The following is a 60,083-nucleotide window of genomic DNA, read 5'->3' as shown; positions in this document are numbered from 1 at the left end:
TGGCTCTGTATTTGTTTTATAGAGTGTTATGTGCTGATTTATTATTGAATAGGTTGTCAGTGGTTGCTAGGATTTGCAGTGGAAGGAGAGGCTGCAGGAGTGCTCATTCTGTCATGTTGCTTCAGAAGTTTTGGAATTTATTTTTTGGAATTTATTGAGACTTCCTCATGGCCTAATAATTTATTGATTTTTAAAAATATTATATAAGAAGAAAGTGATACTTATTGTCTGTTTTTACTGAGAGTTAATTCATTTAGTACCCGTTCAAGCCCACCTTTCCATGGTTTTCCTCTGTCAGAGGCTAGGAAGCTAATATACCAAAACTTTGACTTTTCCTTGCAAGTATAAGAACATCAGACTCATTTCTGATTATAGATGTGAGTAAACATTTGCATAATGTTTACTCACATCTATAATACTTCCTTTTTGTTTGTAATATGGAATTAAACATGGAAGTGGAAATAGCTTAGGATAACAACAGAGAGACAGAACCTAGTTCCCAGTTGCTCAATAGAAGTGACTTAACAACTCTAATCTGCCTGATCCAGTCTCTGTTTCTACCTCTCTCTCTTTGGGTATGAGATATATAAACTAATTTGATTATACTTCTATATTCTAGTTTCTCTTACATACAATTAAACAAAAACCCTAATCAATAATTTGTTTATAATATTAGTGAGACACACTTTCTTCCCCACCACCTCCAGGTACAGGTTATTCCATTATCAAAATACTTCATTATCAAAATGTATCAAAATACATTCTCCAGAATGGAAGGAGTGTCTTGATTTAATTGGTGAATGTAAGTGGGGGAAAAAAGGGCAGGTAGAACTTAGTTTCTTTTCTCTTCTTTCTGGCTCTTAGCTATGTAGCAACTTGTTGTAGAAGTTTTATGTCTGGGGGAGTGCACAGCTCAGTTGTGCCAAGGCAGAGGGGTATGTAGGTTTTAGAGAGACTAAATAAAATGCCCAGAAACAGTATCAGAGATATATGGTTTATTGAAGGGAAAGCTACAGGAGATCAGTGACTTCTCCAAGAAGAGTTTTGGGGTGATAGGCTGACAGTACCTCTGCCCTCACAGTGCTTTTTGCCAAGCAGAGTTGCCATCCCTCATAGGTCTTTGTCCAATGGTGGCCAGCTGGATAAGTGACATGTATCCTTTCTACAATGCCCTCAGTTCTGAACAAGTCCCCCTGCAGAGAGAGGCTTTATATGTTAGGCTGCAGAAGCAGTGACATCATCAGCTTTAGTTTGCTTAGTTTGTTTTATGATCAGCATTCCAAGGAGCAACTGTCCTGGTGTACTCTAACTTGTTCTAGTTCTTAGTGTTCATAAGAGGAAGCTTGCTCTCATTGTTTCCCCAATGTGGCTAGATTTTTAGGAAAAGAAAGGGGGCAGGGAAATGGTATTTTACTGTTCCCCTTTTCTTTAAAGATGATATAGGAGTTTGTAGTTTTGGAGGGTCAATTTGTTCAAGAAATCATTAACTTTTTATTCATTGTTAAAAGTTCATTGAGAAAGAGGATAAAACACCCTCATAATTGGGTACTCAAAAATACTTATTTTGACTTTTTTTTCTCCTATTTATGGCCAAGGCAAGCTTTTGGCCTTGATGATGTTATAGTTAAGCGACTGCGTCCAATCTGACCTTTCTCCAGAAGAGTTGACTCACCAGAACTGGGGCCGGCAGGAGGCTTTTCAGAGCATCCTAGGATGGATTGGAGTCACCCTTGGAATGAGGCTGAGGAACGTCTCTCAGGAGCTCCCCTCTACTCAGGGGTCAAGGTCCAAAGGCCCATCTTTGAAGGCAAATTTGGCATGAGGAAAGAGAAGAAATGGATCCCGGATGAGCCCCCAGATGTTATAGTTAAAGCTTCATCCTGGGGTTTCATAAACTGACTTTCAGACCACTCATGTATAATCAAATCAAGCCTTTATTGAAGCACACTGGTGGTGACTGACCAGAACATAAAGCTGTTCCCCTGATCAGCCGCGAACAATTGCAAGGGCACTCCTTATAAGCCTGAAAACCGCAAAAGGGATGTTTGGGGGTCTAGCCAATGCAAGCAAACCAGGTTACAGAAGCGGGAGAGTGCAGTCAAGGGGCGAGAAGCCTAACCAATCACAGCTCAGTCACCCCAGTTACAGAAACAGAGCCCCATTACCCTAGTTACAGAAACAATGCCCCATTAGGTAGTTCCGTGTTCTTAAAGGTTTCTATAGCAAAAGGAAGAGAACATTTTGCCCCAGTCATGACCCTTCTACTTGTCATGGTTGTTTTACAGGATGAAGTCATAAAACAAAATGAAGTCACATTTGCTTCTACTATCACATTCCCCACTGGTTTTAGTAGGTTTGATGTCAATCTTGCACATCATTAGGCCTCAGTTTCTTTTTCATCCTTCTGTGTCTAGGGACCACACTAGGCTCACAAGACCATAAGTCTTACCTCACCTACATTCTTGTGTATATGGTTTAGGAGGGTTTTTAAGAGGCAGGGTCCTACAGTAATCCCAATCAGGAGAAGTACTAGGGGCCCAACTGCAGCTGAAATGATGGTAGTCAACCAAGGGGACCATGAGAATAAGTTTTGGGACCAATTGCCTGAAGTTTAAATTTATATCCATTTGACGGCTGAGGGACTTAAAATTTTTAGAGCCTGTGATAAGAGTAGTAGTTCCCAAAGCAGTAGATCCAGCTATTCCCAAGCCAGCCAGGAGGGAAACTAAAATGGGGGCAGTCAGTCTGTTGATAAATCAATGGGCCCTGGCCTTGTAATAAGTCCAAGTGTTCTTTTCCTTTTACTCCATCAAAATAATAGTGGGTTACATAGTTCAAAGTTATTGACAGTTTGGAGATTTAGGCAAGGAGTTCGAAGTGGGACCCGGGAAGCACAATTTTTGGCAAACAGGGAGTTGTTCCACTTATAAGTTGGGTTGTAGAAGCAAGTATCTCTTTCTGGGAGATCACCCAGGGTGATCTTGGGAGTAGTTTCTCAGGTACATCTTCCTGAGCTAGACATATTGGCAAACATCTATATTGACCGTAATTTTTTTCTTTAATGTTAGGAACCTCCTACTGATGTAAGGGTAAAGGGCAATGACTGTTCTTGCTACTTTGAGCTGAAAGGGGGCGATGTGCAGTGGGCAAGCAGTTTGGAGTCCCTTTTTAGAAACTGAGAGGGTCAAGGAGTCCATGTAAAACATCTGATTCAGGAAGTACAGGTTGTAAATTTACTTGGGGGTGGGCACTTCTATGAGAGAAACAAACAAAAAAAAACCACATGAGAATTGAAAGAAGATTAATACAAAATAGCAGTTGAAGCATCTGAAAACCTGTCCATGAATATCATGAAAATGACAGAAATTAATAATTGTTTACCAGGAGGTGGAATAACTGAGAAATTGTCCCCATAACAAGGCCTAACAAAGCCTAATAAGGCCCTTTTTAGGGAACATAAATCTTTAACATTGTCAGAATTATCAGGAATGTAGATACAACATTTAGTTAAGTTAGGTAATGTCATCTGATTTTTGTAAAATATCTTTATTGGCATGACCTCTATGTTTAGTAGAGATCCCTTTATCTTTTTTTTACAACTAGGGCTAGATAATTATACTATCAAACATTAAGTCTACCTGTGTAGGAAGTTAGGAAAATCTGTAGGCCTTACTGACTAAAAACTTCTGGCAATGTTTATTGGTATTTATCAGGCATTTTTGCCTAAGAATCTCTCTTCTGTTGTCTCCAGTCTTACTTATTTTGAGGGGTGTTAACACAAGTGTGCATTTTAAGTTACATTAAAATAACTGTTGTTTCTTTTTAAATGCCTAGGAATGGCTGTGCTTTGGTTTTTAACTGGTTTTGCTAGGTGTTTAAGACCAAACTGGTCAAACTGACCTTGTTTCTATCTATTGGTAAGAGTCAGCTGAGTTTCCTTGGAGGGCATTCTTGGGGAACTTGTGAGCAGCATTTTAGTGCTCTGTTAGTGTCATCTGCATTAGGATGGGTCAAGGTCTTGCTGACCATATGGTTTCCCTTGGAAGCATCTGGCATGTCTCCCTTTTTCAATGAGCCTCCTCTTTTGCAGCATGTACACTCATTGGCTTTCTGTTCTCCAGGGGTCTCCTATCTCCCTTATTGGGAGGTTATGTGGCCCGGAGTTGCAAAGCTTTTCCCCCTGTCCTGGGTTCAGGCTGACTCAGAGATCAAGAGCCAAATATTGGTTTCTTTGACACCTTAATATTTAAGTTTAACTTTAAACATCCAGCAAGTCAGTTTTACCAGTTTTAAAGTAAGAATGCTGGACTTTAATGTTTATAACTTTACAATTAATTTTTACAAAACACAATATCCTTATTTATTAATTTATGTAATGCTGAAGATCTGCCTGAAGGCAGAAGATGACAACTTAGCATCTACTGTATGATCCAATCACTGCATGCCAACAAGGCAGCTTGCAGACCCAGAGACCCCATTAGATTTTGGCTATAAAAGCTCTCTCTTACCAGGTCCTCCTCTCTTGCTCTCCCTTTTTTCTCTCACTTTTGTTCTCTTTCATTCTCCCTCTTACTCTTCTCTCTTTCCCTCTCTCTCTCTCTCTCTCTCTCTCTCTCTCTCTTGCATTTTCCTTTCTCTGTCTTTTGCACTTTCCTTTCTCTCTCTTTTTTTGTGTGTTAATCAGACACTGCCACAATAAAGGTCTCACTTTTTTTTTTAGTTATAATGAAAATACAAAGTGAAATTAACAATAGTAAAAACATATTTAGCTTATATATAATTTTGAACGTTGACTGAATTATACATTATATTTTCTATTTGAGATCACAATAATCTTTCCAATAAAATTAATCTTTGAATATAACTTTAAATCAATTGGAATCTGGCCTACTATGACTTGCTGTAAGGTGGGAGGCAGAGCTTTATCTCAGGTAAGGCAGGGCACTTTACAAATCTTAGGTAAAGTGTTTCAGTTCTAAAGCAGATCTTTGTCTCTCTTTTTAGATATTATTTTATAAAGTTTACATATATTGTTTTCTGACTCTGTATGAATGTTAGTAGCACAATATGACATACATCTGAAACATTAATTAAGGAAAGGCTGAGAGCTGTTAACATTTTTTTTCCATGTGGAAAAGTGGCAAAATGTTTTATAATATTAATCTTTAAATAGATTAGGCTTTCATTACTTTTAAAAATATCTTTAAATTTTTATATTTTAGTATAAAAGGAAACATAAGATTTGGTTTCAAAACATCAAATAATATAAATAAATCCCCAATAAAATCTATTATCTTTATAAGTTTAAATTACCATTACAGACAATTTTAATTTGGAGAATACCAGCTTGATAAAATGTTCCTTTAAACCTTTTACCTTAAAGACTTGTATACTTGAAAGATATGAACACATTTAATCTGTAAAGAAGAGTAATGTACCACACTTTTATTGATGTTTTATATTAACCAAGGTTAGGTTTTAAAGGAAAATCTAGACTCTGTAATGTAGGACAATACTTTAAAATAACAGTTGTTGTTTAGCTACGAATGTACAAACCTTAATTTTTCCAAGATTATTTGTTTTAGGGGATAAAATTTAATAGATACAATGTAATTAATATTTTTAGAAGTTTTGTCATTTTAACATATAAATATATCAGTACATTATTATTTGTTCTTAGAGAACAACCTTGAATAGTTTTAACTATTTGTGTTACATATATAACCAATTTAGTTACATATAAACCTTTTAATATTTGTCTTTTATTTATAGACCTTTATATTACTTAATTAGACCCTTTTGTTTACTTAGTTGTATTATAATTATACTTTACCACATAAAGACTTTTTTTCTGGAAACGTTTTTTATTAAATATATTTTTATATTTAGAACTTTTTAATAAATTTTAATCCATTGATCCCTTTTTTCTGTTTGTACCTTGAAATAACCCTTATAAATTTTGAATTTAGATGAATTAATCCATTTAATAAGAAGAAATATTTGTTATTTACAGTACTTTAATTGAAATACAGTTGAAACCTCTTGACTCCTTGTATGTAGAATTATACCTGTTGGGACTTTGTAATTTATAGTAACCTTGTTTTTATAATAACACAAAATAATTTTATCCTTTTTAGTTTACCAGTTTATGAAAACACCAACATTGTTTTAACTCCTTAAATTCCATAAAGTAAAATATTTAAAATATAATATCAAATACTCTTAACTCCTTAAATTCCATAAGGTAAAATATTTAGAGTATTTGATATTATATTTAACAGTCAGCATTTTAACTTTGTACCAATTAGATGTCTCTAACAAACACATCCATGATTAATTTTATATAGGTTTAGATAATTTACGTATCTTTTTTTTAAAAAACAAGGTATGACAAGTGCATTGAATAGTATTAGTAACCTTTTTTTCCTGTTGAAGAAAAATCCTAGAGACAATGGATGTCAGACACTTTATAGACATTAACATTTTAACAGCTGTTTATCTAGAAACAAAACTGTACATTATAACTTTAAAGACATTTGTACTTTTATCTATTTTCCCAATTTGAATTGAACGTTTTAAATCATATTAACCAAAAGTATTTGGATCCATTTTTTTAAAAATTATAATTTATGAGCTCATAGTTAATCTTCTATTTGTACTAAATATATGTAGACATGGCAATATGTGTAGACAGATAGTACACCGGTGCACCCACACAAAGGAAATGGACAACAAAAGCCTTGTAGCTTATTTGTTAAAAACCTATTAGATAGTTAGCCTTTGTAAATTGGCCTTAGAATAAAGCAGGTGTAATCAGAAAAACATATTAACCTAAGCATATTGGATCGAAATTATAAATTTAACAAATATAGAATTTTAAAAGTTTTCTAACCTTTTTTTCTGAGGTGGTCCTGTTCATGAAAGCTGAAAAGAGTGAGGGAACATAGACAAACAAAGGGGGCTTATTTCTCACTGGAGGAACTTCCCAAAGACGCAGCTTTATTGGTCTCCTTGGGAGAATCCCCTAGGTTGGGGTCCCAAATTTTAAACTGTTTTTTCTGGTTTCTTGGATAGCAGCCACCAACTTTTAGCCTGACATTGAAAAATCTTTAGACAATTTTTTAATAATTGGGAGTCATTCATGCATGCAAATACTGAGAGACAAAAGCCAAATTTTCTAGACAAAAATTATGTTTTTTGTTATACAATTTAGGAATAATAACTTTATAAAACACTTTAGTTTTAATCTGTTCTCTAAAGGAACTGACATGATTTATCCAGTTGGCCTCTTGGCCCAGTTCCTAAATGAAGGCAATCTAAATGAATGCCTTTTTCTTTTTACCTTTAGCTTTTACTTTTGACAATTCTTTTAGTCCTTTTGGCAGCACTTTACATTTTAATGCAAGCTGTAGTGAGCACAGTTAAAACTGTTTTAATCATCTTTTTTTCCCATTAGAAACAAACAGGTAGAATTAACACAGAACACAAAGGGAACAAACAAAAACTAACCAACAGATAAAGTCCTGAAAATTGTTAAGAAAACAAGTTAAAGGGGTACAGGTAGAGATCTCTGTAGTGCTTCCTTGTCCCATATGTCGGTGGAGCGAAGGAGTCCTAATGAAAGCAGAGTGGTTATGAAAACAAGAAAAGGGCCCACGCACAACACACGGACAGATAAACACAAAAGTGGCCTGCAAACAGACACTGGACAAATTACAAACAGCAAGAAGACGCTGGAGAAACAACAAACAGCAGAACAGACACAGGACAAGCAACAGTTGCTGAGGTCACACAGGGAGACCTCTAATGGGGCAGAGACCACATCTCGTCCTGCCCCCAGACAGATGAGGCCTCAAAGGGAGGCCTCCAGTGGGCCCCAGATACAGACAGATGAGGTCACACAAGGAGACCTCCAGGGAGACAGTGACAATGTCTCCTCCTGTCCCCGGAAAGATGTAAGCGACTGCGTCCAATCTTAACTTTCTCCAGAAGAGTTGACTCACCAGAACTGGGGCCAGCAGGAGGCTTTTCAGAGCATCCTAGGATGGATTGGAGTCACCCTCGGAGTGAGGCTGAGGAACGTCTCTCAGGAGCTCCCCTCTACTCAGGGGTCGAGGTCCAAAGGCCCATCTTTGAAGGCAAATTTGGCATGAGGAAAGAGAAGAAATGGATCCCGGATGAGCCCCCAGATGTTATAGTTAAAGCTTCATCCTGGGGTTTCATAAACTGACTTTCAGACCACTCATGTATAATCAAATCAAGCCTTTATTGAAGCACACTGGTGGTGACTGACCAGAACATAAAGCTGTTCCCCTGATCAGCCGCGAACAATTGCAAGGGCACTCCTTATAAGCCTGAAAACCGCAAAAGGGATGTTTGGGGGTCTAGCCAATGCAAGCAAACCAGGTTACAGAAGCGGGAGAGTGCAGTCAAGGGGCGAGAAGCCTAACCAATCACAGCTCAGTCACCCCAGTTACAGAAACAGAGCCCCATTACCCTAGTTACAGAAACAATGCCCCATTAGGTAGTTCCGTGTTCTTAAAGGTTTCTATAGCAAAAGGAAGAGAACATTTTGCCCCAGTCATGACCCTTCTACTTGTCATGGTTGTTTTACAGGATGAAGTCATAAAACAAAATGAAGTCACATTTGCTTCTATTATCACAATGGTTTTCAGAGCCTTATTTGGGACCTTGAGGCTATATTTATAGTTGTATAGTTGGCTTTTTATTGGCTAAATGAGTGGCTTGAGGCCTTAGGGAATCACAGGGTTTGGACCTTGATGAGTCACTACAGAAAATACATAGCTGTTATTTTAGAGACAACATTGATTTTAGTAATTTGTGGGCAGGCCAAAGCCAAGTCAAGGCCTTTCATCCAAGCTTTATCAGATTTTAGCAAAGTTTAGGTCATTCATATCTCAGAAAATATCTTGATTGAGAACTTTAATAAGAGAATGGGCCTTATTAAAGAATTAGGGATCCATAGTTTCAGAGAAAATGTGGAGAGTACAGCTCAATAGTCCCACAAATTCATGGGGCCAATAATTTCAGCATAGCAAATGACTTTCAGAAGACTTGAGCCACATTATTATAGAAATGCAAACAAACTTGAATTATAGTGTGTAGCTTTGCCTAGGCAATCATAGGGATTGCGGAGATTACACTTAGGGAAAAATTTTTTTCAAGCTTAAGCCTCTTACACTTTAAGATTAGAATGATATTTTGTTTTAAAGCAAGGCAACTGAGTAGAGCACTTGCAAATATTTAGCTTTAAGTTAGTACTAAGAGGTACAATGAATTGCTCCAAATCCAGCTGAGGATTTCAGTATTACTTTAGCATAGAGAATAATAGGAGAATTTTTCTCAACTGTGACAATGAGTGAAGGTTAATAATCTACAAAATCAGAATCATATTAAAACTGCAAGAGATTAGATGTTACCTGATGAAGTAAAATTCAAAATTCAGCCCAACTTTCCTGAAAGGAGTAAAAAAATTATAAAGGAATCTAAACAGTATAAATGTATTTGATCACTTTAAGAACAGATGCAGAAAACAATAACATTGTCTTCAACAACTGGAACATTCAAAAGTCAAGGAAAACATTTTAAAAATGCATTTTAATTAACTCAGTAATTATACATATTCATGAGGTAAAGCATGACATTGCAATACATATATATCGTGTGTAATGATCAGATCAGGGTAGTTGAAATTTGTATCATTTCAGACATATATCATTTGTGTTGGGGAAATTTAAAATAATTTCTACTAGCTAGTTTAAAATAGTCAATTAATTGTGGTTAACCATAGTTATCCTACTGTGGTATATGACTCAAGTTATTTCTTATATCTAGCTGTACCCTTATACCCATCAACTATTCTTTATTCACCCCTTCTTACTCCCCATGCCCTTTCCAAGTTCTGGTAACTGCTATTTTCTTCTCTAATTCTTTGAGATTGACTTTTTAGTTTCTACAAGTGAATGAGAACGTGTGATATTTGTCTGACTTATTTTGTTTAACATAATGCTCTCTAGTTCCATCAATGTTGCTGCAAATGACAGAATTTTATTCTTTTGAATGCCCAAATAATATTTAATTTTGTTTCTATTCCACATTTGGAGGGCACTGAAGATTGAATGTAGAGGTACTTTATTTACTATTGAACTATATCCCCAGTTCTTTTTACAAAACCTGTATTTTCAGACAGGTTGTTGCTAAATTGCTGAGGGTCCTGCTAGATTGCTGAGGCTGGCCTTGAACTTGTGATCCTCCTGTCAGTCTCCCAGTCCCTGGTATTACAGGTGTGCATAACTGCACCTGGATTATGTACAACATGTTCTATATGTACTCATTCACTGATAGACACCTGGGTTGATTCCATACTTAGTTATCATGGATAGTACTGCAATAAACACGCCAATGCAGATGTCTCTTTAGCTTACTGATGTATTTCCTTTGTATATATTTCCACTAGTGGGACTGCTGGATCATATGGTAATTATCTTGATTGTATCTATAAGGATGTTTCTGGATTAGTGTAACATTTGAATCTATAGACTGACTGAAGCAGTTTTTCTCCCACCTAATTATTTGAAGGCTTCAATAAAACAAAAAGACCAATTATTATTGAGAGTCAGAGGTAAGTTTTCCAGTTTGACTTCCTTGAGCTGGGGCATTGGTTTTCTCCTCCAATTAGACTGTAACTTTCACCATAACTCTCCTGGTTCTCAGCCCTCCAGAATTTGTATGGAACTTACAACATAGGCTGTTTTGGTTCTCAGGCCTCTGTTTCTTTCAATGGTAGAATACATATTGGCTCTTCTGGGTTTTCACTTTGCCACCCAGTAATCTCAGGGACTTCTAAGCCTCCATAAGAGGGCGAGTCAATTTATTACACTAAATCTCATTTTTTTCCCTCTCTCTTTATTGTTTGTTTCTCTGGTGAAGCCTAATAAGTATAAGTGCTATAAACTAATCAGACCTAGCAGACATCTATAGAGCAGTCCATCTAATAGCAACAGAATCTTCTCAAGGCCACATGGAAAATTCTTCATGGTAGACCATATCCAGGCCATAAAATAAACTCAATGAATTTGAAAGAATCAATCATAAAGTATGGTGTCTGAACACTGTCTTGAGAGGTAAGTTACTTTATTGACATAAGACCTTTCTTTTTTAATATACGTATTTGTAGCAATAAACTTTCCTAAATCACTGCTTTAGCTACATCCCATAATTTTAGTATAACATACCTTGATTTTCATTCATTTCAAAATATTTTCTAATTTTTCCATGATGCTTTTTTGACTCATTGGTTATTCAAGGGTGTATTGCTTAATTTTTACATATTTGTTAAGTTTCCAAATGAAAGAAAATATCAAAAGATCTATAATAAGTAAAAAATTGTATTAATAATAATTTTTGAAACAACCCACAAAGAAGAGTCCAGGATAAGATAACTTCTCTGGGTAATTTTACCAAACATTTAAATAATAATTGATTCTAATTCTTTTCAAATTTATCCCAAAACTAGAAGATAGGTATTGTTTTATAAATAATTTTATGAGGTCAGCATTATCCTCATACTAAAACCAGACAAAGGTATCACAAGAAAACTATAGATCAAAAAATATCTCTCATGAATTTATGTACAAAATTCTTTTTTTAATTTATTTTTTAGTTGTAATTGAACACAATATCTCTTTTTTATTTATTTATGTGGTGCTGAGGATCGAACCCAGGGCCTCTCGTGTGCAAGGCGAGTGCTCTACCGCTAAGCCACAATCCCAGCCCCAGGTACAAAATTCTTAATATAAAAATAACACAGAACTCAGAATATATAAAATGAAGTATATACCATGATTCAGTGTGATTTACATCAAAAATGAAATTCAGGTTTACATCTGAAAATAAATTCATGTAATACAAAATGCCAATACAATAAGAAATAAAAACCACATGATCATTTTAAGATGTAGAAAAGCATTTGAAAATTCCAATACCTTTCATAACAAAAACAAATAAAATATAAGGTAACTTTCTCAATTTGATAGACATGTTTCCCAAGTTTTTAATTCAATGAAATTGATATGGTGCATTAAAATAGATTGGAAATAACAGAGTTTATATATACTTTAATAACTAATATTATTATATTATAAATGTTATAATGTAGTCATATTTATATTACATACCATATTGAAGTTGTTATATGTGTTCCACTTCTGGGATAATGGAACAAAAAGGGTAAATGGTGAAAGACTGAAGGATTTTCCTCTACGATCAGGAAAAAGGCAAGGATGACTGCTTTCATCACTTCTGTTTAGGATAAAGACCAAAAACCTGGAATAAAAGGCATTCGGATTGGAAAGGAAAGAGTAAAACTATTTATCCGTATTTGTTGATGATATGATCTTTATATATAAAATTCTAAGGAATCTACTAAAAAGCTATTGTAACTATGTTTTTAAAAAACTCAGCAAGTTTTTAGAATATAAGATCAGTATATAAGCTAGCAATAGACTATCTGTTTTAGCTTTTTTATTGCTGTAACCAAAAGACCTGATATGAACAATTTTAGAGGAGGAAAATTTATTTGATGCTCATGGTTTCAGAGGTCTCTGCCCATAAATGGCCAACTCCATTGCTCTGTACTCAAGGTGAGGCAGAACATCATGGCAGAAGAGTATAGAGGAGGAAAGCAGCTCAGGGCATGGCAATCAGGAAGCAGAAAGAGGGAGTTCCACTCACCAGTGACAAAATATAAACCCCAAGGGCACATCCCCAGTGACTACTCCCTTTAGCCACACCCTACCTGTCTAGAGTTACTGTCCAGTAAATCTCTATAGTGTATAAATGCACTGATAAGATTAAGGCTTTCATAACCCAATCATTTCACCTCTGAACTTTCCTGCATTGTCTCACACATGCAATTTTGGGGGACACCTCATATTTAAACTGTAACATTATCCAAAAGTGAAATTAAAAGGGCAGTTACATTTACAATGGCAAAAAAATGAAAAAATATTTTTACACAAATTTAATAAAGTACAAAACTTATACTATGAAAACAACAAAAAATTTACTAAAAAAATTACAAAAGATAACCTAAGTAAAGGGAAAGATATCTATGTTCATGTATTGGAAGACTTAATATTGTTAATATAATATTAATATTGTTAATTAATTCTCAATATTGTTAATATTGTTAACTCCCTAACTTGATTTGTAGATACAATGCAATCTCTACTAAAATCCAACTGACATTTTGGAATAAGTCAACAAACTTATCTTAAAACTCATGGTACCTAGAATGGGCAAAACAATTTTTTAAAAAGGAAAAAAAAATGAAGTACTCATATTTCTTTATTTTAAAACTGAACCGCACAGCTACAGAAATCAAAACTTCATGTCACTGATATAATGATATATATGTAGATCAATGAAATAGAGTTGAGAGCACAGGAATAAATTCTCACATTTAAGATTAATTGGTTTTCAATAAGGGAACCAAATTCATTATGTGGGGCAAAGAATAGTCTTTTCAAAAATGACATTGGGATAATTAGATATCCACATAAAAATAAAGAAGTTGGACTTCTTCCTCACAATATACACAAAATTTACTCAAAATAGATCATAGAACTAAATCTAAGAACTGAAATTACATGTAGAAGAAAAACGAATAAATCTTTTTCATATCTGGGTCAGGCAAAGTCTTCTTAAATATTGCCCTGAAATCACATGCAATGAAAGAAAAAAATAGATAAACTGAACTTCATCAATGTTTAAAACCTTCACATTTTAAAAAATACCATCAATAGAATAAAAAGATAACCATGAAATGGGATAAAATACAAATCATAAAGAATTTGTATTTAGAATATTCAAAAATTTTTTGCAACTCTATAATAAAAAGACAAATGATCCAACTGAAATTCTATTTAAAAATGAGCAAAGAATCTGGATGGACATTTCTCCAAAAAAGATACAAATGGTCAATAAGCACATGAAAAAATGCTCACCATCACTAAGTCATCAGGGAAATGAAAATCAAAACCACAATGAAATACCATTTGACACTCTTTAGGATGGCTATCATAAACAGACAGATAGTTATAGAAAATAGCAAGTGAAAAAGTGAACTTTTTATTTTAGAATAATTTTAGATTTATAGAAAAAATATGAAAAGAGTACACAGAGTTTCCATATATCTCACTCCCAGTTCCCCTTATTATTTAAAAATTTTGGGGGTGTACTAGGAATTGAACTCAGGGGCACTCAACCACTGAACCATATACCCAGCCCTATTTTAGAGACAGTCTCTCACTGAGTTGCTTAGCGCCTCGCCATTGCTAAGGCTGTCTTTGAACTTGTGATCCTCCTGCCTCAGCCTCCTGAGCCACAGGGATTATAGATGTGCACCACCATGTCCTAGTTATTTTAAAATTTTTATTAGAGCATTATAATTATACATAATGGTGGGATTCATTGTGTTATACTTGTGCATGAACATAACACAATTTGGTAAATTTTATTCTCTGGTACCTCCCCTTTCACTACTTCTTTTCTCTCTATCATCCCCTTCTTCTGCCCTATTGGTTTATTTTTATGAGATTGCACCATTGAATTTCCCTTTTTTTTCTCTCCAGCTTCCACATAGGAGAGAAAACATAATGCTTGATTCTCCGAGACTGGCTTATTTTGCTTAACATCATGTTCTCTAGTACAATTTTTTTCTCTAGTACCATCATTGTGAATTATACAATTTCATTCTTCTTTATGATTCACTAAAACCATATTGTGTATATATGCCACAATTTCTTTATTCATCTGTTGATAGACAGTTAGATTGGTTGCCTAACTTGGCTATTGTGAATTGCACAATAAACATGGGTATACATTGTATCATATCACTATAGTATGCTGACTTTAATTCTTTTGGATAAATACTGAGAAGTTGTATAGCTAGGTCGTAAGTTGTTTCTATTCCTAGTCTTTTGAGAAGCCTGGAATGCACTAAAAGACTTCCCCTCCCCCCATTATTAACACTAACTTTAGTAGGGTATATTTTTCACTTGTAATAATCAAGGTTGACACATTATTACCAAGGTCCATGTTTTTTTTTCAGATTTTCTCAATTTTTACCTAGTGTCCTTTATTTTTGTTTCAGGATCTCATTTGGTTATCTCATTGGATTTAGATGCTGTGTCTCCATAACCTCCTTTAGGTCATGACAGTTTTTCAGATTCTTATTTTTTATCACTGTGACAGCTTTGAGAATTAATTGGTGGACATTTTGGGGGCTGCTTTTCAGTGAAATTTGTCTGATGATGTTCTCATAATTGGATTGGGTTGTATGTCTTGGAGGAAGATCACATAGGTAAAGTGCTATTCTCATATATTATAATATGTCATATCATATCATATCATTTGTCATTCCATGGATTTGTATTATGAGCATGACATTACTCTTAAGTAACCTTGATAATTTGATGAAGTGTAGTGTTTGTCAGTTTTTTTTTCATTTGTAAAAATTACTCTTTTTCTCCTTTACGTACTCTAAAGAAGTTACCATGTTTTTTAGAGGATTTGAGCTCCACTTACTCTAGGGTGGCCTGTATGTACATACATCATTTGGAATTCTTCTGCCTGGGAAATTTAGACAAATTCTCACTTATTTATTTATTAAATAATTTGTATCAGTATGGACTCATGGATATTCATTTTTTATTTCAAATTCCTGACTTACATTTATATAATTAAAAAGGTGCCCTATAGTGACTATTTCTAGAAGATTTAAAATCTATTTTCTATCCTTAAGCAGGAAAATTGCTACCAAATTTTAAATGGAATTTATTAAAAAGGAATTGATATATAATTTCCTCTTATTTTATCATCTTTATTTTCATTTTTAAAAATCAGTAGTGAAGTTGAATAGAGAAGAAGGGTTAAGAGCAGGGACTCTGGAGCTTAACTGTTGGATTCAAATCTCACTCCGCAACTGCCTTGTTTGATCTTAGGCTAGTTTTCCCAACTCAGCTTCCACATCTTCAAAATGAATAAAAAATAACTATACTTTATTCATAGATTTATTACATGGATTGAGTTAATATTTGTGAAATGCTTAGAGCAGTGCCGTGAACATACTACATGCTATATGAATAAATTAATTCATTTGAATTGATGATCCTAACAATTGGGGGAGTTGAAGTTTTATCAAAGGAATCTTGGGCTTCAAAGCTTTTTCTTTTTCTGCAATACTGCATGTAATATTCTGTCATATAAAGTTGGCTTATTTCCTAGACACATACTCACTCAAGCCAAGCACCCTCTGGAAGCTCTCTCGTAGCTCTTGAGTCCTAAGGGCATATACCATGGGGTTAAGGGATGGAGGGATGACAATATGAAGCACATTGAGAAGAACAGGGATTAGGGGAACCATTCTTTCTGCTAGGTGGGTGACAGATACTAAAATAATAGCTGTATAGAAAAAGATAATTAGAATGAGGTGGGAACTACAGGTACTCAGGGCTTTAGATGTTGCTTCAGCTGAGTTCAGCTTCAGTACTGAGTGAACAATCAAAGCATAGGAAGCAAAGACCAGAATCATGTCACTCCCAACAACAAGCCAGGCCAAGGCCAACTGGTAAAACCTGTTAATGGTGATATCATCACAGGCCAGACTAGTGACCCCCAAGTTAGAACACATGCAGTGATCAATTTCATTCTTGGAGTAGTAGTGTCTATGGGCAGCCAGTACAGGTACTGGGATGGTCAATAGGCCATTCCTAAGCACCATGAACAGTATGGCTTTGATAACAAAAGCTTCAGTAATTATGGAGGGGTATTGAAGGGGGTAACAAATGGCTATATATCTATCCAGTGCCATGCAGAGGAAGATGCCTGACTCCATGCACATAAAAGAATGGATGGCATATATCTGAACAAAACATTCAGGAAGGCTGATGGCCTTGGAATCAAACCATAGGATGGCCAGGATCTTGGGCATGCTGGTGGTAGCCAGGCCAATGTCTACCACAGCCAGGATACCTAGGAATTGATACATGGGCTGGTGCAGGGTAGGCTCATGGTGGATGGTGATTAAGACAAAAAGATTAGCAACAAGAGCTAGGAGGTAAAGCAGAGCCATGGGCAAGGACAGCTGGTGCTGCCACTCATGAATGCCTGGAAGTCCCATCAGGATGAATTCAGATACTTGAAACCTTGAGCTATTGGCTGTACACAGGGCAATATCCATATCATGAAATGTCTCGTTTGCAGCATCTGCCTGTGGATTCAGGAGAAAATAAATAAGGCTATCATTAGGTATGCTGAGAGTAGAGGAATAAAGCTCACCTACAATATCATGGTCCCTTATAATGTAATGCATTCTCAACCCTCTTGAGAGACTTGGAAAATGTTCAGACAAGGCAGAAAGACCAAAATAGATTCTAAAATACTTTAGTGCAATAAATGTGAATATCTACAAACTTTTCCTCCAGAAATCCTGGGGTGGATTTTTAATATGACAAACATGGACTCAAAGTGACAGAGATGTACATTAGATAAAGGGAAGCAGCAGTGTTTCAATTTGGGGGATCTTATGTCAGAAATTATGTAGTCATAATATAAACCCTTACTGTGCTTTTCTTTTAGACAGTGTCTTGTGGTTGGCAAATGGTGTATAATATTGATCATCTCATTGCATCTTTACCATTCAGTTATTTACATATGAAGAAACTGAGATTGAATGAGTTGGATACATTGAAAACACTAATAAGTGGCTAAACTATAGCAAAAATATTAAATGCATGTTTTAATATCAACACATCAGTATCTGTTAGGATACATCCTTATTTCCCCCTCTAATTATGAAAGTAATATTAAATGGACCTGGAGGATATTATGTTAAGTGAAATAAGCCAGACACAGAAAGACAAATACTGCATGATCTCACTCATTTATGGAGTCTAAAAAGGGAAAAAAGAGGAATTAGGTCAACACTTAGGTTGACCAAATTACACTGTATGCACATGTGAATGTAGCACTGTAAATACCACCTTAATGTACACTTATAAAGAACCAATTTATAAAAACAATGAATGGATGGGGGAAGGCCAATGAAGTAGAGGAGATGGAATGTGGTGGAAAGAGAAGAGGAAGAGAGAGGAGGTACTAGGAACTGAAATGGAACAAATTATATTCTGTGCATGTGTGATTATGTCAAAATGAACCCCAATATTAAATATAGCTAAAATGCACTAAGAAAACGCAAAAGTTGTTCTCATAGAATTAGAGAGTTAAAATAGTGATTACCAGAGGCTAGGGAAGGGAGAAGGTGTGGTGGTTGGATGGGCAGAAATTGATCCAATGGGTGCAGTTAGATAGAAGAATTAAATTCTATTGCCAGTAGGGGTGTTGATAACAGTTAACAAAAAATATACTATATATTTCAAAATAGCTAGGAATGTGGGTTTTGAATGTTCTCATTATAAAGAAATGAGAAATATTTGAGTTCATAGATATGCTGACTACCCTGGTTTGATGATTACATAATGTATACATGTATTGAAACATCATACTGTACCCCATGTGTAAAATTATTATGTTTCAAGTAAAAATAAAATAAAAGTTAAAGTTATTGGTACAACCCAGGTCGTGGGTGGGAGTATGTACTTAAAATTCTTTGTAATTTACTGTATACATATAAAATTTTTCACAATAAAGTATCGAAAAAAATGACAAAAGCTTGTTTTTTACCTATTTATTTATTTATTTATTTATACTAGGGGTTGAATCTGGGCATGTTTTACAACACTGAGCTACATCCCTGGTCCTTTATATTTTTTATTTCAAGATAGGGTCTCACTAAGTTTCTTAGGCCCTCGTTAAATTGCTGAGGCTAGCCTCATAGATGTGTACCACCATGCCCAGAAAAAAACCAGCATATTTAAAGATGTATTTAAAAATAAATATATTAGTAATGGATGTAAGAGGAACATTACCAACAAACTTTCACTCACATCCAGAGTTTTGCATGGAACACTTTGGAAATATAGCAGGCATTTATTACATTTAGGCTTCTTTTGTTTAAGTAATTTCATGGCTCATTCTTGACCCTTTAACACTTGATTCTCTTTATTTTATTTTTTAATTACATGACAGCGGAATGCATCACAATTCTTATTACACATATAGAACAATTTTCATCCCTCTGTTTGTATATAAAATATGTTTGCATCAATTCGGGTCTTTATACATGTAAATTGGATAATGCTGTCTATCCCATTTCACCATCCTTGCAATCCCCTGGCCCCTCCCTTTCCCTACCACCCCTCTACCCTATCTAGAATTCATCTATTCCTCTCATGCTGTCCCTCCCTACCCCACTATGAGGTCACTTTACTTTTGATTGTGCTAATTCTTGAACCATTGGAGAATATTTTTAAGTAATTGTAACAGAAAGTGAACTTGGGCATTATACTTGGGTAATACTTTAATATCTGAGAGTTCGTACTTTTATCTATGAATATCATTTTTCCTTGTCAGATGTTTAGGTATCAATATCACCTCTTCCAAATCTCTGCCTTTGCTTCATTTCATGGCATTACTATAAATTCAAGGTTCTATCTCTTACCATCTCTGACTATTTGAAAAATAAAAATAAGACAATAACACTTTTAGAAAATAGAAATGAAGAAAAATATACATCAAAATTCTAGCAACCACAGTCAATATGTTTAACATTTAAAAATATTTATTTTTCAGCATTTTACACAGTTGACATTTCATACACATAGGGGTTTTCATTCTGTGCTTTTCCCTATTCATTAAGTAACTCTTTATAAACATTTTGATTCTTTATAAATATATTTCCACTGACAACTAAATGTTATCAAATGGTTTAGTAACATCTTCCTCAGTTTTGTTTGGTTGATTGTGCATGCTACAAATTTTCTATATGTTTGGATCCATGTATATTTTATCTTTAAAAAACTTGATAATTTTTCAAGGCAGAACAAAAAGTTGCTTGCAAATAATATTTCCTCTATAAATATTTGTATCTCTTAATCTTTTTTCATGTCTCAATAGTTTTTGTTTCATGATTAATGTAAAATAATTATGATGGATTATGTTGACTTTTTTGGTTGACTTCAATGGGAATTTGGCTAGAGTTTACATCCATTTAATGTGTATTGTTTTTTAAGTTGCATGTCTTTTATTAGATATAATTGAATAGTCTTGTTTGGAGTTAACTTTCTTCTGGGACACTGGGGTATAGAATTTATTCCTCTAGATCCCTTGGTTTATCACTTATTCACTAACCATGTTAGAGCTTAGCCTAATTTCTCTCCTTTTTCCTGGTTACAGATCTTGGTTCCACAAAAATAAAGAGCTAAGAAAAGCTGGGTGCAGTGGTGCATGCCTGTAATCCCAGCTATTTGGGAAACCGAGGCAGGAGGATCCCAAGTTCAAAGCCAGCCTCAGCAATTTAGCAAGGCCCTAAGCAACTCAGTGAGAACTGTCTCAAAATAAAATATAAAAAAGGGCTGGAGATGTGGCTCAGTGCTTAAGTACCTCTGGGTTCAATCCAGAAGAAGAAGGAAGAAAAAAAAACAAAAGAATAGAAAAGTGAAACTTGTAAGCCAAAGATAAAATTATGTAATCAAATTGAGAGATCAGGACAGAATTATAGGATGTGGACTCTATGCCCTCACCTCTCAACACACAAACCATTAATTGGTTTACTTACTGCTTAAGGAGGGGCTATGAAGAGGCTCTCAGCCTGCCAATGACTTCTGTAACTGCTTTTACTTTCCTGAGCTGCAGTTACTTATGTTTAACCTGTTGTCCAGAACAGACCCTTGTTCTTGCTTCTTGCCCCTGGAGTTTGGGGTTTTAATATAAATTGTGCCCTTGAGATATTTGGTCCTGGTTTGCTGCTTTCTGGGCCCTCCTCTTATTCCATGTATCCTCAAGGGCCTAATGCTTTTAACATAATGGGAACAAAGTGCTCTTTGGGGTTAACCAGGTACCTGCTGGGAATATACCCATTCAGTCCTGGTCCCAGAGGCAGAATAGCAGATAGACAGCTTTTCAATTCAGGTTCCTCAGGTGTTAATTCAGCCCTGCCTTTTGAATCATGGTCCTCATTATAGAAGGTTCTGAAGTCTTCCCATATCAAAATATCTTCAGGGCTGGGGCTGTAGCTCAGTGGTAGAGCCTGCCTTTCATGTGTGAGTCATGGGTTCAATTCTCAGCACCACATAAAAATAAATAAATAAATAAATTGTGTCCATCTTCCTTTTGGAAGCTCTTTATAGTCTCTTGTTGGGTAAGTTTCCAAGCCTAACTCTGAGGATGACCTGTCTTACAACATGGATTTATTTTCTGCAGTTCTGCCATGCTACCCAGCATTCACTACCCTGCAAGAATGGGCTTATGATTTCCTGTATTGCTTTACTCCTAATGCTTCTAATAAGTTGTTTTCTAGCATGGATTCATACACAAATTTCTTAAAGTCATTATATAAACCATATTTAAAATATATATATATATATTTTATAATATATAGCATATTTTTTATATACATAGGATTCAGCAGACCATGTTATGACGTCTGACCGACTTTATTATGAATAAAACAGTTACTAAGCATCTACTATATGGAGAGCTCTCCGTTAGGCTCAGAGAAGGTACAAAATATGTCAGAGTTCTTGTGCTCAAGAAGTGCATTTGTGTTAGGTGAGCAAACAGGAAAAGTTCATTTAGATTTAATTAATTGGCTAATTGGTTATTTGTAACTATTTTTTAGGGCACTTTCTAAGATTCATTTTCTTTCTTTCTTAGCAAGATAGTTTGCCACATAGATCAGTTTTTCCATGGGCATATGAAATTTCAAAACATGCTTCATTTTGATTGACCCAGCATGTTTGTAACTTAGTTCAAACATGTACTAAGTTAAAACATGTAAAACTGTATTATTGTTACTACCTAAAGAATTGTAACACAGGGAGGTTTCAGAAGTTGTTTAAATTCTCATAGAATTTCTGGAATAGAGGTAGACTAAGAGGGAGAAGAATACAATGGTTATACATTTAGATTTCCAAGTTCTCAAATCCTAGCTTTTCCACTTACTTAAAAAACTATGTATATGGGAGTAAGTTCTATAATTACCAGTGCCTTGTTCCCTTATGTATACATTGGGAATGATATTGTACCTGTTTCATAGGGTTATTGTGAGGAATAAGTTAGAATACCTACTCCATAATTATCATCATCATCAAAGTTATTTCTGGCCTATAAGAAGTTCTTAGCAATTATTAAACATCAATTTATTAATGTGATTGGGGATTTCTGGTACAAAGTGAATTTTTTCTGTTTCTTTAATAAACATATTGTTTTTTGAATTATGAAAATTATATGAAAAACATAAATATGTAAGATGAAGTAAATTCTCTTAAAGTAATAAACATTTTTATTTAAAGTAATAAACATCTGCTGCTTTCTTTTCCAAATTATGTGGAAAGCACATAAATATGTAAGAGAAAGTAAATTTGTATAAAAGTTATTTTTAAAGGCTTCATATTCTAATGTTAGAATAAACTTTTTAATGAATAATTTTTGGCTTGCTTTAAATTATTTCTTTTGGATATATTTGTAAAAATAGAATGGGTGAGAAAATTTGAACATTTGTGAACAATTTTGATAAATTTTGTCAAGTTGATTTTGGTATTTTGGTATGTTGGTGGCAATTTACAAAGCACCAGCTGTGTATATTAAAGACTGTCAATCTTAGGGTGATATCAAAAGTCAGGAACATTTTATTTTTCTGTTCTCACTTGTTTTCTAGGCGATAGGAAATTTCATTGTAATTTTAACATGTATATTTTGAGGCTGACAATTTTCTTTATTTTATTGGAAACTTTTTTCCCCTAGTGAGTGGTGAATGCAGATTACAACCAGGTCTATTGAGAGCCAAAACTCCTTTTATCTTGCCTTTGTCTTTTATCAATATGTTCTTAGGCATAATATAAGTACTCATTTAAAAATGCAAGATGAACAAATGAACCATAAAGACTTTCTAATATCATTAAAATGTGTAATATTAATTTTATGACTATATTATATTTCTGTATTTTTATATTTCCATCATTTGCTAAATAGTGTTTGCTTTTAAGATTATTTCCTTTGAGTAGAATTTCAAAAGTAATACAAAGGACACAATTATCTTAAAATTTTATTTTAATAGTAGCTTATTTTAATCTTTAAGTTTTAACTTAAGATATAATAAATGCACATGATTAAAAATTCAAATAAAATGAAAAACATAAACAATGAAAAATAATACTCCTGTACTTGTGTACTTGGATTTTCCAAGTTCCTTCCCTTCCCACCAGAGGCAGATAGTAATACCTACCAGTTTCTTGGAAATACTGGCTGATAATGTTTTTCTGATAATTGGGCTTTTCAATTTAGCTGATGTGGTACTTATTTCTAGTAATTTCTATTACTTAAAAAATTCAGCGTTGATGAAATCAATAGCTATGTCTCTTTAAAGAAGTCTTGGATTTATAATTTAAACTGAAGGACTTCCTGCTGTCACACAGCTTGAGTATTTATAGACAGCCTACTCCAGGTCAGATTCCCTGAGGAATCTCAACTTTTCTCAAATTGTTCTCCAGATTTCCGGCCTTTGTTCCTGTACAAGTAAGGATTTTGAAGGAAGAGGACCAGAGTTGAAAGGAACAAAATAAGGAAGCAAACATAAAGCTGCTGAAGGAGGAGAAAGAGGGGAAGGAGCAATGGGGCAACCAGGACAGAGACCTAGGAAAACAGAAAGAAAAGTGCTTTCTTCTCACCACCTCTGGCTGCTGGGTTAATGTTAGCTAAGAGGTCCGGAGAGATCCTCTCTGAATGGAATTGCGCCTGTAGCCACTTCTATTTTCGTGACAACACTTCTGTTCTATGGCTTTGTTGCTGAACATATATCTATAGTCTCACCTCTGGGGCTTCCTCTGATGTCCAGATTGGAGATCCAAGATGGAACATTTTCTATTGCTCTCTAGGTCATTGAAGAGCCTTTCCCTAGTTCTTTTCCTGTGTGCTCCAAGAATTTCATGTTTTTTTTTTCTTCTTTTTTTAACCCCCATCTCAAATGGCTTTCAATGATCTGAAGGGGAATTGAACTCAACCTGTGGAACAAAAATACTCAGTCCCGTTTTAAAATTTATTTTTAATTGGCAAGCAATAATTGTGTACATTTATGAAGTGCAATATGATGTTTTGATTTCTGTATACAATATAAAAAAAATTCAGTTAACATGTCCATTACTTCACTAATTTATCGTTTTTTTGTGTGTGTGTGTGTGTGGTGAGAACACTAAACATCTATTTTAATAATTTTGAAATATACAAATGTTATTGTTAATTGTGGTAACCGTGTAGGGCAATAAATCACTGAAACATATTTCTCCAGTCTGAGATGCCGAATCTTTGATCAACTTCTTCCCTTTCTCCATCTCTCCTTCTTCCTCCCCATCTCAGGTAACACCTTTCTACTGTTTCGATGATATTGATTTCTTTAGATCATACAGTATTTGTTTTTCTATGCCTAACATACTTTACTTGGAATGATGTCACCTGTTCCATCCATTGTATCTCAAATGACAGAACTTCCTTCATTTTTAAGGTTATATAGTATTGCTTTGTGAATATAGACCACCCTTTCTTTCTCCATTAATCTCTTTGATAGACACTTAGGTTGCTTCCATATCTTGGCTATTGTGAATGATGTGAAATGAACATAGTAGTGCAGATGCCTCTTTGACATTCCAATTTCATTTGTATATATTTGACATTTTGACAATTTGACATTTAAATTTCCTTTGTATATATTTCCAGAAGTAGGATTGCTGGGTCATGTGGCAATTCTATTTTTAGTTGTTTGAGGAACCTCCATATTATTTTCCAAAATGGCTGTGCTAATTTGCATCCCTACCAATGATGTGCGAGAGTCCCCTTTTATCCACATCCTCTCTCAAACTTTTCTAATTCAAGTTTATGATGATAGCCATTTTAACATATGAGAGGTGTCTTATTGTAGTTTTAATTCACATTTCCCTGATAATTAGAGATGCTGAGCAATTTTTCATATATCTATTGTCCAGTCATATCTTTTTTTTTTCAGTAATGTCTGTTTAGATCGTTTACTCACTTTAAAATTGTGTGGCTTTTTAAACTATCAAATTGTTTGGATTTCTTAAACATTTTGAGTATTAACATTATCAGATGCATGGTTTGCAAATATCTTTTACCAATTGGTATGTCATTTCTTCACTTTATTGATTCCTTTGTTGTGCAGAACTTAAGTTTATGTAAACCTGTTCATCCATTTTTGCTTTTGGTACCTGTGCTTTTAAAGACTTAACCAATAAATCCTTGTCTGAATCAATGTCATGGAGCTTTCCCTTATTTTTTCTCTAGTAGCTTTATTTTTAGGTCTTAAGTTTAAGATTTTTATTCATTTTAAATTGATTTTTATATATGGTGTAAGATAAAGACTCCAATTTCATTCTTCTGCAATGTGGGCACCCAGTTTTCTCAGCACCATTTATAGAAGATCTGTCCTTTCCCCATTTGTGTGCTGGCATTGTTCTAAACTCACTATCATGTTCCATTGGCCAGTGTGTCTGTTTTTATGCCAGTACTTTGCAGTTTTGTTGAAGGTTTAGAAACAGGTTTCTCTCATTCTATGTGAATCCCTGAGTGCCTGCTCCTCTCCTTCAACACCTTTTCAGCCTCTTCAGGGACCACATTCAAGTATATGTATCCTCTGTGCTTTATATTGCACTGCTTTTTTATAAGATCTCTTTTCCATATATAAACATATATAATTACTTTTTAAAGTCTCTACTGTTGGATACCTCCTACTGTCCCTCCAGATCTGTTTTCCAACTTGATCTGTACCTGAAGTACTCCTGCATGAATAATATGGGAACAGAAAATTAATACACATTTTTTTGAAAATTAGATAAAGGTTTTATTTTTGAAAGTGATTAGAGTCCTATGTTCAAAAATTACTTATGATTTATTGCTTGATCAAAATTAAAATGTATAACAATTTATAACTCAAACTGACAAACTGCTTTCTTAAGAACTCTCACCTTTATGTTATAATTTTTCCTGTGGAGTGTTGGCAAAGAATGTAAAGTTGTATTGAGACAATTATATTTTTAAAGGAAGTTTCTATGTCTTGCTTAATGATATTGTATTAACTGAGTGGCAGGGCTCACTCCTACAGATCAGATTATAAAGAAAGTCTCTAAAGCCCTACAGATTAAAGGATGCCTATCTCTCCATATCACTTAGATACAGGAGGGCACAATGAAAATTTGAAAATAAATAGGCTGAGATTTATGTGGCCAGTTTCCTGATATAAGCCCTCATGAGCACTAAAACTATATAGTTGGTAGAAATTGGGGACCACAGTAATTGGAAAATACTCTCACAGCAGCTGGTTTTTTCATTGCTCCTTTTGGATCCTCTGAAGTGGACTGTTGTGGAAAGACTTGCCATTACATATTAAATGAAGTTGATTCCTCATGGGAGTCACTATTAATGTACTTTTGTTTACTGGAATCCATGAATCTAAGAGTAATTTTCCAAATGACATAAAAATGAGAGGGATGATGCTAGTGGATTGATATTTATGACATTGACAGTCAGGGATAAAAATTTCCCTGGATATTCTGATACAGTGCTTGCTCTAATCTTTAAAATTGTTGCTTCCTCGCCCATTTTTTTTTTGAGAAAAACACTAAAAGAAGAACAAGATTAGATAGCTTACACAATGCAGGCAAGATCTATCATAAAATTACAATAATTAATGTGATGTGGCCTTGGCATAAGACTAAATGAAGAGATCAATGAAAAAGAACAGACTGTCAAAAGGTAAACCTCATCTGTAAGGACATTTGATTTATGGCCAAGAGAGGCAGTGTGGGTGAAAGGTAGTCTTTCTAGTAAGAGGTTTGGGTAGTTTAGTAAGTCAGTGGAGAAAAATGAATCTTGATCCCTTTCTTATATACAAAGTCATTTCAAGACTAAATATGAATGAAGGGAAGGGAGGGGGAATGGGAATAGGAAAGACAGTAGAATGAATTGAACATTTCTAATCTATGTGCATATATTAATATATAACCAATATAATTCTAATCATGTACAACCAGAAGAATGAGAAGTTCTACTCCATGTATGTATAATATGTCAAAATACATTCTACCATTCTACTATCAGGCATAACTAATAAGAACAAATAAAAAAGTATTAAAAAAGACTAAATGTGAAAGCTAAAAATTATAAACTTCTGGATGACAGCATAGAAGAATATATTCATGATCTTTGGGTAGACAAAAATTTTATAAAAAACTAAAACTTAAGAAACTAAACATAAAGGAAAAGATCAACAAGCAAGAGTATTTTTCAGCTTAAACCTTTTTTCCCCCTCATGAAGTTGTTGGGTTATAGAGTAAGTGTATGCTTACTTTTATTAAAACAAATCCACCCGTTGCTTTCATAAATGGTTGCACATTTTCTGTCCTCCCAGCAGTGTATGAGAATTCAGGGCTTCTGCATTCTCATCAGCACTTGGTATTGTCAGTGTTATTAATTTAACCATTCTGATTTGTCTGTCATTGCAAGTTCTTGTGATTTTAATTTGCATTTATGTGATAACTAATGCTATTGAACATCTTTTCACATGCATTTTGGGTTTGCAGGTCACTCATATACCTTTCTTTAAGAAGTGTTTGTTCAAATACTTTTACTGTTTTTATTTGGGTTGTTTATCATATAATCACTTTCAAAAAGTTCTTCATATATCCTGGATTCAAGTCTTTTCTTGAACATATGTAGAGCAAATGTTTCCACCCAGTCCATAGCTTGCCTTTTCATCTTCTTAATGGTATCTTTGGAAGAATAGAATTAAAATAATGTAATGAACTTATATTTATATTTTATCCTTTTTGTTTTCTGTTAGAGAAAGCTTTGCCAAATATAAGGTTGCAAAGATTTTTGTACCGTTCTTTTTCCTAGAAACTTTATAGTTTAACTTTCATATTATGCCTAAGAGTGATTTCAAATTCATTTTTCTGTGATATAAAGTAAGAACTGCAGTTTAGCTATTTCCATACTCTTTATTGATGAATTTATTCTTTATTAATTTACTCTCTGAATTATTTTTAATAAAAAATTAATTGACTACATATTTTTGTATATATTTTTGATATCTATTCTGTTTATTGGTGTTTATATCTATGCTAATATTATACTGTCTTAATTTTGTTGATTTATAATAAATCTAAAATATAAGTCTTCCAACCTTGATCATTTGTGAGTTGTTTCTAAAATTGTTTTAGCTGTTCTAGGGTCTTTGCATTACATACAAATTTTGGAATTAGCTTTGCAATAATTTTCTTTCCCTTCCTTCCTTCCTTTACTTTCTTTTCTGGAAGTACAAGGGATTGAACCCAGGGATGCTCTATTACTGAACTACAGCCTCAGCCCTTTTTGTTTTGAGATAGTCTTGCTAATTTGCCAAGGTTGGCATTGAATTTGCCATCTTCCTGCCTCAGCTTCCTGAATTGTTGGGATTACAGGTATGGGCCACTGGACCCAGCTTTAACATTGCAAATTTCCATAAACAAAATATCCTGTTTCAGTATTGATTTGGATCATATCCACTATATAGACCACCTGGGAAAACCTAACATTTTAGTAATATTAAGTTTTCTAAGACAGAAGTATAGCTTCTCTCCACAATCTTCTCTCTTTATATCTTCTGTAATTTCTCTGAGCAATGTTTTCTAATATTCAAGAAGGGATGCATATATTTTTATTAAATTTATCCCTGAGTATTTCATATATGTGTGCCCTTTTAAGTAATATGTTTATAAATTGAATTTTTCAGTTTTTCATGGATATCACATGAAATCCAGTTAATTTTGCATTAATTCTATATCTTATTCACTAAATTCACTTATTAGTGCATTACTTTAGTATTTTGCATATACAATTGTGTTGCCTGCAAAGGATAACTATTTTACTTTTTTCTTTCTAATCTGTGTGATTTTTTTCCTCGTCTTTTTTCTCTAATTATAGCCTCCTGTATAATGTTGAATGGGAGTGGTGAGAATGAGTATCTTTGCTTTAATTTTGATTTTAGGTGAAAAGGCCTTGGTTTTTTTTTACCATGTGTATAGTGTCAACTGTATGCTTTATATAGATGCTCTTTATCATCTTGGGAAGCTCTCTATTATTTCCAGTACACTGAGAGTTATTTTTTTAAAATCTTGAATGTTAGCAAAATTTTAAATGTTGATTTTTGTTTTATGTTTGTTTGCCTCTGTTGAGTGAGATATATGGTTTTTCTCATTTTTTTGTTAATATGCTGAATTATATTGACTCATTTTTGCAAGATAAAATATGCTAGATATGCTGAATTATTGCCAGGTAAACTATGTTGCATTCTTGAGATAAGCCCCACTTACTCCCAATCCATTACTCTTTAATATATTACTGAATTTGATTTTCTAATAATTTGTTAAGGATTTTTATATATCTGTTCATGAAAGTTATTGGTCTGGGTTTTCCTATCTTATAATGTCTTTATAAGGTAGTTTGGGATGTGTTTTTTTTTTTTTTTTAATTTCCATTTCCTAAAAGTTTGTAAAGAATTGTTATTTCTTTCCTAAAGGTTGGATAGAATCTACCAGTAAAGCCTTGATCCAATTTCATTTTTCACCGCATTGTCACTGTTGTGTTCCAGGATTTTATCAACTTTTCTCTTAGCTAATATCACTTCCTTCTTCTTCTGCTAGAATATTATGAAGCCAGGTTCGATGGTGTACACCTATAATTCCAGCCACTGAGGAGGCTGAGGCAGGAGGACTGTGAGTTCAAATCCAGCCTCAGCAAAAGCAAGATGCGGAAGCAACTCAGTGAGATCCTGCCTCTAAATAAAATACAAAATAGGACTGGGCTTGTCTTCAGCAGTTGAGTGCCCCTGAGTTCAATCCCCAGTACCCTCCTGCAAAAAAAAGAGAATATTATGAAAGAAATCTATGAAAGCATTGACATGCAGATGACTGCCCTACTTAGAACAATGTCCTTGTTTGTTGGGTGTCGCCTTCACCTCTTATTTAACTCCTGCTGCTCTCAGAAGAGCACTCACGCTTCCTCTGTGTCCAGCTTTTCTCTAAACTGCCCTCCTCTCCACTGCTTCCTCCACATTGCCCTCTTAGATGTTCGTCGAGAATTCTGTGCTCTATAAATTTGGTGTTCTTTTTAATACCAGTGAGTATTCTGGAGCATTCTATTTCAGCGGCTCAACTTTTCTCTCAAATGGTGCCTCATTTTCGAAGGCTTCTCTGATCCCTACAGGCATAATTATGTAAAAATCCAGTTAATTTTGTATTGACTTTGTATCTTATTACTCTGCTTAATTTTCCACAAGGTGTTTCTCCAAGGCGAGGCCATAGATCCTTTCATGTATTTCTGCTTTGCTGATGGTGGTGCTTTGTCCTAGTTTAATGTATATCTTCTTCATGACCCAGTTAAATCTCTATATTTCTTTCTATGACCTTAAAAGGAACTCAGAAAAAAATTTTTGACGTCTATTATTGATGCAAGTCAAGGGCTCTTGACTGTTATTTGGATTAGCCTTATTGCAATCTCTTTATGTTTTATACAATTTCTGACTTTAGAGGAAGGTGTTAAGAATTTTAGTCATGTGGTTCACATGACTGGTCCACATTTAGTATCTCTGTTCTAGACCTTTCTTTATTTTTCTGAGCCTTAAGTCCCGTTACAGTTACCTGTCCATGTTAGTCCTCTTTGTATTGCTTTTGTTGCTGTCCTGCCTGTTCCTTCCTTCTCCACAGGGTTTCTGGACTGGTGTTTTGCTACATCATTATACCTCTCTTTCTCTAAGAGTTGTAATAGCATCATCTGTCAAAAAATTCACTATTACCAAGCATAACTTCTTGATCAGCAAACTGAGCATTTCATATTAATGTTTGTTATCTTGCCTTTACCTGAAATGACACCTGCTATATCTTCTCATTTTCTTTGGAACTAATCATTACCTTAAAACACAGCTCTACTAAGTGGATGACCAGATTCTGGATACTACCATTCCCAGTAAACTGTGTTCTATTCTCTTCTGATATAACCTGTGGTTACCTCTGTAATTGAGAAATGATTGTCATTCTGAAGGCGAGAAGTCTGTTTCAGTTCTGAAGTATAAATTTCTATAAATTTGCTCTTATTTTTCCTTTAGCTTCATAGAACAAATTATTTTTTTGCCAGTACCAGAAATTTCTTTATGGATTTTAAGAACCTGTGAAAAATCATGCATTCTTCCATGTCTTCTCCTATGTAAACTGAAAGAAATCAGCCCTCTATTTCCTCTTTTCCTAATGCACTGTAATATTCTTAGATAGCCCCCTGTAGGTTAATCTGACACTTTTATCAGAAGTGATTTTTGTGACTGAGAGAAAGTGAAAAGTAGGGAGACCAATTAAAAAGGGTCAGAGTTGTCAAATAACATATGGATAGCAAAATCTACAGGATTGGGCTAGCCTCACTCCTACCATTTCAAGGCTAGGCACAGGAAACATTTTCCATTTTCTATAGCCTTACTGTTTTTGTACGGAGTCTCTGTTTTCATAAAGGCTCTCACATATTAATCTCCTCTTCCTTTCATGGTCTCCTGTCTCACTGGAAGTCCTCTAGGCAATATTCTATGCTGGTCCTAGGGGTGCCCCTTTACATTTTTCTGTGTTTTTCTCTACCTTCCCTAGTTCAGATCTTTCTGGACCATCATCAGGTTGGGTGGTTCCATTCCCCATGGCAGGAAGCCTCTTCTTGCTCTTGGCTGCAGGGCCTTTGCTCCCTCTTGGCAAGTTACTCTGGAGTATGCTGTTCAAAATATTCCCTCCTAGGGTTGTTCCCTGGGGTCTCAATAAAAGGAATAGAACTAGTTAGAAATTTGTTTGAAGAGGAGGCAGAAGTACTAATTGGTTTCTAGGTGGTAGAAACTTCACCTTTGATCCCTACAGACAGTGCTTGAAAAAGTATCCATTAAATACCCTGTTCTTGGAACTTGCCTGGTACCTTAAACTCTCACCTCTCTTGTAGGTCACCTCTCTTGTAGGACAGTCATTACAGCTCTTTGGTAAGTAATGGCTAAGGATAGGATCAGGAAAGAGAGATCCATACTGGCTACATCTATCTATTAACTTTCCCCTAACTTTTCCAAATCTGAACAATCAGCCTTCCTGGGGTAGAATTGTGCGCTGTCCATTTTAGTAGGAAAAATAAAAAAACACAGGCAATATTCTACCTTGTCAGAAACTGATCTAGACCTTGGTGGAACAAAGATGGAAAAGGAAGAAAGACCTTTTATGGAACAGGGCGGGGGAGGGATTAAGGATGTGAGAATTCCTCACTCCATCACAGGCAAACATTCATCTAGTCCTAGGTTAGAAATAGGTTCTTTGGAAGAGTGTTCCTCTGTGAAACCTGCAGTGTTTATGAATCCACCCTAATTACAAGTCCCTGACTTCTCTGGTTCCTAGACCCACTGCCTCTCTTTACCTGCATCCTTGATAGCGGTAGAAGATCTGAGTTTACTAGGTCAGATTTTTTTCGTAAGGCATCAGGACATAATAAGGAACAATTTCTGAGTCCCAAGAGGATAATTGAGACATCGACAATATTCTGGGGATAAAAGTTTAAGAAAGGGCAGTTTTGAAGATAATTTGAAGCAGATATTCTGGTGATCAGAGCCACATCTCTTGACACTCTTATACTCTGGGGTGGCTGAGGGAAGCAACATGCTATTGGGAAGAAAGGAGGGAGCATTTTCTGGGAGGATATGGTGCTTTTAACTGGGTAGCTCCTGTTTGCTACACAGCATCCACCCATGGAGGTATCTGGTTTGTCTCTCAGTTTTGAAAGTTTTTGTTATTCTTAAGCAGACTCCTCCCAAAGTAGTGTCTATTATAGTTCAGTGAAAACAATAATATTAAAAATCAAACTATTTTCAGTATTTTTGACAATGAATTTTTACATATTACCTCTCATTCAATTCCCTCCATGCCTTTTTGAGATAGATTCTAGAATAATCATTTTGCATGTGAGGAAAATTGAAGTGTCCTAATGCTCTTTTAAGGTCACACAGCTGACATTTGACAGAAAAGGTGCCCTGAACCAGTATGTTGATTTCTTCTCAATAGTCTATTGCATGACACTAAAACTCTAGGTCCACTCATACTTTCCTGGCCCACACACCTTCTGCCATCATTGCCTGGTCTCTTCGGCAGCTTTCATTGAAGGCATGGGGAATAATTATATGTGGTTTCTCTTGGAGATAAAAAAGGAAACTTTCTTGGCCATTTTAAAGCTGTGCCATTTCTTTCTTGGACTTTGTTCCAGGCTGAGTTCTTTCCTTTATGCTTAGAGACCTCTTTTGCTGTCATTGAGGCTATAAAAATCAATCTGGCTGTACCTTTTTTATGCTTAGAATGTGAATTGGTGAAATCATTTATCTTACATTCCAAAGACTTCTCAGACCTGAGAACCAGGTATCTGTGTGTCCTTGTGTCTGTTTCTCACATGTGAGGATTGTGGTACTTGAGGTATTGAGATGTCAGAAAGACATAATCCCTAAGTCCTCCCTATCAGCCCTGTTATTTAATCCCTTTGTACTACCCTCTATGGCTGAGGGGCTTGGAGGCATACAGGAGCCCTTGATTACACCCTGACAGGGTGCTGTCGTCTAGGTTGGAGGCCAGTAGATGTGAGCAGTGGTCTGGTTCACTCACACAAAGCCATGATGCTGGGCAATTTACTTCTTTCCAGATCTCAGTTTTCTAACCCATAAAATGATGTATTGAACGTGGCATATCCTGGGGATATGAATAATGTAAACTCTTAGTGTGAAAACCTGAAGAGAAGAGCAGGAAGGCACATCTGCCAGTTTTCTTTCCTGTTCTCATGAAGGTGACTGTGATCCAGAATTCTTTGGCCGTCGTGGTGCTGTTGTTACCAAGAGCCTCTGTTTCCTGCAGTTCACCACAATGATAAACTTTGTGTAACTCCAGTACAATATCACCTCGAAGGAGAGGAAAACATGGGAGGTTGTAGAGTCAGACAGACATGGTAATATTGGAAAGAGAAGCAAGGAAGAGCCGATCAATGTTGGAGTCATCAGGGAGCATGTTATTCGTTAGTCTTGGCATTTGAGTGAAGTTTGGAGGAGTAGGATGTCTCTAAACTAAGGGATGTTTCTAATGTCAGATTTTTGGTGGTTTCAGATGAAATTTAGTAGAAGAAGGCCAGAGGATCAGCTGAGGTCGGTGCTGATTAAATCAAACACAAGCATGCAGAATTTGGGAATATGAATTTCATGGGAATGATTTTTATTCAACAATTCCTGGGCATCGCCTTAAAGTATATGGATTGTCCTGCATCCCACATGTTGTGGGATATGTAACCTGGAACCTGGTTTCTGAACTTCCTGTTCAATGTATCGCCTACCAACTTGCCTCTTCTGTGTTTGAAGATTTTGCAGAAATATTGACTGAACTGAAAATTATTATTTACTTTTCCCCTGATAATTATTGGGGAAATTGATGTGGTGGTGGTTGGTGGTGCAATGAGACCATGTATCTCGAGTTCCCAATTTCCCCATTATTGTGTCTCATCTGCCTGCTTTTCTTTGCAGAGGCCCTTTGTTCTTCCATGTGGGATGATGGCCGTGGTTCTTTCCAACAACTCTCATCTCTTTCCACATACCTTTTTCTTGGTTGGCATCCCAGGACTGACTGCTGCCCACATTTGGATCTCACTTCCTTTCTGTTTCATGTTTTTCTTGGCACTGCCTGGGAATGGCATCCTGCTTTTTCTCATCTGGACAGAGCACAGTCTTCACCAGCCCATGTTTTTGTTTCTGGCCATGCTGTCTTTTGTGGACCTGGTCCTCTCCCTTTCCACTCTGCCCAAGATGCTGGCTATTTTTTGGTTTGATGCTACAGCCATCAGCTCCTACTCTTGCCTTTCCCAGATGTTTGTCATCCATGCATTCTCTGCCATGGAGTCAGGGGTGCTCGTGGCCATGGCTTTCGACCGCTTTGTGGCTATCTGTAATCCACTGCATTACGCAACCATCCTGACCCCAGTTGTTGTCACCAAGATTGGGGGCCTGGTGGGGCTTCGAGGTGTGGGGTTGACCATCTTCTTTCCAAGCTTGGCTCGTCGACTGCCCTACTGTGGCTCGCACACGATTGCCTATACCTACTGTGAACATATGGCAGTGGTAAAGCTGGCCTGTGGGGCCACCACTGTGGACAACCTCTATGCTTTTACTGTGGCAGTCTTTCTTGGTGTCGGGGATGTGGCCTTTATTGCCTACTCCTATGGGCAGATTGTGAAGACTGTGATGCGTATTCCTTCACCTGAGGCACGTGCAAAAGCAGGCAGCACGTGCACAGCTCACGTCTGTGTCATCTTCTTCTTTTATGGACCAGGCTTTCTTTCTGTGGTCATGCAGCGCTTTGGGCCACCCACAGCCTCTGCTGCCAAGGTCATCCTTGCTAATCTTTACTTGCTCTTTCCTCCTGCATTGGATCCCATTGTCTATGGGGTTAAAACCAAGCAGATCCGGGAGCGGCTGTTCACAATTCTAGGCTCCAAACAGATTGATCCCACTTGAGTATAATTTTCATCAGCTAAACATCAGGGCCAGAGTGGCCCTCTCCCATGGGGCAGAAGCCTCACAGCTCAGGTATACTTGTCTGTTGGGGACAGTGAAGAAAAAGGAAATAAAGTTATCTTTAGAAGCTGTAAATTGCAAAATAACTTCTGGATTCTGTGATGTTCAGCTATTAGGGAAAAAGACTAAGAAGGGCTGTTATATCTCAACTAATTATTAAGCAAGTAATTTTCTGATACCATTTTTATCCAAAAGCTTATAGTTTATTTGTGCTGATAATACAAATACATCAAGTAACTAAGAAACAGGACTTTGATGGATCGAGATTCAAGTGGCTGAGGGGTTCAGGGAGAGAGGAACTGGATACCTATTTTGGGCATTGAAACAAACAGGGCACCTCTGTCACACGGCACTCACACAGCCTGTGCATGGGAGTGGATAGGTCCTTGTTACCAGAGAAACTTTGGCGTTAGAGAAAGAGAAATGCCAATTTATGGATATTTTAGAGTTCAAGTTTATGAGAAAAAATACTTTAAAATACTCATATATTATCTAACTCCAGAATTACAGATAAAGCTTGGTTTCTTTATTCTATATACTTTCTCAGTCTATGGATGGATGACCTCAATGACTCCTAAAATATTATATACTTTTACTTCTTGGAAGAAATGGTAATTATTATTTTATTTCTTCAATTTTAGTCTCAAGAGCAGAGACTTGAGTTAAGCATGCTCTAAGTTTATTGCACACAATAATAATTTTTAAAATTCTTGTTCTGTTTCTTATTTTTTGTTTTCATTTCTAATCTTCTCATTTTCTTCCCAGTCCCTACCATTGGCACCCACTTTACTGTGTTTTCATGCGTTCTTAAAATTGTACATATCTGTGAAATTTATAGTGTTGTCTGAGTGTTATACCTTCCTAATTACACAAGTGCCCTTCTTCAGGTTCCTCAAATGTGTATGTTCCCTCTAGTGAGGGTTATCCCAGCTCCTCCTCATGGAAATACAACTCCTTGTTCTATCATCTTCACTTCTACTCATCTTGGACTTCAGTTCCAGCCTCAACTCCTTGGAGGAAATTTTTCTAACTACATCAAGTCACTCATTTTCTCACCTCAGAGTACAGTGTATGTATTTTTCAATTTATAATTATATATAAATATATAATGATATATAATACATTAAGTAATCTATACTATATATATCATTATAATGTTATGCTATATATGTAATTCACATACTTATATGTCATTATATATACATATAAATGTGTATGTATATATAATGTATAAAGGTGTGTATATGTGTAAATATAATGATCTCTGTCCTGCATCCCCAGTAGAACATGATTTCTATTGTATTCTTGCATGTGATATGCTCTTAATAAATGTTTGATTAATAAAAAGATCTTATCTAGGCCCTAGTGTATTTCTTCATTAGTCACATTAACATTATGTGCGTTTTTGAATAAATGAATACACAAGTTTCCATATTAATAGGCATTCAGTATATTTTTTTTGAAGAAATGGAATGAACCATTGTCATCACAATCACATCACAAATACTACTTTCTTCACTATCATCATCAAGACTGACATCTCCTTAACTTAGCCTTGTCAATGGTTGTAATTTCAAATGGTGGTATTTTGTACACTGTGCAGAGGCACTGAAGGACATGAATACTGTTTTAAGACAGAGTCATTGTTGTGCACGAGCATAGGACAAACAGAAAATAAAAATGGCATTTGTCTTCCTTCTTTTTTTTCTTTTGCTCCCCTTTCTTCTTTTCTTATTTATGACCTTTCACATCTTGAGTATTTACCATGCTTTCAGCGTGATGGTGAGATGAAATTGAAAATGCAGAAAGTATGCTAAAATGTGGTATTGCTCTGAGAGAGACTGGTTCCAAGTCATATTGGTTCTAAATCATAGAGAACAGTCCTTCGAGGGTGAGTGGCAGGAGTGGGGTATGGACTGGGTTGGGTTAAACGGATGCTATGTATGACCAAAGTTTAGAAGAGCAGGGGCTTGCATTGATAGATGGGTAGTCAGAGGTTAGGGATAAACTTCCTGTTCCAGGAAGCAGAGGTTTGCCTCAAATATTTCTCTTAAGTAGTTTCTGCTTTATGCCATATACTACGACCTTATTTTCTTCTTTAAATATTAGTCTTTGGGGCTGGGGATGTGGCTCAAGCAGTAGCACGCTCGCCTGGCATGCGTGTGGCCCAGGTTCGATCCTCAGCACCACATACAAACGAAGATGTTGTGTCTGCCAATAACTAAAAAAATAAATATTAAAAAAATTATCTCTCTCTCCCTCTTCCTCTCTCTCTCACTCTCTCTTTAATAAATAAATAAATAAATAAATAAATAAATAAATAAATAAATAAATATTAGTCTTTGAGATTATTAGTAAGAAGATGGCTCTTAAAGGCAAAAAGTATAGACCCAGTTTGTCCTTGTAGCTGTTCCAAGGGACAGAGTGGAACAAAGATCTGCAGGAGAGGTGGACCAGCCACAGGATTGCAGAGAAGCTTTCTTTAGATGGGTGGAGGATTGAGTGATGGCTACCACCAAGGGGCTTAGAGGTCTTCAAGTGCTTTGAGAAAAATAATTTTGAACAATTCTACTTTGAATATGTTGTATTAGTGAAAAATCTTGTTCATAAGGGTTACTCTTGAGTTTCAGCTCTTACTCCATGGTACCTTGAGTCCTTGAGATAAAAACTTTGCACACATACTCTCTGATGTTCACAAAATGCAGAGCTGGTGTCATGATTATTCCTATTTTATGTCTAATGAAATATCATATTTCCTATTCAGCAGGAACCACTTTGTTTTCTCATATTTCTTTTCTATCTCTGTTTGGTGGAAGTGTTTAGTGTGCTTGTTTCCAAATACAATTTTTAGTTCTTTCCCATAAAACAGACAAGCAAACAAATAAGCATAGACGGAGTACTTCTTCGATATTCATGTCATTTATGCATATTATCTTCTACCACTCCCAGTTAATTTTTATCTCTCATCATTACTCTTCTTCCTTAAATGATGACATGGTCAAAATCTGTGTTTTGATCCCTGTGGGAGACATCAATATTCATGTGGATGACCCATTGACTGCTCTGGCTTTTTATGTCCCTGATTTCTTTATCCCCAAAGTTCCCTAATTCATCTTCCTATTCCCATGATATGTCCTTAAATGTTTCTAGAGAATTTTGTGTTTGCTTCCCAACAGATTTACAAGTTTGTTTAACTCCTTCCTACCCATTCTCTTAGGATGATGTTTTGTTAATGAGAGTCTGTTCATGTCTCAGTCATTTGCTTAAAATCCATCATGACTTTCCATAGCTCTTTAACATGGCCTAAAAGACCCTGCATGCACAGGTTCCAGCTTATACTCTAGTCTAAGTTCCTGAATACTATAATCCTGAATTTAAAAAAATTATTTCAAGTCTTTGAAAATATCAAATTCTCTCTCTTCTTGCCATATGGATTTTGTACCCTCAACCTACTCCACACCCTCTTTCACTTTAGTCAGTACTTCTGGTTGCTGACTTGAATTAGGGAGGTCTTTTCTGAGCTCTGCAGACTGGAAAAGTCTACCTAATATATGCTTTTAACACTCAGTAGATTTAATTTCTAATACTTATAACTGCTATTAATTATTTATGTGATCATGTACTTAATATATATCATCTAGTAACACCTTTTTATCATTTTATTACTGTTTTATCATATTGTTTACTTTTTCTAACATCTAGTAGAGTACCTGGAGTTGGTAGATATTTATTACAGATGATCTTTGATTTACAATGGGATCATATCACAAGTTGAAAACATTAAGTCAAGGATTTTTTTTCCAGTAATTGAGATTGAACCCAGGGGCACTCTATCACTGAACTGTACATCCTCACCCCTTTTTATTTTTTATTTTGAGGCAGGGTCTCAACAAGTTGTTGAACTTGCGATTCTCTTGCCTCAGTCTCATAAATCACTAGGATTATAGACATGCACCACCATGCCAAGCCAAAGACATTTAATAAACCAAACCTTTTGAAAATCCAAGCCTAGAAACACAGTACACTGTAAAATAAAAGCTTTTTTTCCTTCTGTAATTGTGTGGCTGACTGGGAACTTCAGTAAGTTCCCAGTTGTTGTTACCAACATCATTAGAGAGTATTCTATCATGTATTGCCACTTGGTGAAGATCAAAATTTAAAAAAATCATATGGTTTCTACTGAATTCTTAGCATTTTTGTACCATTGTAATATTGAAAAATTTTAATTCATAGAAAATCTGTATTTATTGAATGAATGAATGAATGAGGCTTTCTATCAGCTGTGAATTAAATACTTGTTGACTGAATGAATGAAAGGAGAGGGTAGCCACTCTTCTTGAAGTGAAGGCTGATGTGGTAGCTACTTCAGTGGTGGGACCAAGAGAAGTTCTTGGTGATGGGGAAATATGGTAGAGGAGGATTCAGCACATTTTGTTGGGAATTTCCTGGGTTGGACTGTTTGAGAAGCCCTATTTATCCCACTCTTGCTATGGCAAGGAGGTTGATGTCTGTGAGTGTGTCACAATCCTGCAAAGAAACAGCAAAGTACTTCTGAGGCAGGGAGCATATTTCTTAGATTTGATTCCCAAGAAACAGACCCTGAAACTTATTTTTATACAAAGGAAGTTCATTGTGAAGTATATATATATATTGGAATGACACCTGTCAAAGATTGAGAGAAGCAGGACTACAGAGAAAAAAGCTGAACTGTGATCTCATTCTCCCAGATGCCTCAGCTAACCCAGTGGGACCTCTTGAGCTGGGATGACCCTTCAGTGTTGTTTAAGATTGAATAAAGTGAGTTAGGTCTTTGTATTATTCGTGTGTTTGTATTTGTGTGTGTGTGCATTAATTACGGAACTCAAGGGTGCTTTACCACTGAGCAACATCCCCAATCCGTTTTATTTATTTTATTTTACTTTTTTTTTGGATGCTCTCAGAGTTTATTTAGAAGTTTGAAAATTAAAATGTGGGCATTTTTCCCTACAACAAACCATGCCCTGACACTCCCAAACACACAGATGCTACTGCTACTCTGCTACTTCTCCTACCCTGCTTCCCACACACTCTTGCAAAACACACTCATGTATTAACCAACTATTTGGTAATACAAAGGAACTACAGAGTTGCACAAAATAATCTCATTTACTTCCTGTCACAGGCTATGAATGAAAAATTAAGGGATAAACACACTACTTTCATCCAGATTAAAACTTCCCTAGCATTCTTTTTTTCTTCATCTAAGATGTTAAAATCCAAGAAGTTTCACTGGGAAGTACTTCCCTTTTGAAGCTGACCTTTGCAACCTTGAGACTGAAGAAACCAGTCTCCCCGCTGGAGCTTGGCCATGATGCTCTACATCAGGCAAAGTTATCATCCAGGTGCAAATGAGGCTTTAATAGTTATCAAAACTTAAAACCAAAAATGAGTAATGCATTAAAGTGGAACCTCCATATTTTTCTGATGCAGCAAAAATCATCTGAAGGTGGCAGAACTGCCACAGAGAAGGCACCTTGTGCTAAAAGTCTAAAGAAGCAAGACAACTGTTTATGGCCAATGTAGTAGAATTGGCTGTCATTGTTATTTCAGATTTCAGATGTATTGTGGAAGAAAATCCACTTACTATCACATTTCAGGAAACTTTACTAATGACATATTGATGGGTTCCATAAACTTCTTGGAAAAGTGTAAGAGGGAAACTCTGATGTTATACAAAGAATTCTGCTCTTCTCAGGATTCCGTGTCAAGGGTCCTATTTTGCTGCTTTCATGTAGGAAGGTATCTCCCCATCCCCTACCTCCCCCCACTTTTTAATCAGGCCCTCTAATCACTTGTATATGTAATTGATGAAGATCCAGTCTTTGTCTTGTCATCAGTCTCAGGATGATTACTTGCAGCCACTGTTGGCTTAAGAATATCAGATTCTAGAAATTGATCAAAGTTTGAGACATCATCAATGCTTTTAATTTCAATAGATATTGCAGCATCTCCTTGATATGTTCCCAGTCAACACCTTCAAAAAAAGAATAACTTTTTATTTCCTCAACTCCAGAGGCTACAATTCTATGTTCCCATTCATAGCAGAATCTCAAAATTGGATCCTTGGCTTTCTCAGAGATGGGAACTTATGGAGGAAAAAATCAAAATTTCTTTCCAGTTCATGACCTTCTTACATGTCTTTTAAGGGGTCTCAGAAAGGTGGGTAGCTGATAAGCGTCTCATACATGATCACTTCAAGTGGCCACCAACCACAGAGTTTGTTGTACCTGGTCTGCATGAATACCTCTGGAGCAATGTGGTCAGGAGTGTCTACTGTGGAGAAGGCTAGTTGACATCTGTTTCTTTCCCAGGTTTCTGCATTCCTTTTGGAGTTCAGATTCTGGAAAGTGAGACCACTCAGGGGGACTATGGTTCAGATTCCTATAAAATTCTGTCCAATGTGCTTTTTTCAGTCCTGTGCAAAGGCAGAAAGTTTCACATGGCCCTTACTGTCCAAGAGAAGGTTGTCTGGTTTGATGTCTCTGTGGATGAATCCAAGTTGGTGAATAGAGTCTATGGCTAGTTTCTGCTATATAAAACTTAGTTTTCTCTTTGGTCAGAGTGGCTTATTTTTCTTCACCCAGTATTCATGTACTTTATTTCTTTAAAAAATTTTTTTCCATAGGTTTGTTGAGGTAAAATTGAAATACAATAAAATGCAAATATATGAAGTATGCAATTTGGTCAGTTTCAACATGTATGTAACCAATACAATCAATATTAAAAGTATTTCTATTACTTTTAAAAAATTTTTGAAATCATGCAGAATCTATTTCCTGCATGATTTATTACATTAGAATTCAATAATTTTAAGATATATAGAACCCCATCCCCACATGTCAACTATTTCAAAATTAAATGGCACACTTATAAATATCTCAGAGGTCAAGGAAGAAAATAAAAGAAAAATAAATAAAAAGTACTTTAAACTAAGTGATAATAAAAGCTTAAAATATCATGATCTCTGGGATGAAACAGTACTTAGATTAATATTTATAACTTATAGTAATAACAAATGATTTTCAAATTATGTAGCAGGAAGAAAAAATAAGAGTAGGAGCAGAAATATATAAAATAGAGAAGAAATAATACAGCTAAAATTTGATAAAAATCAAACAATTCTAATCAAGAAAAAAACTTAGCACCCCCAAACCAAATAACCTAAACAATAAGTAGGCTAAGGGGCTGAACAGACACTTTACAGAAGAAGAAATATAATCAGTCAACAAATATATGAAAAAATGTTCAGCAACTCTAGTAATTAGAGAAATGCAAATCAGAACTACACTGAGATTTCATCTTACTACAGTCAGACTAGCAATTAGCAAGAATACAAGCAACAGTAAAGTAAATGTTGGTGAGGATGTGTGGGAAAAGGTACATCATAACATTGCTGGTGGAACTGTAAATTGGTGCAACCACTATGGAAAATGGATTGGAGATTCTTCAGAAAACTTGGAATGGAACCACCATTTGACCCAGTTATCCACTCCTCAGTTTATACCCAAAGGACTTAAAAACAGCATATCACAGTGACATAGCCACATCAATGTTTATAGCAGCCCAATTCACAATAGCTACACTATGGAACTAACCTAGGTGTCATTCAACAGATGAATGGATAAAGAAACTGTGGTGGGGTTGTGGCTCATCAGTAGAGTGCTTGCCTCGCATCTAGGAGACCCTGGGTTCGATCCTCAGCACCACATAAAAATAAATAAGTGCAACAAGGTATTGTGTCCAACTACAATAAAAAATAAATATTAAAAAAGAAACTGATATATATATATATATAATATATTACTCAGCCTTAAAGAAGAATTAAATTATGGCATTTGCAGGTAAATGGATAGAACTGGAGAATGTCATGTTAAGCAAAATAAAACAATCCCAAAGAAGCAAAGGACGAATGTTTTCCTCTGATATGTGAATGCTAAATCACCATAAAGCAGGGGGTGTGGGCTAGAGAAGAATACTTTGGATTAGATAGGATGGAGTGAAGGGAGGAGAGGGGGTTAGGAGTAAGAAGGATAGTAGAATGAATAGGACATTATTACACTACGTGTATATGTGATTACATTACCAATGTGATTCTATATCATGTACAACCAGAAGAATGAGAAGTTATACTCCATTTATGTATGATGTGTCAAAAAATTTTACTATCATGTATAACTAATTAGAACAAATAAAAAAAGTTTTTTAAAAGTGACTTAATTATGAATTGCCAGCAGTCAACACTCCTAAGTCCTGTAGAACAGGTACACTGAAACACAGTATCCATTAAACAATTTACTGGGGTCCCAGATTGTTCTGTGACAATGAGAAGTCTGAACTCCAGAGCACTTTGGAATTTCCCAGGTCACTGAACAGGAGGTTTTCTAGCCCAGCCTTCAGGATGTGCAGGATGATGCAGGGGTCATAATTAACAGTAGACAGAGGTGAGCCCCTGTTTAGGTGTGGGTGCCACTACCTGCTCTGTCTCTCTGCCTAACCACCCATCCCTGAGGGCAGTTTCCTTAGCTCCACACACCTCCTGCCAATCTTCACACCACTTTGGTTTTATCCAGGTGGGTCTGGAGCCCTCTGGGACCTGCGATTGGTAATAACACCCTACCTTCCCAGTGCCCTGTCCACAGTCACCGTCCCTGCCTTGGGTAAACAGCAAGAATGGACGCTCAAGGTAAAAGTGAGAGAACCAGCCATGAGACAGTCCATGGGATTTCAGGTGGGGAAAATGAGGTCAGATTTGGGGCTTATCATTTGAGGGGCAGACTGTTGAGAACTTTCGTTTTTCTCAGAGCACTTTTGATGGGGTTATTTCTTGGCCTGGTTAGTGTAGTTCTGAGTCTCCCATTGCCTCTGGTTTAGCGTCTCTTAGTTTTATTTCCTCCTGAGACAGAATAGTTGTTTTCCCCAGGTCTGACCTGGGCACTGACAGAGTCAAGAACAAAGAGAGAGATTAGAGGAGGACACATTGGTGCAAGCCAACCTATGGGCCGACAGATGCCTATAGACGTCATCAAACCTTTGGGGTCAGCCTGAGGCAGTCACAGGGCATTCAGCATGGTCTTGGCTTGGCATTCTCACTAGCACATATAGTGCAGGAGGACATAATCCGTGCTAGTCTTGCCAGGTCTAGAACTCACGTTTTCTAACTTTGGGAAACTTTAACTGCACAGACCTTGAGTGAGGTCTTTGGGTTTCCCTGAGTGTCAGAGACTGCAGTGAAGCCTTCTGAACAAAATACCCGATCCTCATTGTTGGTGCCCAGCTAGTGCAGAAGGACTTCATGGGAATCTGGGAATCCCTGGAGCTGAGCAGGTAAGGCTGTAGTGGAAGGTTTCTGAGTCCAGGCATTTTGTCTTTTCTCAATTCTCTCTGTGTTGCTGAGTCTCTCTGAAGCCTGACTTCAGACTAAAATGGGCATTTTCAAGGACATCCCAGAGACCAGGGAACAGTGCACTGTCAGGCATGGTGTATCAATTACCTGTGTGTCTCAGGTCTGTCCTCTGGAGCTATAGCTCTGAATGCTTGACATTTATTATCTTCCTTTCTTATTAGGACAGTATCATGGACACTCTGCTTCTGTGCCCTCCTCCAATAACTATGCTTGGCCTTGTCTCTCCCTCTTTCTCACTCTCATAGAGTCCAGGCCTCTGTGGGACACAGCCACATCAATGTTTATAGCCGCACAATTCACAATAGCTAAACTGTGGAGCCAATCCTTCAGTAGATGGATTAAAAAAATGTGGCATATATCCACAATGGAATATTACTGAGCAATAAAAGAGAATAAAATGGCATTTGCATGTAAATGGATGGTGTTGGAGAAGATGATGCTAAGTGAAGTTAGCCAATCCCAAAAAAACAAATGCCGAATGTTTTCTCTGATATAAGGAGGCTGACTCATAGTGGGGTAGAGATGGGGAGCATGGAAGGAATAGATGAACTCTAGATAGGACAGAGGAGTGGGAGGATAAGGGAGGGGGCAGGAGATTAGCAAGGATGGTGGAATATGATAGACATCATTATCCAAAGTACATGTATGAAGACATGAATTGGTGTGAATATACTTTATATACAACCAGAGATATGAAAAATTGTGCTGCATATGTTTAATAAGACTTGTACGCAAACTGCTGTCATTTATTTTTAAAAAAACAATTTAAAAATTTTTTAAAAAGAATAAAATTAAGGAGAAGGGTCAGGTCACATCAAAGAAGAGACCTTCTGCTTAGTGACAGTAGCGATCCCTCATGATCATAGGAATTCCCTCATATCTGACACACATCTGGGACTCCACTCTCGCCTCTCAGGTCAGAGAGGTTCAGCAAGGCCTGCTCTGTCACAAAGCAGGGTGAAGAACACTGAGGCTTAGCCCCCTCCCTGCTCAAGAGACGCTCCACTGTCTGTCACATCATCCTTATGCCTTAAGTTGAGCCTCTGACTTGTCAGGTTCCCACAATTCTCAGTTCCTTTAAGACACTCAAGTTCTTATTCATTTATTCTTTAATTTAGCCGTGTGGGTGTTTATTTCACCAACATTCCTGAGTACCAACTAGATTCTAGGCCCTTCTGAAGTTTGTGCTGGGGCTGCTCCAGTAAGGAAGGCATGGTCCCCACTCCTCAAGGACTGACACTGACTGGTTTTACAGTGCGGAGTAATCAGTGCACTGACAAAGCAGTGAGGAGACTGCGATGGGAAAGTGCAGGAGCCACGTCCTGCTGCCTCGCAGCACTGGAGGACAGCCTCATGGAAGAGAGGCTGCTTGCACTTGATTTACAAAAACAAGTAGGAGCTGAGCAACATCAATGCTTTCCTCATTTATCGCTTTGCTTCCTGGTCAGAGAGTCAAGGGCATCTTCCCCTTCAGGTTCCAGGGAATAAAGCCCCTTCTGCTTTTCCTCTAAGGAGCACAGAGACAATTCTTGTTACTTTAACAGCTAATATTTACAAGCAGTTCTAGGCTTTTACTGTGGCTCAGGAGTCACCCAGGACAAAGAGGAGGCAGGTTATACTCAGCACAAGCTTCTCTGCACCTCTCCTGTACCCACAGGTGGGCTTCAGCCTCAGTGCTCCTTGGATGCTGCCTGTGTTAAGGCCAGGGCACCCTGCACATGTGTAGCTGCTCTTTTACTTCTCAGTTAAATGACGGGAAATGGCCTTAATCTACTGGCAGAAGAGGGTAGCTAAGAAAGCAATCAGCTGTCTCACTGGGTGAAATGTTAAGTACTGAAAGGTGAATTTTTGTATAATTATGAGATTCCTCTAGAGTTCTCAATAGAAATGTCACTGCTATTTTAAGCTGATTCTGATGAAAAACAAAGACAGGGAGATACATACTCACCAGGAAGTTCATATTTTACTGCTGATATTTTCAGAGTTTTGTGGCAATATTTAATCATTATTGATTTAGGAAAAGGCACATGGAATGATCTATGAATGCACAGTCCACAAAAACTGAGGCCTTCTAGATTATCTTTACATATATATACCCTCAACACAGAAAAACATTTCAGAGTGCCATCTGTCTTTTAAAACAAACATGTAGACACAAACATGCAGTTTCAGATTTTTGTGTTGGTGCTTGAGGGGTTAATCAAGTGGTTAAATAGAACACCTAAGTATTTGGCACTTGATGTTTACATGGAGGGTGACTGAGACTGAGTTATTATAGCATTGTGATATGAGACAGACATGCCAACAATCTGAAACACAGGAAGAGATTCATGGATACAAAGAAAAAAGAAATCTAATCTTATACCAAGTCATTCTTTATTATTACTTCTAATGATAATAACTATCATTTATAGAGTTACTTATGTATCAAGTTTTCACATGTAATATTTCATAAATATTTAGTATAAACCTGTGAATTTATCTTATTTATCTTACTATAAAATGAGGAAATGAGGCCTTTGAGAGATTAAGTAGCCTGCCAAAATTTTATTCCTAGAATATGAAATGGACATAGCATGCACCTGAATCCTTTGGTGCAATCCAAAGCTTGTATTAATCCTACTACATTGTGAAGTGTCCAGCATGCTTACTTGTAATTATCAAGTATAATAAATTATGATCTTTTCTGTTGAAACAAACCATTAAGATATTGAAAGGTTTGTATTTATTTATTTTGAGAGAGAGAGAGAGAGAGAGAGAGAGAAAGAGAGAGAATTTATTTTTTAGTTTTTGGTGGACACAACATCCTCCATTTTATTATTTTTTTTATGTGGTGCTGAGGATCCCCAGTGCAACACGCATGCCAGATGAGCGTGCTACCGCTTGAGCTACATCCCCAGCCCTTGAAAGGTTTTTATAATAGTGAAAAATCAGAATTGTAGATGAACGAAGGATGATCATAGAATTTAGAGTTCCTAATATAATGGGCATTGACCTAACACAGTCAATGAATCTTCCTGAGGGATGGGAGAGAGTGGACTTGAGTTTGGTGGATGGAAGTATCAATTCAGATAAAGAATGAAGAAGAAGGAATACATGAAGGGAATATACAAAATAGAGTGGTCCAGTGGTAATCCCAGGAGTTTTAGAATGTCTGAAACAAAACATTTAACTTATGGGAACATGTTGAATGTAAGACACAAGTAATACACAAATACCGTCTTCAAAATTTCATGTGTTTGTCCTAAAAATATGACTATTTATACAGGGAATTCATGAAGAATTTTGACCATTGGAGTAACGTGCTGACCCTTGCATTTTAGGAAAAACCCTCTAACTTCAGGGTTGAGAGTGGAATGGGGAGAGACAAAACTAAGGCAGAAACACCTAATGACAAAGTCCAGGTAAGAGAAGTTGGAAGTGTGTGCTAAAGCTGGGACTTCGGGGGTCGGAGAAAAGGAGTGACTATCAGAGATGCAAAAAAAATAAGACAATAGGAACTGGTGAAGGGGCAAAAGGAATGAAGGAGAAAATGAGTAAGGAGAGTTTCCAACTTTTTGGATGAAGTTGGGAAGGTAGATAGTGGTATAACTCACAAAAATATTGACAAGACAGAGAAAATTTGGGAAGGATAGGCAAGTTTGTCCAATCTTGGATATGTTGAGTGCATAGTCTGCAGTAAAGAAAATATAAAAAGATCTTTGTTTCAGAAAGATATTTGACTTAAAAACATAATTTTGGAAGAAATGAAAGTATTTAAATAGTTAAAAGAGTGTGATTCAGAAATAATGTACAATTTTGTGAAAGGAAGAGAGGATGGAACCCTGGAATCAATCTCTAATAAGGTGGAGAAGATGGTGGGCTTGGGGTCAGAGGAGGAACAACTGTAGAGTGCCATGTTGTGGAAACTTAAGGAGACTAGTTTTAAAAGAAACAGATGGACTTATTAACATCCAGAGAATGAATGAGGGGAGATCTTTCAAATGAACTGTTCTGAAATACAAATAATTGAATGGTAAAGTGTAAGCATCTCCCCTAAAGGCAGCATGTGTTTATTCTTATCTCTGAGTAAAACTAGATTTATCCTAATTCAGACATGTGCAAGTCTCATCCATAAGGAGAGTATCTCCAGGAAAGGAGATTTTTTTTTTCCTTGTCTCTAACTGTATCCCCTTGTGTTGCAGCTCAAGGTGCTTCATTCTTCTGGTGCAGAGGGCAGCCAGAGCTGGACTATGTGGTAACATATCAGGAGTAGAAAAATCATGACGTTGGTTCCTTTTCCCTCTCTAAGCCCTTTATGATGGCCCTTAGCAATTCCAGCTGGAGGCTACCCCAGCCTTCTTTCTTCCTGGTAGGTATTCCAGGTCTAGAGGAGAGTCAGCACTGGATAGCCTTTCCCTTGGGTGTCCTTTACTTCCTTGCTCTAGTGGGCAACGTTACCATTATCTTCATCATCTGGGCTGAGCAATCCTTGCACCAACCCATGTACCTCTTCTTGGCCATGCTAGCTGCCATTGACCTTGTCCTGGCCTCCTCCACTGCACCCAAAGCCCTTGCTGTGCTCCTGGTCCATGCTCATGAGATTGGGTACGTTGTCTGCCTGACCCAGATGTTCTTCATTCATGCTTTCTCCTCCATGGAGTCAGGTGTACTGGTGGCCATGGCTCTGGATCGCTATGTGGCCATTTGCCATCCTCTGCACCATTCCACCATCCTGCATCCAGGGACCATAGGGCGCATTGGGATGGCAGTGCTGCTGCGTGGAATGATCCTCCTCATCCCCTTCCCCATCCTCCTTCAGAGCCTTATCTTCTGCCAGACCACAGTCATAGGCCATGCCTATTGTGAACATATGGCTGTGGTAAAACTTGCCTGTTCAGAAACCACAGTGAACAGAGCCTATGGGCTGGCAGTGGCACTTCTGGTGGTTGGGCTAGATGTCCTGGCCATTGGTGTCTCCTATGCCCTCATCCTCCAGGCAGTGCTGAAGGTACCAGGGAGTGAGGCTCGACTCAAGGCCTTTAGCACATGTGGGGCTCATGTTTGTGTCATCTTGGTCTTCTATGTCCCTGGGATGTTCTCCTTCCTCACTCACCGCTTTGGCCACCATGTGCCCCATCATGTCCATGTTCTTCTGGCCACCCTGTACCTCCTTGTGCCACCTGCCCTCAATCCTCTCGTCTATGGGGTAAAGACTCGGCAGATCCGCCAGCGAGTGCTCAGAGTGTTCTATGTTAAAGGATTGGTCTGAACCTAATCTAGTTACTTTCTTTAGAGGTTCCTGCCACAGGCACAGCCAAGAACTCATGGTTGTATGAATTATATGGATAGAGGCCATTCTACAATGAAGAGTCCTTCTAGTCCTACTAGCCTTGTGCCAAGAACAGCCCACAGGCATTTGGCTCCACGTTCTGTTGGGATGTATCTGGATAGCTGGATCATGAATAGTCCCCCCTTTTTGACACACACACACATGTTATATGTATTTTTTTCTCCTGGTGCCCACAGTTGTCTACTCCTTTTGTCAGAGTGATTTCAGAATAAGATACATGACAGCTCTGATGATGACATCTTTCCTGCAACCCTGTCTGGAATGGGAATGGAAAAGTCCCCAATTTTGCTCAGTTTTAGTGTCTTCAAACCCTTTGACAGTGAGCTCCAAATCACTGGATTCCTGGGTAGCAGCAAGGTCTCTTCAAAGCAGCTGAGAAGGCCACTTTTTAAGAAAACACCCTTCATCCTAACACTAGTGTCATTTTACTTAAAACAAACAAAATCAAGACAGGTACTTTTGGACAAGGGAACTTAGTGCCTGCTGATAATGTTACTTGGAAGTTGGAAAGCCACTAGGAGGGCCAGGACATTACTTTATGTACTGGGTCATCAAAAATACCAATAAATTTTAAAACAATAAAATGGTATAGAATATATTCTCTTATCAACACAGAATGTAAAATTGAAAACCAATAACAACATGATGGCAATGAAAAGCCCTAAATAGTTGGAAACAAACAAACAAAGGACATCTCAATAGCCATGTATTAAATAAGAAACTACAGGAAAAGTTAGAAAATATTTTAAAGTGATTGATCATGACAAAAGCAAAAGGTGAGGAGGTACAGCTAAAGAGTAAATAGAGGAACACTTACACCATTTAATGCTTGTATTAGGAAAGAATAGGGATTTAAAATCAATTATTTAATTTGGCAATTTAAGAATATAGAAGAAAGAAGAAGAAATTAAGCCCAAGTTAAACAAGATGAAGAAATTAATAAAATATAAAAATGGAAAATATCATTTTATATTTTATTAATTAAATATAAAGAAATCTTAAAGTTGTTTTTTAAAAGATCATTAAAATTGATATAATCCTAGTAAGACTTATCAAAGAAAAAGAAAAACATAAAGGATCAATATGATGACTGACGGAGTTATCAGTGCAGATCATACTAGATAGTAAAAGAGTACTTGTTAGAAAAAAATTTTAAGCCAATAAAACCAACAGTTTGCTTAAGAGGTTTTATTTATTTATTTTTTAACTTTAGTATGTATGCATTTATTTATTTATTTATTTATTTATTTATTTATTTATTTGTTTGTTTGTTTATTGGTTCTTTTTAGTTATACATGACAGAAGAATCCATTTTGATATAATTTGATATAATATAAGAATCCATTTGATATAATATAATCTTATTCTTGTTAGAGTCCCATTCTTATGGATTTACATGGTGGTGGAATTCAGTGTGTTGTTTTCATATATGTTCATGGGAAAACTACGTCAGATTCACTCTACTGTATTTCCTCTGCTTATTCCCCTTCCCTTCCCTCCATTCTCCATTGTCTAATCTACTACACTTCTATTCTTCCCCTTACCTACCCCCACCCTTTATTGTGGGTTAGATTCCATCTATCAGAAAAAACATTTGATCTTTGGGTTTTGGGGACTGGCTTCACTTATCATGATAGTTTCCAGATTCATCCTTTTGCTGGCAAATGTCATAAAGTCATTCTATTTTTTTAATATATATTTTTAAAATTTCATTTATAGATGGACACAATATCTTTGTTTATTTTTATGTGGTATTGAGGATCGAATGCAGTGCCTCACATGTGCGAGGCATGTGCTCTGCCACTGACCCACAACCTCAGCCCCATGAAGTCATTATTTCTTATGGCTGAGTAATACTTCATTTTGTGTGTGTGTGTGTGTATGTGTGTGTGTGTTGTGTGTGTGTGTGTGTGTGTGTGTGTGTGTGTACATTTTAGGACACCTCAGTTATGCGAGTTCCACCTGTAAAATACCATTTATGCAGACTTGGGTTAAGGATTCTCAGGGGATAGTCTTCCCTTCCTGCCGCAGTCTCTGGCTGGGCACAAATCACGAGTCTCCACACAGCTTGTAGATTCAAACAGCAATTCTTTATTCCCGAACTCACACCGGCCGTCTACAAACACGTTCTGGGGAAATCCACGTTCTCTTCCCAAATCCACTCTCTCCCAAATCCACTCTCTGCCCAAATCCTCTCCACATGGGCTTCTGTCTCCCAAAATATACTGTCTGACCCTAAGAACTCAAGAGGAACTCAGCAGCAGGATATGCCCTATTCTAAAGGGGAACACCCTAATCTCCTATTATGCTAAACTGCCCTATTCTAAAGGGGGAACACCCTAAACACGGATCCTGCCCTGGTCCTTGAGCAAGGTCACCTTTCAGAAGTTCTTCCACTAGACAGCATGGGAGTAAGCTGGCAAGGAATTTGTCATACCTACTTGGCTGATGGCTCCCAGCACCTTCCCTCCTGCTTCTTCCCTCCATTCCCCTCCCTTTCCCCTTCTTGTCAATTTCCCTTCCTTTCCTTTTCCTTCTGCTACTTCCTTTCTGTTCTCTGGCCCTTCCTCTGTCCTTCTCCCTATCCCTTCCCTGTCCCTCTCCTTGTTCCCCATTCCTCCCTTCTCCTATGGCTTAGTTCAAGAGAGCAGGTTTCCTTAAGTACTTTTTCCGGAATCCTCCCTTTCCCATCCACTAAGAATGTCTTCTTTCCCATGTTTGGCCATTTGTTCTTTGATATGAACTCCTGGCAAGCTCAAGCCCCAGCCATTCTTATTTTATCTCCAAAAAATGTGATAGGAAAACTCACTCTGTGGTTTGTTTCTGGTCAAATGAGCTCTATGCAGAGGCACTTCATATTCAGACTCCCCAAGAGATATACAATGACTATGATAAAAAATAATTACTTGCAGAAAAAAGTGGTTTTAAATGGATTTTCTCTGTTTGTCAGTGTCAGTATAACAAGGACATGTAGATTGAGTAAATGGACTTTAGAGGCACAGCTTTACATTATTTAGTTGGCTCCAACTTGGAAAAAGGATGAGGAGTCTTTCCCAAAGAGGAAATATGAGGACCCAATGGAATTAATTTGAACTACATATAAACAAGTAGTTACTATGAGTTCAGCACTAAGTGTTGCTTATATATTAACCCTTACTCGCTAAGAAAACTGTAACCCAGAGAAGAGAAGTGATTTATCCAAAGTAGCTGAGCTGGTAGGTGATGGTGCTGGGATTTTAACCCAGATAGCTCACCCTATGTGTTTGCTTACCACACCACCTTGCCCTTTGCCTGCCCACCATGCAACATACCTGGTAGTAACTGGCATTTCTGAGATGCCACTCCATACTACACACTTCACTGATGCTTCATTTTTCCCTGAAAAGGAGATTTTCCACTTGCTCATCAAGTCTATAACTCAATTCTAGCACCTCATTAAAAAATTGTTTTTATTACAGCATTACAGGTATATATAATATTGGGGTTCATTTTGACATGGTCACACATATATGGAATATAATGTCGTGCATTTCAATTCCCAGTACCTGCTCCCTCCCCTCTTCTCTTATTTCACTTCCTCTAGCATCTCATTTTGAGAATCAATTCTTGGGTCTCCTTCTAGTACACATTACTGTGCTATGGAGGAAGCAGAAAACATAAAGCATAAAGGATTTCTGAGAGAGGAGTTTAATAAAAGGGCTATTCATAGAAGTGTTAAAATAGGGGAACAGAGGAGGCCACTTATATCCTCAGGCCTGAAGGAGCAAGGACTGGCAGGGTTTCTGCTGAAGCCTGGTAACCTTGGAGCTATGGAAGGGCTGCGTCTCCACAGGATCTGTAGCTACAGAGAAACACATCAACATCAGACCTGTGTTAAAGCGAAGAGTCAGGCAGGATAAGCACCCAAACCCTTACTCCTTTCATATTTTTGTCTTCTGCAGGTGGCTCCTGCTGCTTGAACTAGAAGCAGAGAGTCAAACAGATGGGCCCAGAGAAGCAGTCTGTCCCAGCACAGAGCAGGGCAAAGGAGAAAACAGACTTGTGAAATAATGAACAAACACGGTCCTAGATAGAAGCCAGCTGTTTGCCTTCTCTGTGGTTGAACCTAGGAGGTAAAGGGAAAAAAAAATCATACAATAAAACTGACTGGTTTCACTTGAACTTCATATTCACAGACACCCCAAGAGATATTCAATGACTATTAAAAATATTATTATATTAAAAATAATTACTTGCAGAAAAAAGTGGTTTTAAATATGCTGGAGAGGAAAGAAGTTGATTCATTATGCATGATCTTGAATTAATTAACTAGCTAAAACTGCACTGGTTCTGTTGCAGTAAGTCCCATGCTATATTGCAAGTTTGTGGAGAACAAAATCCATGTGAATCTAATCCTTATGAAGCTTATATGTAGTCTTGAAGTGACCATATTAAGGAAGCTGATTTTATTTTGTGAACAACAAGAAGCATTATGGTTTAGATGTGAGGTGTCCTCCAAAAGCTTGTGTGTGAGACAGTGCAATAATTTTTAGAGGAGAAATGATTAAATTATAAAAGATGTAACCTGATCAGTGGTTTAATCCACTATTGGATTAGCTGGGTGGTAACTGTAGGCATTTAGGGTGTGGCTGGAGGGGGTAGGTCACGGGGGCATGCTGTTGAGGTTTATACTTTGTCCCTTGTGTGTGGAGCTCTCTGTGCTTCCTGACTGCCAAGTCCTGAGCTGCTTTCCTTTGCCATACTCTTCCGCCAGGATATTTTGTCTCACCTTGAGTCCAGATTTATGGAGTTCCCTGACCATGGACTGAAACTCTGATACTGTGATCCATAATAAACTTTTCCTCCTTTGTCTTGTTCTTGTCACGTCTTTTGGTCACAGGGATGAAAAAGCTGACTAAAACAAGAAGTTACTCATACTGTAATGTCATGTAATTACTACCAAAGAATCTTGAGGGCAGGAACCCATAACTACCTGGGGCTAATCTAGTGATGAACATAGAGTTGATAATAATGTCAATAGCAGCAGAATGACTGAGACTTACATAGCTTAAATTATTTGCCTAAATTCATGCAGATATAAAATAGCAGAGATGAATTCAGAAAACCATAACAAGAAGAGAACTGCACAGTTTTGTTAATAAATCCTAGAAAGTTTCAATGTAGGAAATTTATCAAGATAACATTTCAGGATGTTGAATGTAGAATTAAGGAAGGCTTAAGTGGCTGGTCTGTACAGTCAAGTAGTAGATGCTGACTTGAATTTCAACTCAGTTTCAAACAATATCTCAATTATTTTCATTCAGTAGCATCATAACTTAAGGTAGGGTCCCTAAGAGACCCAGCTCCCCAGCTGCCAGGACCCTGTTCCCAAAGTACTCTCTCTCAGCTGGCTTAGAGAAGTGGGTGGGGCAGTGGGAGGAATTAACTGCTTATCATAAAACCCTCTAGATTTCTTTCATCAGAACCATGGAAACAGTTCCAGCTCTGGTTACTGGATGCAGACAGTTCCTCAAGCAGGACCTGGTCTGTTGTTTTACCTGTGAGTTCCAGGGGTGAGGGAGGGGGCTCAGGGTCAGTAGCATCTGTGTCACCAAAAGACAGAACACACTTTCTCCACATTGTTATAGTGGTTCCCATGACAAAAGAGGAAAAGCCCAGCAGTTCTGGAGGCTGAGGCCAGAGGATTGTGAGTTCAAAGTCAGCCTTAGCAAAAGCAAGGTGCTAAACAACTCAGTGAGACCCTGTCTCTAAATAAAATAAAAAAAAATAGGCTGAGGATGTGGCTCAGTGGTTGAGTGCCCCTGAATTCAATCCTCTGTACAAAAAATTAAAAAAAAAAAAAAAAAAGGAAAATCCCATGAGCTGTGGTACCGGGTGGCCTGCACATTCAGATACCCAGCTTCCTCCCAGAAGGGACCTTAGTCTAGTCTCAAGAATCCCACAGCATTGAATGCAAGGGATCCTGTGTGTTTGATGGCTGAGACCTTCTGAGAGAGTGCCCAGAAGAAGTCTAGGGGTTTCAGGGAGGGAAAGGACAATGACAACAATTTGAATTCAATGTGACACTAGGCACCCAGATCCTCGAAGCTCTGGGAGAAAGTTGGTAAGGAAATTTGGTTATTTTCTTCTCTCAGTGTGGCCCAGTATTAAGAGAGAAATCTTCTCTGATTATAAGGGATTTATTTCCAACAGAAACAGATTTATGGTTTTTCTCCCAATGCCCTTAGTGTTCTTGTTTCCTCCTCTTTTCTTTCAAAGTCAATTGTATATTTGTATAATTGTTTAGTTAAAATATCTACACTTTCCTAATCTTTCTTACAATGAGTTTCTAGCATCCTCTTTATCCTGGACACCTCTTTTTAGATAGTACAGGTTTAAAACTGTTCCTTAAATCAAGGTGCTCTGAACTGGTCACAACAATCTAAGTGTGGCAGAATAGAAGACACCGTTTTCCCTCTGATGACTGTTACTTCTACTTATATAGCTTAAGTCCTAATTTATTTTTTTGTACTAGGAATTGAACCCAAAGGGCACTTTACCTCTGACCTACCTCACTTTTCATTTTTTGAGACAGAGTCTTGCTAAATAGCTGAGGATCTTGTAAGTTGCCGAGGCTGGCCTTGAACATGTGATCCTCCTGCCTCAGCTTCCTGAGTCACTGAGATTACAAATGTGTACCACCAGCCTGGCATCTAGTAGCTCTTATTAATCGAATAAGTCAAAAGTTTGACTCATGTCTGTGTCTATACTTCCATCTGCAATAAATCCAGTTATCTAACTATATTTTCTCTATACTTATTCCTCTCTTATCCTTTATAAATACGTATATCCTTCTTACTGAAGTCTAGGTAGAAGGATGAGCTTGTAATTGCTTCCACAAGGTGAGGAAGTAATGAGGATAGGGAAGAGGAAGAATCAGAGACTAGGAATTATGGTGCAGGATCATAGATGGGGACCATACATAAGAGATAGGAAAAAGCAAAGCTAAGGCAAGGATCTTTCAGATATAGAATAAGACAAGAAAAGAGAATAGGCAGAAGGTGAAAAATAAGTAATGCAGAGTAATAGGATGTGGTTTGCCACAGGGATGAAAGATATCTGAGGCAATTCTCTTTTGTAAAGAAGGAACTACCATGTTGTTTGCTGCTGGTGTAAGTATGAAGGCAAAGGACCTAGTAGGTCAGAGACTGAATCAGAAGTTTCCCACTCAACAGGGTCCAGGCTTTTGGGGCCAGGGAGTCTTTACATGTGGTGCTTAGTTTAAGATCCCCAAAGTCCAACAAGATATCACAAATATCGCCCTGTCTGCCTCTATCCCTGCCTATGGCCCAGAGCTTTCTCGGTTTCTATTCATATCTTGCCCTTCTTCCTGTGGTTTGGCTTGCCTCAATTCTTCCATCAGTTCCCTTGGACGCTTGGGTTAATGTTTTTCTGCTTTTTTTTTCATTGTAACCTCTAAACCCTCAAATTCTCAAAATATAAACATTTATTTCACAACCATTTATTCAGAATCTACTGGGAATTAGGTAGTGTGAACACAACATGGGATAAAAAGATGAAAACTATATTTTATAGACTTCAGAGATTTTTATAGTGGATTAGGAAAAGAGGAAAGTCAGATGGTGCTGTGTTTTATAAAGTATTTAAATAGGAATAAAATTATTTCCTCAAGGACCTCTTCCTTTTCTTCCTTATTTTCTTTATTGCCAGTATTTTTCTTTCTTTAGTCCTTTAATTCTTAGCATAAGAATATTAAAATTTATCCCATTAAACAACAGCACAAACCCAAACTTACCCTTCTGCATTCAGTCAAGCCTGTGGGCTCCTCCATCTATCTTCTTCCCACTGAACTGTTCTTGTTAGGATCAACAGTGATTATTTATTGCCAAATGCAATGGACCATTTATTTTTCTACATTAATGAAATTCTGTAGTGGACACATCTGGCCACTCCATTTGATTTTCAATTATGGCATTGGAAATTCCTTTCCGGTTTCCTTTGAATCTCTATAATTTCTGGCTGATCACTGTTTCTTAGGGTCCATTGCTATGCTTGTTTGTATTTTAATCTATATATTCTCCTTAAGAAAATGTGTTAAGTCCTATGATCTGCAATATACATTATATGCTGATAATTTCCAATTCCTATATTTACCTTTGAGCTTTCAAGAAATTGGAGTTGTGTTTTTCAACATTTCATGTCATAGGTATTTGTTAACTTCTATAGATTCCATTAAGCTCAACATATCAAAATTGAATCTATAATCTCTGCCTCCAGAGATACATTGTCTTTTCAAAGTCAATTATTTGTTTTGTGAAATTTACTAAGTCATTTAAGGCAGAACAGTCACTACAATTTTTGATTGCCTACCCTCTCTTCTATATAACTAGTCAGTCTAATCTCTGTCTGTGCCATAACATTGACACTTCTTTACACCCTCAGAGCCATTCCAGATCCATTCATTCACACACATATCAATTCTCAACTGGACTACTGAAGAGAACAATAACCTGTCCCATTTTAGGATGTTCTTTGCTTCTTTTGGTCCCTTACGTTTGAGTATGCAAGAACAATGGAGAGAGATTTAGTATATTGTCCAAAAGTGAAATCATGATCACACATCCAATGGAGGTGGGTGATAGATGAAAATATTTGTTAGGATATGACAGACTTAAGCATTTTTAATATCAATGTGAAGAATTTGAATACCTAAGGAATTGACAAAAATATTAATAGGTCAAAGTTCCTAAGAAAATCAAGGTAGGTAGAATAAAAATCAGAGGTGGATAAATTGCCATTTGAGGGAGGGATGGAAAGTCTATTTTACCATAAACAAGTAGGAGAGCGAGGAGTTAGACGTTCCTGGATTTATGAGTCTATCATGGGAAAATGAGGAACTTGAATCTGAGTTCTCTGCCGTCTTTGTGAGGCAGTGGGAGAGGTTAAATGAGAAAGGAGCGGTTTAGCATTTGAAAAGAATTTAGAAAGCTTGAAAAATTGATTGAAAAATTGCTTGAAATGGGCGGAGGAATGAATTATCCAGAGAAGGTTATTGTAATAAACTTGTATATAAAGAGCTCAGTTCAGGTTGGTAGGTATAAATCCTTAATGAAAAGTCTAACTTTGAGCATAACTTTCTATAGAAAGATTGAATTGTACTTGTGCTGACTTGGATTAAGTATGCTCATGATGGAGTGTGCTGGAAGTAGAAGCTAGAATGACAGGGAGTGAGGAACTCTCTTTATATTTAGTCAGTGTTGACTTGCGTTTTCCTTTAGTTTAGAATAAGATTGGAAGTATAGCATAGATTTTTCCATCCAAAATTTACTTTTGTATATGATAAAAAGTGAGAGAAATCTAATGTTTTACTACTATCTAATAAATGATATCAGCATCCTTTCTGAAAGTACCATATGATTAACCATGATTTTATGATTTATTTAGTAATTTTAGATTATTCTGTAAAT

At 36.7% G+C, this 60,083-nt stretch overlaps 3 protein-coding genes and 1 pseudogene across 3 annotated transcripts; 2 read left to right on the top strand and 2 right to left on the bottom strand.

The window, feature by feature from the left end:
* Window positions 1–16,297: 16,297 nt before the first annotated feature.
* Window positions 16,298–31,916, bottom strand: Or56b4 (olfactory receptor family 56 subfamily B member 4). The gene is made up of 3 exons (XM_077108459.1): window positions 31,860–31,916; window positions 19,643–19,682; window positions 16,298–17,241 (listed from the first exon to the last, which is right to left on the bottom strand). The coding sequence occupies exons 1-3, from the start codon at window positions 31,914–31,916 to the stop codon at window positions 16,298–16,300; spliced, it is 1,041 nt and encodes a 346-aa protein (XP_076964574.1).
* A 2,906-nt stretch (window positions 31,917–34,822) lies between these two features.
* On the top strand, window positions 34,823–35,782 carry LOC143389141 (olfactory receptor 52K1-like). The gene has a single exon (XM_076842405.1). The coding sequence runs from the start codon at window positions 34,823–34,825 to the stop codon at window positions 35,780–35,782; it is 960 nt and encodes a 319-aa protein (XP_076698520.1).
* A 5,812-nt stretch (window positions 35,783–41,594) lies between these two features.
* On the bottom strand, window positions 41,595–45,241 carry LOC143389130 (serine/threonine-protein kinase 38 pseudogene; annotated as a pseudogene).
* Window positions 45,242–49,581: 4,340 nt separating this feature from the next.
* Window positions 49,582–50,535, top strand: LOC143391441 (olfactory receptor 52L1-like). The gene has a single exon (XM_076844140.1). It carries the CDS (start codon window positions 49,582–49,584, stop codon window positions 50,533–50,535), a length of 954 nt encoding a protein of 317 aa, XP_076700255.1.
* The last annotated feature ends 9,548 nt before the right edge of the window (window positions 50,536–60,083 follow it).

The sequence above is a fragment of the Callospermophilus lateralis genome, chromosome 2 (assembly GCF_048772815.1).
Source record: "Callospermophilus lateralis isolate mCalLat2 chromosome 2, mCalLat2.hap1, whole genome shotgun sequence".
NCBI classification, from domain to species: Eukaryota; Metazoa; Chordata; class Mammalia; order Rodentia; family Sciuridae; genus Callospermophilus; species Callospermophilus lateralis.
Note: the sequence above shows the minus strand (reverse complement) of the source record. Positions and strands in the feature narration are given on the sequence as shown.

Bases quoted from the DNA above. Each gene is read 5' to 3' on its own strand.
- Or56b4 (XM_077108459.1), bottom strand. From the start codon at position 31,916: ATGGGGAATGGAACCACCCAACCTGATGATGGTCCAGAAAGATCTGAA. The intron at 19,683-31,859 runs GTAGAGAAAAAC...ATTTTCTAAAAG, and splicing joins AAAGATCTGAACTAGGGAAG to TGTTATTGTCTTATTTTTAT. The intron at 17,242-19,642 runs GTAAGAGATAGA...CCCTGTGTACAG, and splicing joins TTTTCAAATAGTCAGAGATG to CCAATAGCTCAAGGTTTCAA.
- LOC143389141 (XM_076842405.1), top strand. From the start codon at position 34,823: ATGGCCGTGGTTCTTTCCAACAACTCTCATCTCTTTCCACATACCTTT.
- LOC143391441 (XM_076844140.1), top strand. From the start codon at position 49,582: ATGATGGCCCTTAGCAATTCCAGCTGGAGGCTACCCCAGCCTTCTTTC.